The 72,089-nt window shown below is 43.8% G+C and overlaps 1 protein-coding gene across 1 annotated transcript; it reads left to right on the forward strand.

Annotated features, from left to right (window-relative positions):
• Window positions 1-30,922: 30,922 nt before the first annotated feature.
• Window positions 30,923-45,469, forward strand: MEX3D (mex-3 RNA binding family member D). Its single transcript, XM_073543907.1, has 2 exons — window positions 30,923-31,695; window positions 43,829-45,469. The coding sequence occupies exons 1-2, from the start codon at window positions 31,041-31,043 to the stop codon at window positions 45,082-45,084; spliced, it is 1,911 nt and encodes a 636-aa protein (XP_073400008.1). The 5' UTR covers window positions 30,923-31,040; the 3' UTR covers window positions 45,085-45,469.
• The last annotated feature ends 26,620 nt before the right edge of the window (window positions 45,470-72,089 follow it).

Consider the following 72,089-nt stretch of genomic DNA (forward strand, 5'->3'; position numbering starts at 1 on the left):
CATCATCTCATGAAATATATTAACATTTGACCAGCTTGCTTTTTCTGAAATTGTCTGTGCCCCCGACGACTAATGTGTGAAAATTTTGCACGGGCCAAGCTTGTTAATGCATTACTATTTACTTATTTTAGAAAATGATTATAAAGATACACAAAATATCTTATTGTAAACTTAAAGTGGTGGTATGGCACAAAAAATGTATTTACTTGCGTTTCACCGGAGGGACCTTTAGAGAAAGCCGGTCTCCCCCCAGCAAAATGCGCATCAGGGACTGAATCCCTAGTTGTGATGGTCTCCGCTTAATATGGTACTTACAATCTAGCCACTTATGCTACCCACAGCACCTACAATTTAGCCACTGTGTGTTGCTCGCGACCCTGCCGGGTCTCCAATTGAGACCCTGTCTGGGGAATCAGAGGACTGCGTGCTGACCTCTCGATCACATGATCTCTTGATACGGGACACGTGGATCTGAGAGAGGTCAACTGCGGTTAGCGTACGCTGCCTCTTGTTACATACTAAATGGAGAGTGATACATTTTAACTGGCTCCGGTGTGTGACAGCTTCTTAGGCAGAGCTCTCTGAGATGCGGTGCCGATGAACCCCGTGATATTACCGCATAGCGGATGTGTCATGGTATGCCTAGGTTACTTTAGGCTAAAACCCCGGGACCCCTGCAGTGTCCCTCAGACTAGGGAAAACCCTGTCTGTCCCTCAACCCAGGGTTTACACTGAAGGTGTGCCTGCCTGGGCCTCCACCCTGTCCCTGTCTCCTGTCCAGCCCTAAGCTGAACCCACCACCCTCCACCCGGTGAGGGGACCAGACACCAGACCCCACAAATACGTATGGACAGGGGTAAAAGAAACACCACACCGTTAATACACAAGGGAATACAATAATGTGCAAGGGCAACCAAATATATATATATAACAGATAGGAGAAAGAACAACTGAGAGATATACTGCACCAGATATCAGACGCTCCAAAACCACCACTGCTGACCGGTATTGCTAGCACTAGGCAAAAGCTATAGTCGGCGACGCCCATAGTCAGGACGGACTATTTAAAGACCAAGGGCGTGGCCCAGCCCTCAGCCAGCATGACAACCTGGTTAACCCTATCCCGACTGGAACAGAATACCCAACAAAGGCCCTGAGCATACTGTAGTGGAATAGGGTATTACCGCTGTCTGCCGGACACCCTGGTGTGAACAGTGTCCGACATGACAATACTGTAATGGAATAGGGTATTACCGCTGTCTGCCGGACACCCTGGTGTGAACAGTGTCCGACATGACAGTACCCCGCCTTCTACGAGGGACCTCCGGAACCTCACCATGTCGAGGACCTGGCTTGTCCGGATGGCGACGATGGAACATAGTAACCAGTCGATCAGCATGAATGTCTGAGGCCGGCACCCATGTCCTCTCCTCAGGACCATAGCCACGCCAGTGGACCAGGTACTGTAGAGTGCGATGCACAACCCTAGAGTCCACCACTTTGGACACCTCAAATTCCAACGCGCCATCCACCAAGACGGGAGGTGGTGGCCCGGGAGAACCATCCACCAAACCCACGACCTTTTTTAGCAATGCCTTGTGAAACACATTATGAATCTTATACACAGCCGGCAACTCCAAACGAAATGCCACGGGGTTGATCACTGCGGAGATCCTAAATGGGCCAATGAACCTGGGACCCAACTTAAGTGATGGTATCTTGAGCTTGATGTTCCTTGTAGATAACCACACCCAATCACCCACACATAGGTCCGGACCTGGCACACGTCTGCAGTCAGCCACCCGTTTGTACCTGGAACCCACCTTCAACAAGCGCTGCTTGACTCTCCTCCAAACAGACGACAATTGAGCTCCCAACTGGTCCTCCTCAGGGACGCCAACCGAGCACCCCTGACGCAAGGTACAAAATTGAGGATGTTGACCATACACACGAAAAAAAAGGAGATTCCCCAGACGATTCCTGGCAATGGTTGTTTATTGCGAATTCTGCCAGAGGAAGAAACGCTGACCACTCTTCCTGATTGTCGGAAACAAAGCAGCGCAAGTATTGCTCCAGGTTTTGGTTCATCCGCTCAGTCTGCCCATTCGACTGAGGGTGGAAAGCCGATGAATGAGATAATTTGATCCCAAGGCGAGAACAAAAAGCTCTCCAAAACTTTGCCACAAACTGCGTACCTCGATCAGACACAATGTCAGACGGGACACCATGAAGTCTGACCACCTCGCGAATAAATATCTGAGCAAGAGTCTTAGCATTGGGCAAAGATGGTAAAGCAACGAAATGTGACATTTTGGAGAACCTATCAACAATTACCAAAATGACCGAGTTCCCCGCCGAGGCAGGCAAGTCAGTAATAAAATCCATGGAAATCTCAGTCCATGGCTTACTGGGCACCTCGAGAGGCTGCAACCTACCCGCGGGACGGGAACGAGGAGTCTTGGCCCGTGCGCACGTGGTACAGGCAGACACATATGAGGCCACATCCTGCCAGATTTTAGGCCACCAAAAACGACGCGATACCAGTTCCAGAGTGCTCTTAACCCCTGGATGACCTACCAGTACCGTGTCGTGATGTTCGCCTAACACTCTAGAGCGTAGATGTAGTGGCACAAAAGATTTATTAGCAGGCAACCCCGGCGGTACCTCCTCCTGAGCCTCCGCAATCTCTGCCTCAATTTCTGCCGTGATGGCAGATACCACCACACCCTTTTGGAGAATAGGCACCGACTCTTCACATAACTCTCCACCAGGAAAACACCTGGATAAAGCGTCTGCCTTAATATTATTCGAACCAGGTCGATAGGTAACAATGAAGTTGAACCGGGTGAAGAATAATGCCCAGCGAGCCTGTCTGGAGGACAGGCGCTTAGCAGATTCTAAATAAAGCAAATTCTTATGGTCGGTTATCACAGTAATCTGATGAACAGCCCCCTCCAAGAAGCGTCGCCACTCCTCAAATGCCAATTTGATGGCCAACAATTCCCTGTTGCCAATATCATAATTACGCTCCGCAGGCGACAGCTTCTTGGAGAAGTAGGCACACGGATGCAACTTGGCCCAAGATGGGCCCTGAGACAGTACAGCCCCCACTCCAACCTCCGACGCATCCACCTCCACGACAAACGGTAAGGAGACATCGGGCTGCACCAGAATGGGCGCTGAGGCAAAACTATTCTTGAGGAATTCAAACGCCTGTACCGCAGGCTCAGACCAGTCAGAAAAGTCGGTACCCTTCTTAGTCATGTCAGTAAGTGGTTTGGCAATCATAGAGAAATTCTTAATAAATTTCCTATAGTAATTGGAGAAGCCAAGAAATCGCTGAAGCGCCTTAAGATTATCAGGCCGATCCCAATGTAGTACCGCCTGCACCTTTGCGGTGTCCATCTTAAACCCTGAGGCGGAGATTATATAACCAAGAACGGTAGCTCCTGTATGACAAACACACATTTTTCAAGCTTGACAGAGCCTGTTCTCTCTGAGCAACTGCAGGACCTGTCTAACATGCTCTATATGTGTATCACGGTCGCGAGAGAAAATGAGGATGTCGTCTAGATAAATTATAACAAATCTCCCCAAAAAATGAGAGAAGACATCATTTATGAAATGTTGAAAGACCGCCAGTGCCATAGTCAACCCAATCGGCATTACCAAACTCTCAAAGTGACCCTCAGGGGTATTGAATGCCGTCTTCCACTCATCCCCCTGACGGACTCTTATAAGATTGTACGCCCCCCTGAGGTCCAGTTTGGAGAACCACTTGGCACCAACCACTTGGTTGAACAAATCGGGCATAAGTGGCATAGGGTAAGGATAACGAACCGTAATCTGGTTGAGTTCTCTGAAATCCAGACACGGGCGTAAACCGCCATCCTTCTTTTTAACAAAGAAGAAGCCAGCAGCCAGAGGAGAAGAGGAAGGTCTAATATGACCCTTGCTCAGACTATCCGCAATGTACTCCTTGAGAGCTAGCCTCTCGGGACCTGAGATATTAAACATTCTAGCTTTAGGTAACTTGGCCCCTGGTTTCAACCTAATAGCACAGTCATAGGGGCGATGCGGTGGTAGTTCTGAACAACCTTTCTCAGAAAATACATCCGCATAGTCCAGCAACGGCTCCGGGATACTGGGAGTCAAAGCGGAAATACATGTAGCCAGGCACCTCTCCTGACACTCCCTGCTCCACTGAATTATGTCCTGGGTCTTCCAATCAATAACCGGATTATGCATTGACAACCATGGAAAGCCCAGAACCATCTGAGCCGGTAAGTTACTAAGCACCTTACAAGTTACCCGCTCTGAGTGTAATACTCCAATGTGGAGTTGTATATCCAACACACACTCTGTGATCTCCCCTTGAAACAACGGGGAAGCATTGATGGTAACCACCCGGATGGGGTTCGGCAATTTCTCCACCGGAAATCCCGCTGTATGCGCGAACTTCTCATCAATGAGATTGGCAGCTGAGCCACTATCAACAAAAACTGTAATAGAGAGCATTTGCCCCCCAAGTGCTACCCTAGCAGGGAGCATACACTGGGAAACCATGACGGAGGATACACAAAGGCTCAGACTAGACTCCTCCAAACCCTCTGAGCCTATCAGTTTTCCGCCGGCGCACCCTTCTTAGGTACCAGGGGGCAAGCGTTAATAAAATGTCCTCCTTTGCCACAAAAAAAACAAACCCCCTGCCTCCTGTGCCAAGGATGTTTAGGCTTGTTACTCGGTGACTGTGCTATACCAGCGATCTGCATGGGTTCCACGGATTCACCCGAGGCAACCTCACCTACAACTCCCCCACCTCCCGGAGGCAACGAAACCAGCGCCCCCTGACGGAGACGGCGGTCTATGCGTACTACAAGTGCCATCGCAGCCTCCAGAGAGGCGGGAGTCTCGTACATTAGGAGAGTCTGTTTAACCCTTCCAGAAACCCCATGCAAAAATTGACTTCTAAGCGCAGGGTCATTCCACTGCGTGTCCACCGCCCAGCGCCGGAATTCCGTGCAGTAATCCTCAGCTGGTCGCTCACCCTGTAGTAGTGAGCGTATCTTAGACTCTGCTAAGTTTAATCTATCCGGATCGTCATAGATCAAACCCAGAGCAGAGAAAAAAAAATCTACAGACTCAAATGCCGGTGAGTCAGAAGGGAGTGAAAAGGCCCAAGCCTGTGGATCACCACTCAGCAAAGAAATCACCAAGCCCACGCGTTGAGCCTCATTACCTGAGGAATGTGGACGCATACGGAAATACAATTTGCATGATTCACGAAAAACCGTGAACTTACCACGATCACCAGCAAATCGTTCAGGAAGGGGAAACTTGGGTTCAGCTGCCCTGGCTGCAGCCTCAGCAGGTACCGCAGGAGCTGACAGGCCTTGTTGCTGGACCGCCCCCCCTAAGTTCAGTGACCTGTATGGATAGAACCTCCAGCTGCTTGGTTAGGGAAAGTATAGGATCCATAGTAAGTAACCCCTATATTCCCTATCTATACTTTTTTTTTTTTTTCTTACTTTAGTATTTGGGCCGACTATAATGTCATGGTATGCCTAGGTTACTTTAGGCTAAAACCCCGGGACCCCTGCAGTGTCCCTCAGACTAGGGAAAACCCTGTCTGTCCCTCAACCCAGGGTTTACACTGAAGGTGTGCCTGCCTGGGCCTCCACCCTGTCCCTGTCTCCTGTCCAGCCCTAAGCTGAACCCACCACCCTCCACCCGGTGAGGGGACCAGACACCAGACCCCACAAATATGTATGGACAGGGGTAAAAGAAACACCACACCGTTAATACACAAGGGAATACAATAATGTGCAAGGGCAACCAAATATATATATATAACAGATAGGAGAAAGAACAACTGAGAGATATACTGCACCAGATATCAGACGCTCCAAAACCACCACTGCTGACCGGTATTGCTAGCACTAGGCAAAAGCTATAGTCGGTGACGCCCATAGTCAGGACGGACTATTTAAAGACCAAGGGCGTGGCCCAGCCCTCAGCCAGCATGACAACCTGGTTAACCCTATCCCGACTGGAACAGAATACCCAACAAAGGCCCTGAGCATACTGTAGTGGAATAGGGTATTACCGCTGTCTGCCGGACACCCTGGTGTGAACAGTGTCCGACATGACAGGATGGGGTAGTCGGCACTTGCTAATATGCCTAGTGTTTCTTCCAGATAGTGGCGCGGACATTATTCACCTGAGTTTGCAAACCTTGGCATGTACAGCTCAGCTTATAAAGGCAATATAATTTATGTATGAGAGCTGTTTTGGTAAATCGGTAATAATTTCTAATTATAGCTGCTTTGCATACTGCATATAAAATATCATTGATGCATAATTTAACCCATATGTATAAATAGGAACTTATGGCCAACTATTAGTAGGATTAGTGTTTATAATAAATTGAATGCCAGCATTCAATGAGGATCATAGCTGGGATATCATTTATGTTATATAATCTGAGACCTATCACTAGGAAACTAGTGGATCACAGTGGTGCTTATAATATAATGGTTCACACACTGTGATCCAAATATACCTCCTATGATGTATGTATAATTCATTCAATTCATTGTTTTAACCCCTTCATGACCCAGCCTATTTTGACCTTAATGACCTGGCCATTTTTTGCAATTCTGACCAGTGTCCCTTTATGAGGTAATAACTCAGGAACGCTTCAACAGATCCTATCGATTCTGAGATGTTTTTTCGTGACATATTGGGCTTCATGTTAGTGGTAAATTTAGGTCGATAATTTTTGCGTTTATTTGTGAAAAAATCAGAAATTTGGCAAAAATTTAGAAAATTTCGCAATTTTCAAATTTTGAGTTTTTATTCTGTTAAACCAGAGAGTTATGTGACACAAAGTGGTTACTAAATAACATTTAGTACTTTTTTTTTCACAAAAATTTTCTTTTAGCCTCAGTTTTTTAATTTTCACATGGGCAACAGGATAAAATGGATGCTAAAATTTGTTGGACAATTTCTCCTGAGTACACCGATACCTCATATGTGGTCATAAACCACTGTTTGGGCACACGGCAGGGTCTGGAAGGGAAGGAGCGCTACTTGACTTTTTGAATGGAAAATTAGCTCCAATCGTTATCGGCCACCATGTCGCGTTTGGAGAGCCCCTGTGTGCCTAAACAGTGAAATCCCCCCACAAGTAACACCATTTTGGAAACTAGCCCCCCTAAGGAACTTATCTAGATGCATAGTGAGCACTTTGAACCCCCAAGTGCTTCACAAAAGATTATAACGCAGTGCCGTGAAAATAAAAAATATTTTTTTTTCCTCAAAAAATTATTTTTTAGTGCGCAATTTTTTATTTTCACAAGGGTACCAGGAGAAACTGGACCCCAAAAGTTGTTGTCCAGTTTGTCCTGAGTACATATATGGGGGGGGACCACTGTTTGGGCACACGTCGGGGCTCGGAAGAGAAGTAGTGACATTTTGAAATGCTGACTTTGATGGAATGGTCGGCGGGCATCATGTTACATTTGCAGAGCCCCTGATGCACCTAAACTGTGGAAACTTCCCACATATGACCCCATTTTGGAAACTAGACCCCCCCTAGGGAACTTATCTAGATGTGTGGTGAGCACCTTGAACCCCAAAGTGCTTCACAGAAGTTTATAACGCAGAGCCGTGAAAACAAAAAATCATTTTTTTTCCTAAAAAAAAAAAAAAAAAAAAAGATTTTTAGCCAGCAATTTTTTCTCCACAAGGGTAACAGGATAAATTGGACCCCAAAAGTTGTTGTCAAGTTTGTCCTGAGTACGCTGGTACCCCATATGTGGGTGGGGACCACTGTTTGGGCACACGTCGGGGCTTGGAAGGGAAGTAGTGACATTATGAAATGCTGACTTTGATGGAATGGTCTGCGGGCGTCATGTTACATTTGCAGAGCCCCTGATGTATTTGTGTGTATTTCACTTGGGTATACATTCCTTCCTCTTATTTGTTTTTTGTTTGTCTATTTATCTATTATATGAATTTACTTAATAAAATTTATTTTTTATTCATGATATATCTCTCTTTGTGAGTGGTGTGTTCAGGATACTTTGTATCCACTTTTTGGTCTATGTATTTCACACGCCCCTGTACTTTATGCATGCTGGGAAGTCCTTTATGGTGAAGGTTCCCCTACCGCTGGGAAGTCCTTTATGGTGAAGGTTCCCCTACCACATTAGTATGTTTTTGGACATTTTTGTGGTAATGTCTGTAGCCTATTTCAGCCTTCTCTGATACATTTCTAAAACTTAAACATGGACAAAACAGAATTCATCATCTTTCCCCATCCCACTCGACTCCCCCAACAAACCTATCTGTCCATTAAAGTAAATGGCTGCTCACTCTCCCCAGTCCCACAAGCTCGCTGCCTTGGGGTAATCCTCTCCTTCAAAACACATATCCAAGCCCTTTCCACTTCCTGCCGACTAACTCAAAAACATCTCCCAGGTTCATACATTCCTCAACCTAGAATTTGCAAAAATACTAGTGCATGCCTTCATCATCTCCTGCCTTGACTACTGCAACCTCCTGCTCTGTGGCCTCCCCTCTAAAACATTCTCTTCAATCTATCCTAAACTCTGCTGCCTAACTAATCCACCTATCCCCCCGCTATTCTCCAGCCTCTCCTCTGTCAATCCCTTCACTTGCTCCCCATTACCCAGAGACTCCAGTTCAAAACCCCAACCATGGCATACAAAGCCATCCACAACCTGTCTCTCGGTACCTACCAGCACACATCCTCTGATCCTCACAAGATCTCCTTCTCTATTCTCCCCTTATCTCCTCTTCCCACAATCGCATACAAGCTTTCTCCCATGCATCCCCCCCTCCTCTGGAACTCCTACCCCAACATATCAGACTCTCACCTACCGTGGAAACAGTCAAAAGGAACCTGAAGATCTATCTTTTCTGATAAGCCTAGAACCTGCAGTAACCACCGATCCACCAAACCACTGCACGACCAGCTCTGCCCTCACCTATTGTATCCTCAACCATCCTTTGTAGATTGTGAGCCATCGTGGGCAGGGTCCTCTCCTCCTGTACCAGTCGTGACTTGTATTAAGATTATTGTACTTTTTTTATTATGTATACCATTATTATTATTATTATTATTACTCAGAAAGGAGGGGGACATTTGGATTTGGGAGCACAGAATATGATGAATTTCTTTTGGAAGGCGAGGAGCCATTTCTCTTTTCCAGAGCCTTTTTACTACCAGTAACATGGAAGCCCTCTATAATTCCACCGAGATGACGAACCTGAATGGGTGCTTGCTTTTTAATGATTTTAGTTGAAGCTTTTATTGGGAATATTTAACAATGCTTCGGGTCACCTTTATCTGGATCTCTATGCTGGGCACTTCCTTTGGGGTATCTGTCTAAATCTCTGAGTGACACGATTTCAGATGAAACCTCCGAGGGATCCATTCAGCAGAGTTACTTTGGACTCTGTCTGGCCTCTGTTCAGCATTGTCCTTTTCAGAACTGGCCAACTGCATGCTTATGCACAGCTAAAAAGACAGACACCGCAAGGTCATAGGTCAGACATCATCCACAGTGCCTGCATCTGCCTCACTACAGGGGGATTTTCCACAGGGTGCCATCTGAATCACATATTTTAGAGATTTACAGTGGAGGGGGAAATATGCACCCCCTGGATACTTCTGGCAGTCAAGGACCTGCTCTCTCAAGGACCATTCTGTCACCCTCAAGTAAAATTCCTGCATTTGACGGCGTGGAATTTGAGAGGCAGCTACTAAGGTCAAGGGGCTTTTCCAATAACCTTATCAATACACTGCTGCAGAGTAGTAAAGAATCCACAACTACGATATATGGCAGAGTGTGGAGAAAGTTTCTGAACTACTATACGGAACCCTTTTTCTCAGATAGTTCCGACTACAGCCATCCTAAAGTTCTTGCAAAAAGGACGAGAACTGGGTTTATAAGTTAATACGTTAAAAGTCCAGGTGCCTGCTTTAGGAGCCCTTTATGGTGCTAACATAGCAGAAGATAGATGGGTGTCATGATTCATTAAGGCATGCGAGAGAAGCAACCCAGTCCACATTCCGCGGTTGCCACCTTGGTATCTGAATCTGGTTCTGGATGCCCTAACTGGCCTCCCTTTCGAGCCATTAGAATCTATCTTCCTAAAAAAACATCTCGTATAAGGTAGTCCTATTACTGGCCCTAACATCTGCCGGGAGAGGTAGTGATTTCCAGGCCCTTTCTGTAGGCCCTCCCTTCCTATTAATATTCCAGGATAGGATAAAGGGGGTTTTACACATAGCGATATCGCTATAACGTCACCGATTTTGTGACGTTATAGCGATATCGCTATGTGTGATACCTCCGACCGACTCCCCTGCTGTCCATCGCTGATCGCGCGAGATTGGGCGGCTCCATTTCTCGTCGTCTGCTTCCTGCTGGGCTTCCTGCTGTGTGAGACGAGCGACACTGGAAGCGGGCGGGAGGACGTCAGGATCGCTGTGTGTGAAAGGTAAGTATCGTGTGCTGCGTCACTGCTGCATCGCTGTGAGATCTTTCTGTGTGAAAGCTCACTAGCGATCATTTAGCGATGCACCAGCGATCCAGACCGGGTCGGATCGCTGGTGCATCGCTAAATGTAAAAGGGCCAGATCCATCATACCTCCCTAAAGTGGCGACAAGCTATCATAGATCACAGGAGATTTTCCTTCCTTCCTTTTATGACAATCCGTCAAGTCCAGAGGAAGAGACGTTTCACACGTTGGATGTGAGGAGAGCAGTCTTGAGTTACATAAAGAGAACCCGATCCTGGAGGTAGAGTAGGGCTCTGTTTATCTCTTTTCAAGGCCACAAGAGCTACCTTGTCCCGATGGATCAGAGATGCTATCTGTCTGGCCTACTCGATAAAAGGCGAGAGTCCTCCAGAAGGGGTGGAAGGCACATTCTGCTCTGGATATGTCATCCTCCTGGGTGGAGAAGGCAGACATCTCTATTGACCTTATATGTAAGGCCGCAACCTGGTCGACACCCTCGACTTTCTACAATCATTATGGGCTTGATCTGTCATCTTCATATGACTTGGCTTTTGGTAGAGCTGTCCTCAACACGGTGATCCCACGCAGGAGACTGTTCTCTGCAAATCTCTCATGTGGGTGCTGTCATGGCGAAGGGTAAAAAGCCGGATTACTTACCGGTAATGCTCTTATAATGAGTCCACGATAGCACCCACTCACTACCCTCCCTTGGTCAGATGTGTTACGGATAAGAATAATAGTTCCCTCACTGGTGGATGTGGATATATTAGAACTGTGGATAAGTATTTGGACTAATACCTGGTGGTTCCTCTCGTACTCTGAAACACAACTGAGGGGGAGAGGGGGGGCCGCCCCTTTTATTTCTGTAGGTTTCCTGTTCCTATGGGCGGATCCCTCTCATGTGGGTGCTGTTGTGGACTCATTAAAAGAGCATTACTGGTAAGTAATCCGGCTTTTTGGCATCGCTATGTTTAGATAGTTATCATTTTTCCATATTTCGGCAGACTCGTGTGAGGGCTTGTTTTTTGCGGGATGAGTTTATTTGTACCATCAAATGATAAAGGACACTTTTGATCGCTTTCTATTCTGATTTTTGGGAGACAGAATGAACAAAAACCAGCAATTCAGAATTTTTTTTTATGTCATTCCGCATGTGGTAAAATTGATAAGGCAGCTTTATTCTTCAGGTCAGAAGCATTACAGCGATACCACATTTATTTTTTACATTTTGATGCTTTTACACAAACTATTTTATAGAAAAAAATTATTTTTGCATCGCTTCATTCCGAGATCTAGAATTTTATTTTTCCACTGATGGAGCTGTATGGCAGCTTGTTTTTTGTGAGATAAGATGTTGTTTTTAGTGGTTTCTTGTTTATTTATATTCAGCTTTTTGATTGTTTTATTTTACTTTGTTTGTTGGTATGAAAAAGCAATGTTTTTGCCTTGTTTTTTTATTTAGTTTTTACGGTGTTTACTAAAAGGGGTTAACTAGTGGGACAGTTTCATAGATCGGGTCATTCTGGAGCTTCCCTATGCTATGCAAGCTGCCAGTGCTGCACTGACAGTCAAACTTGCTTCATCATGTTCTGAGCATGATTAATCAACTTTGCTAACTCTGGTGACCCGGATTTTGTCATGAGTACATCGGGTCATCATGACAATAATCGGGACATCAATGCAGAAGCATTGCAGAGTATTAAATCAGCAGTCAGTATAAAGTTGATATCTCTTTCTGGCACAATGTAAAAAAAAAAGTTTAAATATATTAGTCCAATAAATACAAGTAAAGTGCACATTTGTCCCGAACGACCTGCCCTATAAAACTATTCCACTAGTTAATTCCTTCAGCTAACAGTAAAAAAAAAAAAAAAGCTAGGCAAAAATTGCTTTTAACATTATACCGCCAAACACAAAGTGGAATAACACATGATCAATAAGAGGAATATAAATAAAAATGGTATCTGAAAAACGTCATCTAGTCCCGCAAAAAACAAGCCACCATAAAGCTCCATCAGCAGAATAAAAAAAAAAGTTACAGCTCTCAGAATAAAGGTATGCAAAAAATTACTTTTTCTAAATAGTTTGTGTAAGCGCCAAAGCAAAAACTATACAACTGTGATATTGCTGTAATCATATGGACCTGAAGAATAAGGCTGTGTGCCCACGTAGCGATTTTTAAGTGTTTTTGCCGCGATTTTCGGCGCGAAAACGCTGCGAAAACGTTTAAAAATCGTGTACAGAACGCCCCCCATGCATTCCTATGGCATTCCGCACATGCTGTGCTAATGCTGCGCTTTTTTCCGCGGTGGAATCGCATTGCGGAAAAAATCGCAGCATGCTCATTCTTTTGTGCAGAATCGCAAACAATTGCCACGATTCCGCACCCATAGGAATGCATGAGAATCGCTTACTTCCCGCATGTGGCTATGCCCACCATGCGGGAAGTTAAGCGCCTCATGTGCGGTTGGTACCCACGGTGTGGAGGAGAGGAGACTGTCCTCCAGGCCCTGGGTACCATACCCCTGTAAAAAAAAAGAATAAAAAATCAGGGTATATTTACCTTCCGGCGTCCGGTGCTGCATTCCCGGCCTAAGCGTTCCCAATAATGCCTTGCGGCAAGGCCCTGTAATGACGTAGTCTCGCGTGACTCTAGCGGTCTCGCGAGATCGCTATAGCAACGCGAGACTACGTCATCACAGGTCTCGCAAGGCATTACTGGGAACGCTGAGGCCCGGGAATGCAGCGCGGGACGCCGGAAGGTAAATATACCCCGATTTTTTTTATTTTTTTTTAGCATTTTAACATTCTATCTTTTACTATTGATGCCGCATAGGCGCAATAGTAAAAACCTGGTCACACTTGTCAAACACTATGTTTGACCAACCTGTCAATCACTTTCCAAGCGATGCTTCAAATCGCTTGGAAAGTGCTTGAATATCGCACGCGAAAATCGCGGCAAAATCACGATCATAATCGCGGTAAAATCGCGGTGAAATCGTGTGTTTTTTTTGGGGAAGGAGTCCGGTTTTTAGTGAGTGTTTTAAAACGCTACGTGGGCACATAGCCTTAAGCTGCTTTATCAGTTTAAACACGGAATGGCATGAAGACAAAAATCCTGAATTGCTGTGTTTTGTTCCTTCTGTCTCCCAAAAATTGGGATTGAAAGCAAATATAAAAATGTCATGTACCTGCAAATGGTACCAATAAAAATGTCAACTCGTCCCGCAAGAAACAAGCGTCACATGACTGTCGGCTGAAAAATGGAAAAGTTAGCTATCTAAATATGGTAATGCAAAAACTTGTTTTTGCAATAAAAATCATCTTAGTATGTGAGAGCAGCCAAACAGAAAACCTATATAAATCTTGTATTGCTGTAATCGCACCGACCCAAAGAATAAAGTAGTCTAACCACTTATACTGCACGAGGAACGGCGTAAAAAATAAATTGAACAAATCAACGGCTTTTGAATTGGCTTTTCTGCCTTCCAAAGATCGCAGTAAGGCTCTGCTCAAATACATTCTGTGCTCTATGTTGAGTGCTTACACCGGGGTTTCCATGTAAATCTCTGAAATACACAGTTCCCTATAATGAGGCACATGGGAGGCACTGGGCGCTGTCTGGCGTATGATCCGGTGGTGTCTATCTTTTAGGTGTGCATAAAAAGTGTCGTTGGCTATAGTTTTGTGCACTTCTGAAAAGGACAATGCTGAATAGAGGTCAGACGGAGTCTAGAATAACTGCTGCCTCATTATAGTGAATGGATCCCTCGGGGGTTTCTTCTGACTGACATCACTTGGAGATATAGAAGTAAAGCGCAATGTAAGCGCTCAGCGTAGAGCGTCAGAAAAAAAGTGATCCCAAATGTTATGTAAAATATTCCCAATAAAATTTCAACTGAAGCCACAAAAAAAGCAAGTCTCCACTTAGTTCCATCATCTGTCAATGGAAATCTAGGGTGCTTCTGTGGTAGGGGGGCTGGGATTGGGGGGTGGACCACTGCTTACCCTGTCCGGATGACACAGACACCAGGCGATGCTAGGACAAGGCGGAGACTGACTTCAATAGTAACAGTTCCGGATTTATTCGTCGTCCTCCTGACGACCACAACCACGCAACCGCAGCCTCCTTACAGTTCACTGTCTCCAGGCCCAGGTACCTGCACCTTTGCTCCAGTCGAAGTAATGTCCCCCCTCGGATCTTGCACTGGGGCTGTCCTAGACCAATCTACCACCAGCGCTTCACCTGCCCGAGGTCGTCGTCCAATCGGTACCCCCCGGGGCCTTGTCTGTCCTGCGGTCCGTCGGGTCAGGGCCACCCCCCCCGACTGTCTCTTCTCTGTCAGTCCCTTGGTCGAGCTCTTCCACTGTTTCCGGTCTTCTGGCCTGAGTCTTCCTTTCCTGAGCTCCTCCTGGGACTGGCCTGTCTGGAACCCCAACCAGTTCTATTTATCCCCTCTCTCACTGGGGAATTCCCCTCTTGGGTTCCTATCTCCGCACCCTAAGGCTAAGTGCACACGTACCGGAACTCTCGCGGAAATTACCGCGAGAATTCCGGAATTCCAGTCCGCGGGAAAATCGCATTTTAAATTCCCGCGATTTTCCCGCGGAAAAACTAGCATTTTGCAAGCGTAATTAGCTTGCAAAATGCTAGCGTTCTCCAAGCGATCTGTAGCATCGCTTGGAGAACTGATTGACAGGTTGGTCACACTCGTCAAACATAGTGTTTGACAAGTGTGACCAACTTTTTACTACTGAGGCGGCCTATGCGGCATCAGTAGTAAAAGATAGAATGTAAAAAAAAAAAAAAAAATTGGTGTTATTCTTACCCTCCGACGTCCCTCGCATCCGTTCCCAGTAATCCTTTGCGAAAATGCCCGCGATGACGTCAGTTCTCGCGGGATCGCGACGTCTCGCGGTAATTCGCGATGACGTCGCGCGAATGACCGCGAGACTTCGCGATCCCGCGAGAACGGACGCCATCGCGGGCATTTTCGCAAAGGACTACTGGGAACGAGAGCGTGAAGAGAAGCGGGAAGACTGCGCAGGACGCCGGAAGGTGAGAATAACAATATTTTTTATTTTAAATTCTATTTTTTACAGGGATATGGTATCCAAAGCCCGGAGGACAGTCTCCTCTCCTCCGGACCGTGGGTACCATCCGCAAATGTTCTGCTTACTTTCCGCATGGTGTGCACAGCCACATGCGGAAAGTAAGCGGAACAATGCATTCCTATGGGTGCGGGATCGCCGCGATTCCGCAAATTAATGAGCATGCTGCGGTTTTTACCGCGAAGCGATTCCGCCGCGGTAAAAACCGCAGCATTAGTACAGCATTGCGGAATCCCATAGGAATGCATGGGATGCTTATTTTTCGCGTTTTCGCGGCAAAATCGCGCGGTTAAAACCGCCGCGGAAACGCGAAAAAAACGCCACGTGTGAACTCAGCCTAAAACTAAGCGTTTTCTTGAGCCATAAGCTGATGTTCAGTCTTCAACCACTCTCCCCTGCCATCCTGTGGTCATTTCTCGGTACTAATAACCAAAAAATTTTTGGCACTCAACTCGTTGCAAAGATGAAGAATTTTTATTTGCAGTCACAAATATAGACGTTTCGGCTGTATCAACTAGCCTTCATCAGTAAACTGTAGATTTCAAAGAGAAGGGGTAGTAGAGAAATATTCCAAACGAGATCATATACAGGATTATTAGATCTGTGACTTTGAAAAGCTCCAAAGGTTGCACCAACCAGAAGTTGGCATAAACATCCTATGGCTATGCCTGAAGGGAATTGTCCCAAAAGGGATTACTTGTGGGATTGTTAAATCCTGTGACTCATAGAAAACCCCAATTTCGCGCTGCAAGAACAGCAGCTGGCTGTAGTTTCAAATGTCTGTCGTTGGTGGGTGGCAGCAGGACCTGTGTAAACACGGCATCCACCATCATCTTTGCAACAAGTTGAGTGCCAAAAATTTTTTGATTATTCTATACTGGTGTGGGAACCTTCTTTTGTGCACCGACACAGCTGTGCCACGTTATACTATTGATTTCTCTGTACTACACCCTCCTATCTACCTTTCCCAGCTGTCACCCTTCTATCCTGTCAATCTCCGTCTCTGGTGCACAACCCGTCCCCTCCTACTGCCAGTCACGGCTGTCCGTCAAGTCACCTTCCCCACACTTTCATGTTATTTGTAGCACAAAGGCTCTGTAAAAGTGCTACAGCGCCTCGCCCTCCTAAAAGAAATTCAGCAACTTCTCCGCTCCCAAATCCAAATGCCCCCTCCCTTCTGTGCCCACAGTGTGCTTAAGGCCAGTTTCAAATGTCAGTGGCTCCAGTACTTGTAGTGACAGTTTCCTAATGTACCGGAGACACTGACACACGTAGACATATTAACATGAATGGTTCATACGGTCCGTAAATAAATAATAATGCTTTAAACACTGTGTGGTGTATTCTTTCATTAAAATACTTTGATCTTACTGTGTGTTTATTTAACCCTTGAATAACTCTAAGATTAGTAATGGAGAGGTGTCTAATTGACACCTCTCCATTACTAATCTGGGCTTAATGCCACCTTACAATAGAAAGGTGGCATTAGCTCCTTATTACAACACTTGCCACTGCTACAAGACAAGTGGGAAGAACCCTACAAAGCTCCAGAATAGGTGCATCTAATAGATGCACCTTTTCTGGGCAGCTGGGGGCTGCTGTTTTTAGGCTGTGGGGGGGGCCAAGATTGATGGCCCCTTTCCAGCCTGAGAACAGCAGCCCCCAGCTGTGAGTTTTGCCGAGTTGGTCCACAAACAGAGGGAGACCCCACATCGGGTTTTTGTTCATTATTTCTCTCCTGCTCGATGTTGCCGGCAGAGCAGGAGAAAAGAATGACAGTCGCATTCAGCACCAGCCACCGGGGAACAGCGGCTTACAGTAGCGCTTCTTCCCCAGCGGCCGTCCATGTGGTCCTGATGCGGCACACGGCTGCCACACTGTGCCACACGGATGTTCCACGTATCCACACGGATAGCTCTGGTACCGTTTTTTCCGGTACCGGAATTATCTGGACATAAGAGAATGCCCTAAACCATATTTAGCACGCACATGTTTGGCATTTCTGTAGTGATGTGAGCCCGCCTAATGAACAGGTGCGTGTCTCCAGAAGCATGACCTGGGCATAATGTACTAGTCACTACAGCGGCAATTTGCAGTTTTCACTCCGCAATATCCACTGCTGCTTGTTTCTGGAAAACACCCATGGAGTCAAAATAGTCACTACAACTGTAGATTAATTCCCAAAGGGGTATTAATTTCCAAAATTGGGTCACTTGAGGGGAGATTCTGCTTTTCTAGCACCTCCAGACCAGATGGATTGCAGAGGGAGGAGGATCCACCACTGCTAACACCTCCAGACCAAATGATGGACTGCAGACGGAGGAGGACCCCCTGCTAAAACCTCCAAGCCAGATGATGGACTGCAGAAGGAGAACGACCCCCTGCTAACACCTCCAAGCCAGATGATGGACTGCAAAGGGAGCAGGACCCCTTGCTAACATCTCCAAGCCAGATGATTGACTGTAGAGGGAAGAGGACCCCCTGCTAACACCTCCAGACCAGATGATGGACTGCAGAGGGAGGAGGATCCACTACTGCTAACACATCCAGACCAGATTATGGACTGCAGAGGGAGGAGGACCCCCTGCTAACACCTCCAAGCCAGATGATGGACTGCAGAGGGAGGAGGATCCACTACTGCTAAAACATCCAGACCAGATGATGGACTGCAGAGGGAGGAGGACCCCCTGCTAACACCTCCAGACCAGATGATGGACTGCAGAGGGAGGAGGACTCCCTGCTAACACCTCCAGACCAGATGATGGACTGCAGAGGGCGAAGGACCCCCTGCTAACACCTCCAGGCCAGATGATGGACTGCAGAGAGAGGAGGATCTCCTGCTAACACCTCCAGACCAGATGATAGACTGCAGAGGGAGGAGGACCCCCTGCTAACACCTCCAGACCAGATGATGGACTGCAGAGAGAGGCGGACCTCCTGATAACACCTCCAGACCAAATGATGGACTGCAGAGGGAGGAGGACCCCCTGCTACTAACAGAATGGTTTTTAACAGAGAAAACGCAAAGTACTACATCTGGGCAATAAAAAAGCATATACAGATTGGGAGGAATAGGGCTAAGCAACAGCACATGTGAAAAAGACTTGGGTATACTAATAGATCACAGACTGAACACAAGTCAACAGTGCGATGCAGCAGCAAAAAAGGCAAATGCAATTCTAGGATGTATTAACAGAAGCATACAGTCTAGATCACGTGAAGTCATTATTGCCCTCTACTCCTCTTTAGTCAGACCTCATCTGGAATACTGTGTCCAGTTTTGGGCGCCACATTTTAAAAAAGACATCAACAAACTGGAGCAAGTTCACAAAAGCATGACCAGAATGGTTGTTCTGTTGTTCTGGTTGTTGCTGGTCCCTTGATTCCACAGGCTTCAAAGAACGTAGGTCCAGCTAGGGATCGATTGCTCTGATCAATGATGGCATACATTTTTACTGCCTTCTCTGGTTGCCCTTCTGGATAAACTCTGATTAGGCATATCCTGGCACAGCATTTATCACTTTGGCTCTCCCCAGATACCTCTGAGCATGAACAGGAGACAGCCGTGGTAGAACTAGCGCTATTCTGTGGCTCCCCGCCATAGCTTGTAGCCGGACTAGAGGTAACTGCGACTGCTGGATCGCTGGTGGCTGAGGTTGGATGCAAAGCTGATGGGTGTTTGTCACTATGACACTCTTCACACTTAACCCCTTAAGCCCCAGGGGTTGTTTGCACGTTAATGACCAGGCCAATTTTTACAATTCTGACCACTGCCCCTTTATGAGGTAATAACTCTGAAACGCTTCCATGGATCCCGGTGATTCTGACATTGTTTTCTCGTGACATATTGTACTTCATGTGAGTGGTAAAATTTCATTCAAATAACTTGCGTTTATTTGTGAAAAAAACCGGAAATTTGGCGAAAATTTTGAAAATTTTGCAATTTTCCAACTTTGAATTTTTATGCCCTTAAATCACAGAGATACGGCACACAAAAAACTTGATAACTAACATTTCCACATGTTTACTTTACATCAGCACAATTTTGAAACCAAAATTTTTTTTGTTAGGAAGTTATAAGGGTTAAAAATTGACCAGCGATTTCTCATTTTTGCAACACCATTTTATTTTTACGGACCACATCACATTTGAAGCCACATTGAGGGGTCTATATGATAGAAAATACCCAAAAGTGACACCATTCTAAAAACTGCACCCCTTAAGGTGCTCAAAACCACATTCAAGAAGTTTATTAACCCTTTAAGTGCGTCACAGGAATTTTTTGAATATTTAAAAAAAAATGAACATTTAACTTTTTTTCACTAAAAAAATACTTCAGGTTCAATTTTTTTTATTTTACCAAGGGTAACAGGAGAAATTGGACTGCAAAAGTTATTGTGCAATTTGTCCTGAGTACACTGATATGTGTGGGGGAACCACTGTTTCGGCGCATGGCAGACCTCAACAGGGAAGGAGCGCCGTTTGACTTTTTCAATGCAAAATTGGCTGGAATTCAGATCGGACGCCATGTCGCGTTTGGAGAGCCCCTGATGTACCTAAACAGTGGAAACCCCCCCAAGTGACCCCATTTTGGAAACTAGACCCCCCAAGGAACTTATCTAGATATGTGGTGAGAACTTTGAACCCACAAGGGCTTCACAGAAGTTTATAATGTACAGCGGTACAGTTAAAAAATCATATTTTTTCCACAAAAATGATCTTTTCACCCTCAATTTTTACTTTTCCAAGGGTAACAGGTCCCTAAAAGTTATTGTGCAATTTGTCCTGAGTACGCTGATACCCCACATGTGGGGGTAGACCACTATTTGGGCGCATGGCAGAGCTCGGAAGGGAAGCAGCGCCATTTGACGTTTTTGGCTGGAATTGAGATCGGACACCATGTTGCGATTGGAAAACCCCTGATGTACCAAAACAGTGGAAACCCCCCACAAATGACACCGTTTTGGAAACTAGACCCCCCAAGGAACTTATCTAGATGTGTGGTGAGCATTTTGAACCCCCCAGTGCTTCACAGAACTTTATAACGCCCGGGCATGAAAATAAAAAAATCGTATTTTTGCCACAAACATGATCTTTTAGTCACCAATTTTTTCATGTTCCCAAGGGTACATGGAGAAATTGGACCCCAAAAGTTGTTGTCCAATTTGTCCTGAGTACGTTGATACCTCATATGTGGGAGAAAACTACTGTATGGGCACACGTCGGGGCTCGGAAGGGAAGTAGTGACGTTTTGGAATGCAGACATTGATGGATTGGTCTGCGGGTGTCATGTGCGTTTGGAGAGCCCCTGATGTACCTAAACTATTGAAACTCCCCACAAGTGACCCCATTTTGGAAACTAGACCCCCCACGGAACTTATCTAGATGTGTGGTGAGCACTTTGAATCCCCAAGTGCTTCACAGAAGTTTATAACGCCTGGGCGTGAAAATAAAAAAATCATTTTTTTCCACAAAAATGATATTTTGCCCCCAATTTTTTATTTTACTAAGGGTAACAGGAGAAATTGGACCCCAAAAGTTGTTTTGCAATTTGTCCTGAGTATGCTGATACCCTATATGTGGGGGTAAAACACTGTTTGGGCGCATGACAGTGCTTGGAAGGGAAGGAGCACCATTTGACTTTTTCAACGCAGAATTGGCTGGAATTGAGATCAGACGCCATGTTGCATTTGGAGAGCACCTGATGTGCCCAAACAGTGGAAACCCCCCAATTATAACTTCAACCCTAACCTGAGCCCTAACCCTAGCCCTAACCCTAATGGGAAAAAGGAAATAAATACTTTTTATTTTATTATTTTTCCCTAACTAAGGGGGTGATAACGGGGGGTTTGATTTACTATTTATGTCGGTTTTTATGTTTGGCGGCTGTCGCACGCTAAAAGACGCTTTTTATTGTAAAAATAGTTTTTGCATCACCACATATTGAGAGCTATAATTTTTACGTATTTTGACCCACCGAGTCATGTGAGGTCCTATTCTTTGTGGGACGAGTTGACGTTTTTATTGATACTATTTTCGGGCACGTGACATTTTTTGATCGCTTTTTATTCCGATTTTTGGGACGCAGAATGAACAAAAACCAGCGTTTCATGAATTTCTTTTGGGGGGGTGCGTTTACACCGTTCCGCGTGCGGTAAAATTGATAAAGCGGTTTTATTCTTCGGGTCGGTACGGTTACAGCGATACCTCATTTAGGTCGTTTTTTTATGTTTTGTCGGTTTTTTGCAATGAAAACAATTTTATATAAAAAATAATTATTTTTGCATCGCTTTATTCTGCGAGCTATAACTTTTTTATTTTTTTGCGGATGATGCTGTATGGTGGCTCATTTTTTGCGGGACAAGATGATGTTTTCAGTGGTAGCATGGATATATATATGCGTCTTTTTGATCGCGCGTTATTGCACTTTTTGTTCGGTGGTATGATAATAAATCATTATTTTTTGCTTCGTTTTTTATTTTTGTTTTTTAAGGGGTTCGCTAAAGGGGTTAACTAATGGGAAAGTTTTATAGGGCGGGTCGCTACGGACGCGGCGATACCAAATATGTGTACTTTTATTTTTTTTTTATTTTTTTCAAAAAATTAATTTATTGGGGAATATTTTTTTTTTATTTTACTAATTTATTTAGCGATTTTTTTTTTTTTTTTAATTATTTTTACACATTTTTTTTTTACTTTATTACATAGTCCCAGGTGGGACATCACTGTCCTGTGACAGATCGCCGATCTGTCACATTACAGATCACCGTGACAGATCAGCAATCTGTCACAGGCAGTTCTGCAGACTTCCTCATGCCTGCGCTTTGCAGGCAGTGAGGAAGTCAGCTCCCTACAGGCCCCCGAAGGTCCCCGTCGCCATCTTGGATCCGGGGGCCTGTAGGGAAGGAGGCCCCCGCAGCAGCGCTGCACATTGCGCTGCCGTGGGGTGCTCAGGGAAGCACGGAGGGAGCCCCCTCCCTGCCGATGCTTCCCTTTAACCCCCGGTACATCGCGATCGTGTATGATCGCGGTGTACAAGGGGTTAACGTGTCGGGGGCGGTCCGTGACCACCCCTGACACATTGTGCCGGGTGTCAACTGTGATAATCAGCTGACACCCAGCCGCGATCAGCGGCGCTCACCATGTGGGCGCCGCTGATCGCATTAGACGTACTATCCCGTCCTTGGGAATTAAGTCCCAGGGCACATGGATGGGATAGTACGTCTAATGGCAGAAAGGGGTTAATGGCAGATTTACAGTCCTTGGCCATGTGTTCTAATGAGGTGCAGCACTAGAAACATACCCCAAGTTCGCTGAGGATTTTCTTGCTCTCTTGCATGGTTTTGGACCCGAAGCCTCTACATTTGTTCAATGATTTGGATTTTTGTGAATGGGACACTCACGATTGAAAGATTTATCTCTCGATGGAATAGTGTACTGTTTATCGGCAGTTACTGCAGGTGGTGGCAGGTTAGTCTTTCTGACACTTATACTGCTCCTCAAGTCCTTGCGTCTATGTGAGACGCTTTCATACCTTGATGACAGTGTTGCAGGAGCTGTAGTGTTAGACTCCAGGAAGTCTAGGCTAGGGTCGCTCCTCATTTGGGCCTGTTCATCGACAAACTTGCAGAACTGATTGAATGGAGGAAAGGTGACATCATGTGATCTTTTGTACCTGGAAACGCATACTGCCCACTTCTCCTGCAGACTATAAGATAAGATAATCCTTTAATCGTCCCACCATGGGGAAATTCAGAGCATTACAGCAGCAAGGCAGGAACAAGTACAGATACAGATGCATAAAGGTATAACATTGACAGTACGTAGGTACATATACGGGAAAAAAAAAAGATATAACCGGACTATCACAACTTTGGATCTATCAGTTCACTGTTTGGGTCATTCTCCGTTTTGGACAGTGCTGGTTATACAGCCTAACTGCAGCAGGAAGGAAGGACTTTCGATAGCGCTCCCTCTCACATTTAGAATGAAGTAGCCGGTCACTGGCAGTACTGCACATCTTTGTCACGGTCTCATGCATGGGATGGGAATCATTCTGCACCATGTAGCTCACCTTGGCCAGTATCCTCCTGTCGCCTACTTCCTGAACTGGATCAAGGGGGCATCCCAGGACAGAGCTGGCCCTTCTAATCAGTTTGTCCAGCCTATTCCTGTCCCTGGTTGATATGCCACTATCCCAGCACTCCACACCAAAGAAGATGACTGATGCCACAACAGAGTTGTAGAAGGATGCAAGGAGTGCCCCCCTAACTCCGAAGGCTATGTGGCAGCTTTGAGACGATTGAGTTCACCCCATGAGCATTGTCCAGGTAGCATAATCCAGACAGACGAGGGTCTCCTTTTGCAAGATCCAGCTCCATAAGCAGGTCGCTTAAGTCCAGAAGCTTGTGGGCTTCCTTAAGGTTGATCCTTGGAACGTTCTGCAGTCTCTTGAATAGGGACTTTTCTATGGCCTCAGCGCTGCCATAGGTTCTTTCGAGTCTCAGCCAGGCAGCAGCGAGACCTGCTTCAGCTTGCCCCACGTAGACGGTCCGAAGACTCTTGATACGGTTTGCGGAGTCAGGACCAACCATTTTACCATGAGGTCGAGCTCCCGTTCTGCAGATAGATTGAGGTCAGCAATGGTGGCCTTGAAGGTTGCTTTCCAGGCTCTGTAGTTCTCTGCACAGTCGTCAAACTTTGAGAGGCTGGTGCTGATTAGATCTTTGCTCACCATAAACCTGGCTAACTCGGTCGTATCCGATCCTTCACTCCTTGTTACCATGTTAGCTTGTGTTGCCTCTCGGGCATATAAGCTGTGTGGCGTGGAAGGGTGAATTGTTCCCGGGTAGAATGATGTTGCTGCAGGGTTCAGCTGTGGTTTATGCGGATGATTGCTGCACCTGAGGGGACACGTTATGGCGTTGGTCTTGGGTCTCTGCAGATGCTGTGGGTAACACTGGCACAGTAAGTTGGGCTGACTTGGACGTTTCCACATTGGTGGGTTGAACGTCGCTGGAGAAGGTGTGTGCTGCAGATATCTGTTTCTGCACGTAATCACTGGTACGGACGGCTGGGTCCTCTTCTTCCAGTGGTGGTAGGCAAATCGGGTCGAGGTTTTGATTCAATGCTTGCTTGAGTATTTTTACTTCGGCTAGCGCGATTACTTCCTCCATTTCTGTTTGAAGAATCTTTGCCCGAGCCTCTGCTTCTGCTTTCTTGGTTTCTGCCTCTGCTTCTACTTTCTTGGCCTCTGCTTTCTTGGCTTCTGCCTCTGCTTCTACTTTCTTTTCTGTGTAGGAGCGTCTTAGTTTGGATCGCTCTGCGTTTAAACGGGCCTCTAGGATTCTGTCACTGAGGGCTGAAGTTCTTGAGCAGCATGATTTGTATGACCGAGAAGAGTGTCTGGATGAGCCTGACCTGCGGGATCTTGATTCTTGCAGATGAGCAATACGGAGCTCCGCTTTATCTTTGGCGTCTTGCATGGCGGCGTCCCTTTCTCTGTGGGATCTACTTTGCTTAACTCTGATGAGGCTTCATCAATATTGGAGTCTTTAGGAAGGCGGCGTACCTTGCGGACAGTCTCTTGTATCTTCCGTAGGCCGTGTCTAGCCATTTTATAGTGTCCTGTAGACCCGCTGCATCATTTTGTGGCGTTGGATGCTTGACATGAGGGAGGTGACTCATTCCCATAGGTCGTCCAGGTTGTCATTGAACTCATCCTTTGTACTGTGATAGTTTTCGATGACCTTTATGGTTGGTTTGACAGAGCGTCTTGGTATGTTTCTGAAGCTGACTGTTTCCCCCTCTTCATAATGGACAGTATCTGGTAGTATTTGCTCTGTTTTAGCAGTGGGAGACTGTACAGGGTCTTTTTCGGCCATTTTGATTTAAGGTGCACTGTCTCTTAAGAAACTGAACTTTTGAATTGGGGGCTTGAAATCACAGTGCAGCTTAGTTAAGCCGTCCTGACGAGATCCCCAATGTGTTTTTAGAGAATTGTGGGGTTTTGCAGTTCAACAATATACAGTCTCTATGCACAATGCGATATGGGGTGACGCTGCAGAGTTTCTTAGCAGAGCAGGGCTGCATTATGTGAGCGGGCAGACGGGTTAGGATATAAGGCTGGTTTCACATTTGCGCTTTTTAAGCGCACGCACGGCCGGGGGTAGCTCCGCCCCCGAGCCGGCTCTCTGCCCGGCGTGCCCGCCCCTTCCTTGTAGCGCCGCCTCCTAGCGCACAGCGGCGCCTGCGATCGGCGCACCCTATCTTTAGCATAGGGTGCGCAGATCGTGCGCAGGCCGTGCGCTAGTTGCGCTTTGACCTGCGCTGCGCACTTTTGACGGTGCGCCGTGCGTGCCAAAATCAAACTTTTCGGATTTTGGCGCGCACGGCGCACCGTCAAAAGTGCGCAGCGCAGGTCAAAGCGCAACTAGCGCACGGCCTGCGCACGATCTGCACACCCTATGCTAAAGATAGGGTGCGCCGATCGCAGGCGCCGCTGTGCGCTAGGAGGCGGCGCTACAAGGAAGGGGCGGGCACGCCGGGCAGAGAGCCGGCTCGGGGGCGGAGCTACCCCCGGCCGTGCGTGCGCTTAAAAAGCGCGAATGTGAAACCAGCCTAAGGGTGATTTTTTGCCGGGCTTCAAGGCAGTTTTTTGACTGTTCTGTCCCCACGAGGCGAATGGAGGTGTAGTTGATTGGGGCTGGGAGAGATTCCTACCTTCCGTTTTCTCAATGCAGAGCAGACAGGACCATGGTTGCTGTTTTGCTGTTCATACGTCCGAAGAGATGATACACACCAGATATTGTGAAGTCCAGACTTGTTTATTGGAAACCTGGACATACAGCGTATGATTGGTAATGCAGTACTTCTCCAGGAATGCAGGTGTAACAACCCAGGTAGTACAGCAAGATGTGTGCAGCAAGCTTAGCAAATTGTGAGTGCAACGAAGTGGTCAAAAAACTGATGCCTTTCACAGCCCGTACAGGCAAGTCTCTCCCAAGAGAAAATGAAACTAATAATGGCAGCTAACAGGAAGAGAAGCAGTGACCTTGACCAGGAAGTGGAAGGCATATACTAGAATTAATTAGCTGCAGTCTGCTATACAGAAAAAGGACAGCAGGTGGCAGCAGACCAAATGCAAAACTGAATACGAAGAAAGGTAACATAACACAACTATATAAGCATACAATGATAACTTTAGATAGGACAGCACAATGGTGACCGGTCTGCAAACCCTGTCTTATGAGGAAAGGTTGCAGGATTTGGGAATGTTTAGCTTGCAGAAGAGAAGACTAAGAGGAGACTTAATAGCTGTCTACAAATATCTCAAGGGCTGTCACATTGTAGAAGGATCATCTTTATTCTCATTTGCACAAGGAAAGACTAGAAGCAATGGGATGAAACTGAATGGGAGGAGACACAGATTAGATATTGGAAAAAACTTTTCGACAGGGTGATCAAGGAACAGGCTGCCACGAGAGGTGGTGAGTTCTCCTTCAACAGAAGTCTTCAACAGAGGCTGGACAGACATCTGTCTGGGATGATTTAGCAAATACTGCTTTGAGCAGGGGGTTGGACCAGATGGCCCAGGAGGTTCCTATCAACTCTACCATTCTATGCTAACACATCCAAACCAGATGATGGACTGTAGAGGGATGAGGACCCCCTGCTAACACCTCCAGACCAGATGATGGACAGTAGAGGGAGGAGGACCTCCTGCTAACACCTCCAGACCAGATGATGGACTGCAGAGGGAGGAGGACCCCCTGCTAACACCTCCAGACCAGATGATGGACTGCAGAGGAAGGAGGACCCCCTACTAACACCTCCAGACCAGATGATGGACTGCAGTGGGAGGACCTCCTGCTAACACCTCCAGGCCAGATGATGGACAGCAGAGGGAGGAGGACCCCTGCTAACACCTCCAGGCCAGATTTTGAACTGCAGAGGGAGGAGGACCCCCTGCTAACACCTCCAGACCAGATGATGGACTGCAGAGGGATAAGGACCCACTACTGTTAACACCTCCAGGCCAGATTTTGGACTGCAGAGGAAGGAGGACCTCCTGCTAACACCTCCAGACCAGATGATGGACTACAGTGGGAGGAGGACCCCCTGCTAACTCCTCCAGGCCAGATGATGGACTGCAGAGGGTGGAGGGCCCCCTGCTAACACCTCCAGACCAGATGATGGACTGCAGTGGGAGGAGGAACCCCTGCTAACACCTCCAGGCCAAATGATGGACTGCAGAGGGAGGAGGAGCCCCTGCTAACACCTCCAGGCCAGATTTTGGACTGCAGAGGAAGGAGGACCTCCTGCTCACACCTCCAGACCAGATGATGGACTGCAGTGGGAGGAGGACCTCCTGCTAACACCTCCAGGCCAGATGATGGACTGCAGAGGGAGGACCCCCTGCTAACACCTCCAGACCAGATGATGGACTGCAGAGGGAGGAGGACCCCCTGCTAACACCTCCAGGCCAGATTTTGGACTGCGGAGGGAGGAGGACCCCCTGTTAACACCTCCAGACCAGATGATGGACTGCAGTGGGAGGATGACCCCCTGCTAACACCTCCAGGCCAGATTATGGACTGCAGAGGGAGGAGGACCCCCTGCTAACACCTCCAGACCAGATGATGGACTGCAGTGGGAGGAGGACCCCTTGCCAACATCTCCAGGCCAGATGATGGACTGCAGAGGGAGGAGGACCCCCTGCTAACACCTCCAGACCAGATGATGGACTGCAGTGGGAGGAGGACCCCTTGCTAACACCTCCAGGCCAGATAATGGACTGCAGAGGGAGGACCCCGTTAACACCTCCAAACCAGATGATGGACTGCAGTGGGAGGAGGACCCCCTGCTAACACCTCCAGACCAGATGATGGACTGCAGAGGGAGGAGGACCCCCTGCTAACACCTTCAGGCCAGATATTGGACTGCAGAGGGAGGAGGACCCCCTGCTAACACCTTCAGACCAGATGATGCACTGCAGTGGGAGGAGGACCCCCTGCTAACACCTCCAGACCAGATGATGGACTGCAGTGGGAGGAGGACCCCTTGCTAACACCTCCAGGCCAGATAATGGACTGCAGAGGGAGGACCCCGTTAACACCTCCAGACCAGATGATGGACTGCAGTGGGAGGAGGACCCCCTGCTAACACCTCCAGGCCAGATGATGGACTGCAGAGGGAGGAGGACCCCCTGCTAACACCTCCAGGCCAGATGATGGACTGCAGTGGGAGGAGGACCCCCTGCTAACACCTCCAGACCAGATAATGGACTGCAGAGGGAGGACCCCGTTAACACCTCCAGACCAGATGATGGACTGCAGTGGGAGGAGGACCCCTTGCTAACACCTCCAGGCCAGATAATGGACTGCAGAGGGAGGACCCGTTAACACCTCCAGACCAGATGATGGACTGCAGAGGGAGGAGGACCCCTGCTAACACCTCCAGACCAGATGATGGACTGCAGTGGGAGGAGGACCCCTTGTTAACACCTCCAAGCCAGATGATGGACTGCAGAGAGATAAGGACCCCCTGCTAACACCTCCAGGCCAGATGATGGACTGCAGAGGGAGGAGGACCCCCTGCTAACACCTCCAGGCCAGACGATGGACTGCAGAGGAAGGAGGACCTCCTGCTAACACCTCCAGACCAGATGATGGACTGCAGAGGGAGGAGGACCCCCTGCTAACACCTCCAGGCCAGATGATGGACTGCTGATGGACTGCAGAGGAAGGAGGACCTCCTGCTAACACCTCCAGACCAGATGATGGACTGCAGAGGGAGGAGGACTCACTACTGTTAAAACCCTCCGTCAGGCGCAATAGATCTGACAGTCAGTTTCACTTCTCTCTCTTTGCCCACTTATCAGAAAACCCCACCCCTCCTAGTTATCTCCTGACTCTACAGGCTCTGTGAAACCTGATATCACAGTGACTCAGCAGACCTTCTAGTGAGCAGATATCAACACTTTGGCTTCTCAGGCACATTGCGCCTGATTTCAACACAAATTGAAAGGTTAGTATTTTCTTTTTTTATTCATCACGATTGTGTATTTAGCTTGTTTTATGAAGGATTAATGCTAAGTTAGTGTACATAAGTACTGTTTTCTTAGACAAAAGGAGGGTGGCTTCTAAGGCACATTGCGCCCTAACACATACTCTTTCTCTCTTGCTTCAGATTTTCTGCTACAATGGCCAGAAAACAGTATGATTCATCTAAACCCCTTCATTTAGAAGAAATGAAGATTTTTTTGTTAGAAGATGATGAGGAAGAACCAGCAGTAACTGAGGATTTAGAGGAATCTAGTGACATTTCATCTGAAGATGAGGTAGCAGAATGTAACACTGATTCTGGAACAGAGCAGGATGGTGATGACACTGATACAGAGGAAACAGACACAGATCTAGCTTATTATTTGGGCAAAGATAAAAATACAAAGGACGTCCCAAGGACGTTCCAGAACAAACACCAACTCTACCACCTTCTAAAAGACGCAGTTGTACTACCTGCTCATTTGTATCTGGTTTCAGAAGGCTTTCTAAATATGACTGCAAAATATGTAAAGAATCAATCTGCCTTTCCCATGCAACTTTCGTCTGCCAGCCTTGCTTTTCTAAGTGTACCTGTGCTGCTTCTGCTGCAATTGAAACCACTGAAGATGAGTAGAAAATAATTAAGTAACATCTAAGTGCAATATCCTTTAAGTTTTTTTCCATAATTTTATATTTAAGCAATAGTTAAGTAAAGATAACTGGAGCCTATTTGGCGGTACTACCGAAAAGTGGTACTTTTAGTTTTAATAAGTTTATGGTTAATAAATGGTTATTTTTGCATCTGATTTGGTGTAATCTCTTTTAATACATTCCTATGAAGGTCACTGACTACTTCTATAGTCCTGAAATTGAAATATGTAGCTGCTATAGGTGGTTTTCTGACCTGTGCTTGTCAGGCACATTGCGCATGAACTGAGGAGAATCTATATTGCGCCTGACGGAGGGTTAACACCTCCACAGTCCACACCAGCTGACGGACTGAGTGCAGAAGAATGGGGGCCTCTTGCTAACACCTCCGTTCTAGTTAGTACGTCACAAACGTGCGCCACTAATGTTCGCAGCTGTGACGTCACTTGCCGGCCGGCTTTACCCGGGCGCGCCATTTTTCACGCCCCTTTGTCTGCCTGCTCTCAAAACACTGGAAGGTGTGTTCATCGCGGAGAGGGCGGGGCCAGCGTCTCGTGTCACAGAGACAATTGACCAATCTTTGTGCGAGCGCATGAATGGAATTAGAAGCCAGCCCCGCCTACCCGCCGCTTGAAGGCGAAGAACTCTCCATGCAGCTGCTGTAGGCTTTACCGTCCGACATGAACGCACACGGCGTGCACGTGCAGCAAACAAAGGGCGAGGACGAGCACGGGTCGGGAACGAGCGCCATAGGTAGCAGCGGCATGGATGAGCCCCGGGGAGAGGAGGAGCCGGGCGGAGAGAACCCCCGGGGGCTACCAGACTCCGCAGGGCAGACCGGCAGCCGGGGGCGAGCTAGACTGGTGTTGTGCCGGGAGACGCACCAGTTGTCACACCGTGGCTCTGAGGAGCGGTGCCACATGCCAGTCCTGAGCCATGGCCGCCTGGAGCCCATCGCTGATGGAGCCTGCAGTGACCTCCTCCTAGGCGAGGACCGGGCATGTGTGAGCGCTGCTGAGCAGACCCCGTCGGGCCCCCCCCGGGAGCCGGAGCAGACAGTGCCCTGTCCTGGAGCCAGGCAAGTGAGTGCGCCCTTCCCCGCTGCCGCCCCTCAGGACTTTCCTCTTGTGCTGGACTCGCTCTCAGTGCTGGGACTGCACGATGATTCTGCGGAGGACGAGGCGCTGGATTCGGGGCTGCCCAGCCCAGACATGTTCGGGGAGATGACCGCGGAGCAGCTGCTGCTCACAGGGGCCCGCAGGAGAGGAGCCAACATGACGGAGGGCGTCCCGGTGCCCAGCTCTGAGCATGTAGCCGAGATTGTGGGGCGCCAAGGTGAGTGGTACATGGGCCCTGGGGGGGACACCCGAAGGCTGCGGAGCCTGGAGGTGTCTGCTGCCACCCCGTCACTGTATGCACCAGACATACTGCTCTATATACTGTGTATGGTGCCCATTATAGAGCCCTGGGTGACTGATGCCACCCCGTCACTGTATGCACCAGACATACTGCTCTATATACTGTGTATGGTTCCCATTATAGAGCCCTGGGTGACTGATGCCACCCCGTCACTGTATGCACCAGACATACTGCTCTATATACTGTGTATGGTGCCCATTATAGAGCCCTGGGTGACTGATGCCACCCCGTCACTGTATGCACCAGACATACTGCTCTATATACTGTGTATGGTTCCCATTATAGAGCCCTGGGTGACTGATGCCACCCCGTCACTGTATGCACCAGACATACTGCTCTATATACTGTGTATGGTGCCCATTATAGAGCCCTGGGTGACTGATGCCACCCCGTCACTGTATGCACCAGACATACTGCTCTATATACTGTGTATGGTTCCCATTATAGAGCCCTGGGTGACTGATGCCACCCCGTCACTGTATGCACCAGACATACTGCTCTATATACTGTGTATGGTGCCCATTATAGAGCCCTGGGTGACTGATGCCACCCCGTCACTGTATGCACCAGACATACTGCTCTATATACTGTGTATGGTTCCCATTATAGAGCCCTGGGTGACTGATGCCACCCCGTCACTGTATGCACCAGACATACTGCTCTATATACTGTGTATGGTGCCCATTATAGAGCCCTGGGTGACTGATGCCACCCCGTCACTGTATGCACCAGACATACTGCTCTATATACTGTGTATGGTGCCCATTATAGAGCCCTGGGTGACTGATGCCACCCCGTCACTGTATGCACCAGACATACTGCGCTATATACTGTGTATGGTGCCCATTATAGAGCCCTGGGTGACTGATGCCACCCCGTCACTGTATGCACCAGACATACTGCGCTATATACTGTGTATGGTGCCCATTATAGAGCCCTGGGTGACTGATGCCACCCCGTCACTGTATGCACCAGACATACTGTGCTATATACTGTGTATGGTGCCCATTATAGAGCCCTGGGTGTCTGCTGCCACCCCGTCACTGTATGCACCAGACATACTGCGCTATATACTGTGTATGGTGCTCATTATAGAGCCCTGGGTGACTGATGCCACCCCGTCACTGTATGCACCAGACATACTGCGCTATATACTGTGTATGGTGCCCATTATAGAGCCCTGGGTGACTGATGCCACCCCGTCACTGTATGCACCAGACATACTGCGCTATATACTGTGTATGGTGCCCATTATAGAGCCCTGGGTGACTGATGCCACCCCGTCACTGTATGCACCAGACATACTGCGCTATATACTGTGTATGGTGCCCATTATAGAGCCCTGGGTGACTGATGCCACCCCGTCACTGTATGCACCAGACATACTGCGCTATATACTGTGTATGGTGCCCATTATAGAGCCCTGGGTGTCTGCTGCCACCCCGTCACTGTATGCACCAGACATACTGCTCTATATACTGTGTATGGTGCCCATTATAGAGCCCTGGGTGACTGATGCCACCCCGTCACTGTATGCACCAGACATACTGCGCTATATACTGTGTATGGTGCCCATTATAGAGCCCTGGGTGACTGATGCCACCCCGTCACTGTATGCACCAGACATACTGCTCTATATACTGTGTATGGTGCCCATTATAGAGCCCTGGGTGACTGATGCCACCCCGTCACTGTATGCACCAGACATACTGCTCTATATACTGTGTATGGTGCTCATTATAGAGCCCTGGGTGACTGATGCCACACCGTCACTGTATGCACCAGACATACTGCTCTATATACTGTGTATGGTGCCCATTATTGTGTCCAGGGTGACTGATGCCACCCCGTCACTGTATACACCAGACATACTGCTCTATATACTGTGTATGGTGCCCATTATCGAGCCCTGGGTGACTGATGCCACCCCGTCATTGTATGCACCAGACATACCACCCTCTTTATACTGCTCAGGTGTCTATGGTGCCCATTATCGAGCCCTGGGTGTCTGCTGCTACCCCGTCACTGTATACACCAGACATACCACCCTCTATATACTGCTCAGGTGTGTATGGTGCCCATTATAGAGTCCTGGGTGCCTGCTGCCATCCCGTCACTATATACACCAGACATACCGCCCTCTATATACTGCTCAGGTGTCTATGGTGCCCATTATAGAGCCCTAGGTGTCTGCTGCCATCCCGTCACTGTATGCACCAGATATATCACCCTCTATATACTGCTCAGGTGTGTATGGTGCCCATTATAGAGCCCTGGGTGTCTGCTGCCATCCCGTCACGGTATACACCAGACATACCGCCCTCTATATACTGCTCAGGTGTGTATGGTGCCCATTATAGAGCCCTGGGTGACTGATGGCACCCCGTCACTGTATGCACCAGACATACTGCTCTATATACTGTGTATGGTGCCCATTTTAGAGCCCTGGTTGACTGATGCCACCCCGTCACTGTATATTCCAGACATACCACCCTCTATATACTGCTCAGGTGTGTATGGTGCACATTATAGAACCCTGGGTGTCTGCTGCCATCCCGTCACTGTATACACCAGACATACTGCCCTGTGGATACTGCTCAGGTGTGTATGGTGCCCATTATAGAGTCCTGGGTGCCTGCTGCCATCCCGTCACTATATACACCAGACATACCGCCCTCTATATACTGCTCAGGTGTCTATGGTGCCCATTATAGAGCCCTAGGTGTCTGCTGCCATCCCGTCACTGTATGCACCAGATATATCACCCTCTATATACTGCTCAGGTGTGTATGGTGCCCATTATAGAGCCCTAGGTGTCTGCTGCCATCCCGTCACTGTATACACCAGACATACCATCCTCTATATACTGCTCAGGTGTCTATGGTGCCCATTATAGAGCCCTGGGTGTCTGCTGCCATCCCGTCACTGTATACACCAAGCATACCTTCCTGTATATACTGCTCGGGAGTGTATGGTGCCCATTATAGAGCCCTAGGTGTCTGCTGCCATCCCGTCACTGTATACACCAGACATACTGCTCTTTATACTGCACAGGTGTGTATGGTGCCCATTATAGAGTCCTAGGTGTCTGCTGCCATCCCGTCACGGTATACACCAGACATACCGCCCTCTATATACTGCTCAGGTGTGTATGGTGCACATTATAGAGCCCTGGGTGTCTGCTGCCATCCCGTCACTGTATACACCAGACATACTGCTCTATATACTGTGTATGGTGCCCATTATAGTGCCCTGGGTGCCTGCTGGCACACCGTCACTGTATACACCAGACCTACTGCCCTCTATATACTGCACAGGCGTGTATGGTGCCCATTATAGAGCCCTACGTGTCTGCTGCCATCCCGTCACTGTATACACCAGAAATACCACCCTCTATATACTGCTCAGGTGTGTATGGTGCCCATTATAGAGCCCTACCTGTCTGCTGCCATCCCGTCACTGTATACACCAGACATACCGCCCTCTATATACTGCTCAGGTGTGTATGGTGCCCATTATAGAGCCCTAGGTGTCTGCTGCCACCCCGTCACTGTATACACCAGACATACTGCCCTGTGGATACTGCTCAGGTGTGTATGGTGCCCATTATAGAGTCCTGGGTGCCTGCTGCCATCCCGTCACTGTATACACCAGACATACCGCCCTCTATATACTGCTCAGGTGTGTATGGTGCCCATTATAGAGCCCTAGGTGACTGCTGCCATCCCGTCACTGTATGCACCAGACATATCACCCTCTACTGCACAGGAGTGTATGGTGCCCATTATAGAGCCCTAGGTGTCTGCTGCCATCCCGTCACTGTATACACCAGACATACCACCCTCTATATACTGCTCAGGTGTGTATGGTGCCCATTATAGAGCCCTGGGTGTCTGCTGCCATCCCGTCACTGTATGCACCAGACATACCGCCCTCTATATACTGCTCAGGAGTGTATGGTGCCCATTATAGAGCCCTAGGTGTCTGATGGCATCCTGTCACTGTATACACCAAACATACCGCCCTCTATATACTGCTCAGGTATGTATGGTGCCCATTATAGAGCCCTGGGTGTCTGCTGCCATCCCGTCACTGTAAACACCAAGCATACCTTCCTGTATATACTGCTCAGGAGTGTATGGTGCCCATTATAGAGCCCTAGGTGTCTGCTGCCATCCCGTCACTGTATACACCAGACATACTGCTCTTTATACTGCACAGGTGTGTATGGTGCCCATTATAGAGCCCTGGGTGTCTGGTGCCATCTTGTCACTGTATACACCAGACATACCGACCTGTATATACTGCACAGGTGTATATGGTGCCCTTTATAGAGCCCTAGGTGTCTGCTGCCCTGTCACTGTATCAGGGCTGTGGAGTCGATAAGCCAAACCTGCGACTCCGACTCCTCAATTTCCCTTACACCGACTCCACGACTCCGACTCCCACACATATTGCTTATATTTAAGTGAAAAATTTATTGTAGTACAATGTGAACCTCAGACATTTTAATCATTTTTATGATCCAATAATCAAGATATTTAGAACAGAATATATATTGGTGTACTACCCGGTTTTCATTCTTTTTGGTACAGATACGATATAGATAGACAGATATGGATAAATGGATGGATAGAGCAGATTTCTAATCTGCTTTTGCTATTGAGTAACATTATCTATGAGCTCAAAAACCTTTCAGGTGATGCAGTTTTTTAAAAAGATGATCAACTTTTGCAGCTGAAAAACGTATCCTCAAAAAACACAGGAAAAACGCTGTGTGTGAATGTAGCCTTAGATCAGGAATATAACAGCCATTTATAGGACATTTCATAACTTTCCCAAACTCCTATGAAAAAATATTCAGCACATCCTGCATTGAATTACTGTACCCAATTTATTATATATTTTAGGAGTCGGTCCATTTCATACCGACTCCGACTCCACCAAAATGAGCACCGACTTCACGACTCCGACTCCACAGCCCTGCACTGTATACACCAGACTAGATAGATGGACACCTATTCGCGTCCGGCTGGTCTGGCCAAACAGTTACAAAACGTTCGCGTACCTGAACCTGGACCCCATTCACTTGGATAGGGGGCCCAAACATCCAGTGTTTACCACACTGTCATGTGCATGACAACATGGCAAACACTATTTCTGATCGGCGGTAAAATCATTACCGTCAATCAGACAGCCTCGGTTCCTACACTGTCAAAAGACAGCATAGACATCCGTGGGCTGGTATTCTCAGGCTGGTAAGGGGCCTTGGAAATGGCCCTGCCCCCCAGCCTAAAAAATAGCAGCCCGAAGCCGCCCATAAAAGGCACATCTATTAGATGCGCCAATTCTGGTGCTTAGCCTCGCTCTTCCCTCTTGCCCCTTAGCGGTGGCAAGTGGGATTCTTATTTGTGGGGTTGATGTCACCTTTGTATTGTCCGGTGACATCAGCTCATGGCTTAGTCTACAAGACACGTATCCATTACTAGTCCTATAGTTATATGGTAAATAAATACACAGCAAGTATAAAGTCCTTTATTTGAAATAAAGCAAAATACACTTGAACTTCATTTAAAATTAACACAGTTTTATACTTGCCTAATGCCTAATTTCATTGAATCTCTCGTCTCCTGTAATAAAACAAATATAAAAAAAAAAAATGATCCTCACCTGTCTGTCATTCTGTCCCACTCCGTAATCTATGTCTGGGGATAGAGTTTTGAACATGGATGGTGCTGAGAACCACTGGGAAATGAGCTGCTGCAAGTGCAGCATCAGTGACTAACGGTGACGTCATCAAGGTTACTGTTGGTCACTGAGGCTGCGTTCCCAGACAGGCTGAACTGTGGTGTCTTCAGTGAGATCCCAGCTAGAACAGTGAGAAAGTCTCACGGCTACCGAGGAGTTCACCGGGATAATTTGAACTGCGGTGAACTTGCATCTGCACCGTCAGACTTTCCCATTGTTCTAGTGGGGATCTTGCCAAGGTCACCGTAGTTCCCAGCCGGGCTGAACGCAGCTTCAGTGACCAGCAATAACCTCGATGACATCACCGAGGCTGAGATTGCAGCAGCTCATTTCCCAGTGATTCTCAGCCTGGACGGTCTCATCTTGGCACCGTTCAAGTTGAAAACTATTTATCCCCAGACGTAGATTACAGTGTGGGACAGATCGACGGACAGGTGAGATAAATTTTTATTTTTGTCTTATTACAAGAGACAAGGGATTCAGTCAAATTAGGCATTAGCGGAGTATAAGGCTAAGTGCACACGTACCGGAACTCTCGCGGAAATTACCGCGAGAATTCCGGAATTCCAGTCCGCGGGAAAATCGTATTTTAAATTCCCGCGATTTTCCCGCAGAAAAACTAGCATTTTGCAAGCGTATTTAGCTTGCAAAATGCTAGCGTTTTCCAAGCGATCTGTAGCATCGCTTGGAGAACTGATTGACAGGTTGGTCACACTCGTCAAACACAGTGTTTGACAAGTGTGACCAACTTTTTACTACTGAGGCTGCCTATGCAGCATCAGTAGTAAAAGATAGAATGTAAAAAAAAAAATAAAAAATAGTGTTATTCTCACCCTCCGACGTCCCGCGCATCCGTTCCCAGTAATCCTTTGTGAAAATGCCCGCGATGACGTCAGTTCTCGCGGGATCACGACGTCTCGCGGTCATTCGCAATGACGTCGCGCGAATGACCGCGAGACTTCGCGATCCCGCGAGAAGGGACGTCATCGCGAGCATTTTCGCAAAGGACTACTGGGAACGAGAGCGTGAAGAGAAGCGGGAAGGCTGCGCGGGACGTCGGAGGGTGAGAATAACAATATTTTTTATTTTTAAATTCTATTTTTTACAGGGATATGGTACCCAAAGCCCGGAGGACAGTCTTCTCTCCTCCGGACCGTGGGTACCATCCGCAATTGTTCTGCTTACTTTCCGCATGGTGTGCACAGCCACATGCGGGAAATAAGCGGAACAATGCATTCCTATGGGTGCGGGATCGCCGCGATTCCGCAAATTAATGAGCATGCTGCGGTTTTTACCGCGAAGCGATTCCGCAGTGGTAAAAACCGCAGCATTAGCACAGCATTGCGGAATCCCATAGGAATGCATGGGATGCTTATTTTTCGCGGCAAAACCGCCGCGGAAACGCGAAAAAAACGCCACGTGTGAACTCAGCCTGACAGTGTTTGTTGTTTAAGTAAAGCAGAACATCCTTTTCCATTTTTATTTCTATTAAAGGACCTTATACTTGCTGTCCTTATTTACCATATAACTATAGGATTAGTAATTGACAGGTATCTTATAGATATGGGCTTGATGTTGCCTGACAATACAAAGGTGAAATTAATCCCACTTGCCACCGCTACAGGGCAAGTAGGAAAAGCCGGGCAAAGCGCATCTAATACATTTTTTGGTTGGCTGGGGGGGGGCAATATCCATGGCCTCTTAGTAACCTGAGAATACCAGCCCCCAGCTGTCTGCTTTAGCAAGACTGGTTGTAAAAAAATGGAGGAACCTCACGCCGTTTTTTTTAAGTTATTTATTTAAATATTTTTATAAAAAAAAAAAAATAGAAGTGGGGACACCTCTATTCTTTCTTGACAACCAGCCTTGCTGAAGCTAACACCTGAGGGTTACAGCCCGCAGCTGTGAGTTTTGCCTGGCTAGTTATCAAAAATATGGGGAAACCCAAGCCATTTTTTTTTTTTTCTTTAAATTTTATTTACAGCACAGGAGTCAACTGATGAATATTCCCATCAGCCACTCCTCCTGCTCTCATTGTTAGCGGCAGCAGGTAATGATCGTAGGTAGACTTTATACCCCAAATCACAGCTGCGGGCTCACTCTTGTCATTTGACAGCTTGGAAACCGCAGCTGTCTGACCGGCATTGATTTTACCGCTGATCAGAAGCGGTGTTTGCCACGCTGTCATGCACCCGGTGTTCGGAGGGCCGAACCCGATCAGTAACACAGACTTCCTGGTGAAGTCCATGTTTGGTGTTCGGTACAGACGCCGAACTTTACTGTTCAGGTTCACCCATCTCTATACCATACATACTGTCCTGTATATACTGCACAGGTGTGTATGGTGTCCTTTATAGAGTCCTCGGGGCTGTCTGCTGCCATCCCGTCACTGTATACACCAGAAATAACGTAGTGTGTATCTGTTCCATTGAGGGTTTTCTCTGAATCTCTTATTTTGGAGATTTACATGGAAACCCCGATTGTAGATGCTCTGGATTTGTGTCAGCCGAGCCTTATTGGAATCTTTCGGTGTCAGAATGAACAAAAACAGCAATTCGGGACTTTTCATTTCCATACAACTTTTCTTGTGTATCTTTCCATTTTTTTGTTTGAAGGTATAGTGAAGAAAGTTTTTTTTTTTTTTTGCCATGTTTATAATTTTCTTTAAAGGTGTTCACTGAAGGGGTTAAGTCTATCAAGATGTGACAATATCAAATGTGCACTATTTTTTTTTTTTTTTTTTTTTTTTCTTCCCCTCAGTTCTTCTATGGGACTTTTAAAGGGTCATTTCCATCTCCAAGATCCTATTCCAATATGTAATGTGTGTCATATAAGCAAATGCTTCCAATTAGAAATGATTAGGTATGTCACTTACCCTATGTGCAGGGCACTGCAGTAGCTTGGATATCGATGGTTATGATCACATGCAACTAACTGTCACTATCTGAGTGATCGTAACCATTGATACCCAAGCTACTGCAGTTCCCCGCACATGGGGTAAGTGACATAGCTAATCTGAAGAACTATACTAATTTCTAATTAGAGATTATTTGTTATTGTTATTATTGTCATTGTTATTAATATTGTTATTATTATAGATTTACTCCCACTGCATACTGGTATAGAATCTGAGATGGGAATATCCCTTTACTTTCTTTTGACTGATACACTGTAAAGCATTGGACCAGTGATTAGAACTGTCATATTTGCACTGGAAGAACACCTGTTAGACCCTATTTATTGTAGGTGTGTAATCTTCTGAACGACATGATCACTATTGATTTCTCCATTTGGAGGGTTAAACAACCAGGGGTGGTACAGGCATCAGCCCTGTCTGTTACAGCTGGAAATCCGCTATCGGTTAATCCAGCTCCTCGTGGCAATTGTGTGGGCACACTCCTAATCATTTTAGACAAGTTATTCCCAAACTCCTGTCCTAACAGCCCCCAACAGATTATGGTTTTTAGAATTTCCTTTGTATTGCCCAGATGAGAGAACCTGGGCCAATTTCTGATGCTTTGCTAATAATTCAATCACCTGTGCAATACTATGGAAATCCTGAAATTATGATCTGTGGTGGGCCATGAGGACTGGAGTTTGGGAAACACTGATGTAGACAGACGAGTACATCCATTTGCTAGAATGCACTGCAAAGTAGGTACTTTGCCGGTATGTCCAATGTTGGAAAGGGGTTAATGTGTCATTAGATTTGTGTTGCGTCGTCCATGGGCTGCATGAGTCGGAGTTTAACTTCACGTTTGCAGCCAAGCACCTTTAGGCTGTGTTCACACACAGCGTTTTTTTTAGCGGTTTTTACCACGGTTTTCACTGTAAAACCGCTAAAAATAAGCTTCCCAGTCATTTCTATGCATTTTGCACTTTTTGTGCACATTGATGCGTTTTTACCGCGAAAAACGCATCGCAGTAAAAACTGCAGCATGCTCATTAATTTTGCGGATTTTTCCGCGGTTTTGGCTTCTTCCATGCGGTTTGAAACCGCTGCAGAAAAAAACGCATCAAAACCACCGCGGAAAAATAGGTGCGGTTTCTGGGAAGGGATTCAGGTTTTTGAGCAGAAAATTTCTGCAACGTGTGCACTTAGCCTTACTCTTAAATGCTGTAGCATTTTAGAGTAAATTTACTTTGAAAAGCTAGCTAAGTATGTGTACTCTGAAACACCGCAGCATTTCAGATTAAAACACACCTGTCTGTAATTGCTCAGCCTGACTTTGGTTCATGAGAAACTGGGTCTGAGCAGAAAAAGTAAATTAATGTGCATGCAAAATGTAATTGCATATGAACACATGACCTTTACACAGAGAAAAACAAAACAAATATCCTGGAATAAAAAAGTAAAAAAATATATTGCAAAAATTGCATGAAGGTAGTAATAATAGTAATAATAAGGGTATTTAGTTAACATAATTTTGATCAAAATAATGTAGAAGCCATCCCGCCACGTCACGGCAACCCTTGTGGGACAGTCCTAACTCTTGTATTTAAAACCTTTCCACTTGTCAAGTGACGTAAATGTGAACAAGGACAGAGGGACTGAACCACCAGTAATAGTGTAGGCCAGACAGGATGGATTTTCCAACTCAGAAACAGGGCGGTCACACCCTTATATGCACAGAATGCACAATGAAACAAATGAGAAACTGGGTCTGAGCAGAAAAAGTAAATTAATGTGCATGCAAAATGTAATTGCATATGAACACATGACCTTTACACAGAGAAAAACAAAACACAAAACAAATATCCTGGAATATCCTGAGTTGGAAAATCCATCCTGTCTGGCCTACACTATTACTGGTGGTTCAGTCCCTCTGTCCTTGTTCACATTTACGTCACTTGACAAGTGGAAAGGTTTTAAATACAAGAGTTAGGACTGTCCCACAACTAAATATCTAAAGGGCTGTCACATTGTAGAAGGATCAACTTTATTCTCATTTGCACAAGGAAAGACTAGAAGCAATGGGATGAAGCTGAATGGGAGGAGACACAGATTAGATATTAGAAAAAACTTTTTGACAGAGTGATCAATGAGTGGAACAGGCTGCCACGAGAAGTGGTGAGTTCTCCTTCAATGGAAGTCTTCAAACAGAGGCTGGACAGACATCTAACTGGGATGATTTAGCGAATCCTGCTTTGAGCAGGGGGTTGGACCAGATGGCCCAGGAGGTCCCTTCCAACTCTACGATTCTATGATTCTATGGTTGCCGTGACGTGGCGGGATGGCTTCTACATTATTTTGATCAAAATTATGTTAACTAAATACCCTTATTATTACTATTATTACTACCTTCATGCAATTTTTGCAATATATTTTTTTACTTTTTTATTCCAGGATATTTGTTTTGTGTTTTGTTTTTGTTTGACTTTGGTTCATGCAGCATGCATCTGATGGCAGCCTTTTAAAGGCAATCTGTCACCCCTTTTATGAGATGTCATATAATGATATCATTCAATTGTGTGTCACATAAGGATTCTCTTAGTACTTTTGCTTCCCCCTGACCCCGCACGTTTCACGCACAGGGCAAGACAGGGAGGGGGGGAGCAGGTGAATAAGCCCCGCCCAGTGGACCGGACAGCAGCAGTTTACATACATATGAACCAATATAAAAAAGGTATTTATGCATGAAAGGTGCGGGGTCAGGGGGAAGCAAAAGTACTAAGAGAATCCTTATGTGACACACAATTGAATGATATCATTATATGATATCCCAAAAAAGGGGTGACAGATTCCCTTTAACGGAAAGGTCAGCAGGTCCATAGACACTAGATGGAGCGGAGGCTGTACATGTGTATCTCTGCTCCATCTGTTCTCAGGGTTTTAAAGCCCCGATCTCAGAATCAGCAATATATACATATTCCCGAGCAATAGACTGGGAATAACTTGCTGGTTCTGAAATCAGGGCTTTAAAACCCTGAGAACAGATGGAGCAGCGATGCACATGTATGGGCTTGCTGAGTACAGTTGTCATCTAGTCACATTGATGGAATGGCGCGAAGGCTGTACACGAGCTCCTCTGATACATTTTTGTATTATAATCAATGTTGGGGCCACTTTTATTTTGTCATTGCACAGTTTATGGTTGTGTGACTGAACAAGAGTTGCTGGGCTTAATAGAAATCTGTGATTTTAGCTATATACTGCAAAACTAATGTATTGTACAAACGATCACACTATTCAGTTTTTCCAATGTCCGTAAAAGTCTGGCCTATTAACTTCATTGATAATGGGTAGATATGGGAAGAATTTTATTTTTTTTTTTTTAATCTGTTTTTTATCTTTTTATAGGGTGTAAAATAAAAGCTCTTAGAGCCAAGACTAATACTTACATCAAAACGCCTTTGCGAGGAGAAGAGCCTATGTTCATTGTGACTGGAAGGAAAGAAGATGTAGAAATGGCTAAGCGCGAGATCCTTGCAGCAGCCGAACATTTTTCAATTATTAGAGCCACCAGAAATAAAATTAGTGGAATTCCAGGATCTACACAGGGACCTCCAAACTTACCAGGTCAAACTACGATTCAGGTCCGTGTCCCATATCGTGTGGTTGGTCTTGTGGTTGGGCCCAAAGGTGCCACCATTAAGCGGATCCAGCAAAGTACTCACACATATATTGTTACACCCAGTCGAGACAAAGAACCAATTTTTGAAGTCTCTGGAATGCCAGAAAACGTAGACCGTGCACGCGAGGAGATAGAGGCTCACATTACCATGAGGACAGGTTCAGTCATCGATTTCCAACCAGATAATGACTTCCACTCAAATGGTACAGATGTTTGCATGGACTTCCTAGGGAGAGTCACGGGCAGTTTATGGTCCAAGGTACCAGCCCCATGTCGAGGTTCCAGTGGATCACGAAATGACCTTTTGCATAGCTCGTCATTGGAGAGTCCCTACTATGGCACAGAAGGCAGAGAACAAGGCCCTGAAAGTCCTTTTAGATCAGTTCTGACTGGAAACTTTCCACTGGGAGAAGCCAACAAGGGACAGCCTCCAGTAGGTATTGAAGATTGTGAATTTGGCCTTGATCTTACCCTGGATTTAAGTACACCTGCAACTCTTTGGTCAACCTTTGATCCTTCACATGGACAGCTTCAGAATCTCAGTGGGTCTCCAGCTCATAGAAGACATAGTGGATTTAGTGGCTGCACGACACCTTTACTGTCACCTACTGTACCTGATAATGGTATTGGGCTTGAGCATCCACTGGCCCGCCGGATACACAGTGATCCAGTCAATAGTATTTCATGGCTGCCGAACCAGGGATCTTTTTCTAACAGTGCTGGTTATTCATCCTCCTCCTCTCTTCCTACCAGTTCATCTGTGGCATCTGGTTCTCCCACTGACTCCAGCAGCTCGGAAGGTCACCGCAAGAATGGACGAGACTGTGTAGTTTGCTATGAGAGTGAGGTTATTGCAGCCCTAGTGCCTTGTGGCCATAATCTCTTCTGTATGGAATGTGCCATCCGAATCTGTGAACGGGTGTCACCAGAGTGTCCAGCCTGCCATACCCCTGCCACACAAGCAATCCGTATCTTTTCCTAACATCATATTTTGCCAATAACACTAGCCAAAGCTTTAGACTTGACTTGGTTTCATTTTTTTTGTAATTTAAAGTCTTTTAATAGTTGACTATTATGTTATGAGATGCAAAGGGTAGAAAGTCACTATACTCGTTCAGTTGAAAATGGGTAAAATGTACAAAAAATGTTTCATGTTTACAGAAAGCCAATTTTGCCTCTGGAGAACACAAATGGGTCCATCATCTTGCAGTATTCACTTAATGAGTTAAATGATAAAAGGAGAAAACGCACCTTTTTGTGTAAACAATTGGGGAAATAACAGTGATCAATAGGGACAAGTCTCATTCCAATAGCGTCTTATGTATGGGAGTAAATTGCTTCAAATGCTGGCAATATGTTACTAGGTGTATGCTGCCCTGATACAATAATGACGGAGGCCCCTGACTTGGTAGTACTCAGTTGATGTAAACGACACCAGCGCCGTATCCGAAAGCAAAGTATGTAATACAAAAGATGAAAAGTATTGTCTGGCACAGGCTTATGCTGAAAAAAAAAAAAAAAAAAAAAAAATATATATATATATATATATATATATATATATATATATATATATATATATATATATATATATATAACGACAAAGCAAAGTCCAGCGATAACGTGATGCAATGGTCCAAGCAGTTCAAAACAGCAATAACGCAGGAAAGTCGTGCAGTCCTATCTGCATGACTCTCCTGCGTTATTGCTGTTTTGAACTGCTTGGACCATTGCATTTTAATGGATTTATGAATAAAAAGAAACTTTTTTTAACAGCATCCTGGATTGCTCACGTTATTGCTGGACTTTGCTTTGTCGTTGTTCACATTTGTATGGATGGACTCCTACATCCAGATCCGGGCACAACGGAGTTAACCAGGTCAGCTGAGGTTCCAGGTGGTTCACAGGAGTGAGCTGGTCTACATTGTTGGATATATATATATATATATATATATATATATATATATATATATATATATATATATATATATATATAGAAGAACACTTATTCCACCCAATAGTTTTTTTCAACTGCCTGGTAGATTGCAGGCACGGGCACTCGTACATATATTCATTTATCTTCCAAACGCTAATAACCTACAAAATATATATATATTTTCTATGCCCAGATGAAAGTGGATTCCATTTTTTTGGTTTCCTATTTAGAATTATTATAAAAGTCAAATTTTATTAATGCAGTTAATAGCCTTGGGTGCCATTTCTCTTTTACCATCCATGTTAAATCGGTCGATATACTGTATTTTATTATTTTTCTCATTTAAACCGCATCATGTTTACACTTGTATTCTCAATTTGCCATCTTGTTTTCTATCATGGTCAGAATATACTATGCACGTCTGTCCGTTTAAAAATGCAGAATAGCCTGATTATTAATTTCCATTTTGACCACTGTAAGGCTATGTACCCACATATGCAGAAAAAAAACGGACTTCTTCCCAGGAAAAACGCGCATTTTCTACACACTTTTTTTTTTTTTTGCGTTTTTTTTTTACAGGAGCATCCTCCTGCTCATTGAATATAGTTAGAAATGCGGATTTTTCCGCAAAATTAATGAACATGCTGCGTTTTTTCCGCGATGCGTTTTTTTTGCAGTAAAAAACGCATCATGTGCACAAAAATTACAGAATTCATTAAAAAGAATGGGATGCTTCTTGTATGCGATTTTTAAAGCGTTTTTACCGGGAAAAACGCTTAAACGCGAAAAAAACACGTGGGTACACATAAAATCAGTAGTTATAGCTGCTGTCAGTGTGAACAGAGCCTTCCTATTGGCATGTTTTGATTTATGCTACTGACAAAATGCCAATACTGTTACTAGAATATATATTTTTTTTATTCTGGGACTAATATTTAGCATTTTTGCTTCTGTAGCTTCATACTTCTGAGTTTAAGCAGTCTAAGATAAAAAAAAGGTGGAAAAAATACCAAGAAGGCCATGTGTATGATTAAACGCTGAATTAGAAGGGCGAGTTGAAAACCCGAACTTGACACAATTGCAAACTATTAAGTTTGGATATTAAAGGGGTTGTAGCCCTATTTGAAAATTTGTTTTAATGAATTGGAAATGCAAATTACTATGTCCTGACTTTTGCTCAGGTCCACACTTCTTTCAGGTTTGAGAGCCATACCTCCTTTCACTGTTTCAACAGGCTTAAAGCGGACCTGTCGCCAAGTCAGAAGTGGCCAGCATTTGCTCTTATTTAATCCTTTCTTGTCCCCTGAATATTCAGTTTTCCCTTTTATTCAAATCTGCTATATTCTTACTAAGATGTGGGCTTTTTTAGGATGATTTATTTTACCAAGAGGGAGGTGCTCAAAGTGTAACTTGAGGAGCAACCTAAAGACTTCCCCCTTAGTGAAGACCATAAAAAGTAGCACCAAATATGGAATCTGGCAGACGTATAAAAAAAAAACCTGCTTACTCTGGGGAGCAGCAGAAATAAAATAAGAGGAAAAAATTATTCACTTTTGACCTGGAGACTAATCTTTAACTAGTAACCTGAGCCGGACAGAAGGCTCCGATCACACCATGCTGGCACAGAAGTTCGGGAGCTCCCTTTCTGTGTTCAATCGAAGCCGGCAGGGGGCCAGACAGGCACTGAAACTTTGACATCAGGGGGCAGCTATCGTAATGAAAAGTAGTATATTTCAAACACTTGTAAATGTTCCATTTGGTTGGACAACACGTTTTTAAGCATTTTTCTGTTTGGTCGCTACATTGACAAAACTCATCAGAAAATTTAAATTTAGTTGAGTTTGTCAACTTGAAACTAGTAAGTTTGAGGTTCTGATTATTACATTTTCTTAAAATTTTACTGCGCATTTGAGGATAGATTTGTAAATGGGAATACTTTTAGTACAATTTTAAGAAGGCTTGTCGAATTTAATAATTGTATTTGCCATATTGTAACAATTTAATCTGACGTTTTGGGGACTCGGCCTATTGCACAACAAGCTTTAGGTGCCAATGAATATACTAGTCGTCTTTTGTACCACCAGACCGGAGCTTTAAAAAAAAAAAAAAAAACACAAAAAAAGGCTAGCATTCTAAATAGTACAATGTAGTATACAATAGTTGCGCGTTTTTTCCTTTTTTTTTTTTTTTTTTTTTCAAATCATTTAAGATTGACTATTTGTATGTTTATGCAGTATTATTTATCAAGAGCCAAAGAATACCCTTTAAAGCAATAAAGTTGAATAAAATCCAGCATCACCATATGCAAAAAGTTCTCGGTTTAGTATATGCGTGCAGCGAGATAAAAGCGTATTCACTTGCATACAATAAGGTGCCACATTTGGCCATATATTTCCCTTTCCAGACATTGCCAGACTTGGGCTATGTTGCCTTTGCATGGCATTTGTTAATACAGATGTTCATTGTTTATTATCCATACTCAATTGTTTCCTTTCTGATGAGGAATCTTCAATAATACTTCACATGATGATGTTCCCAACTGCATTAGTCAAAGTATCGCTTACATTCCTTGATAGTGGCCAGTGTGTTGGTGAACGTTAAAACTGTAAGATGGTGTCATCATAGCAGTTTGTGTTTCTCACCTGTCTAGCTCTTCTTACCCGAGTGCTGCAGTATTGTTGGATTTCCTTCTCTGGCACAGACGATGGGATTTTATGCAGTCGCCTGTACAGTTGTAACATCAGAAGAGACACAATTGAATGTGGACTGTAAATGGCATTTAATAAAAGCTGGACAAAATACAATGAGAGCCAACAGAGTCTAAAAATGCCAACACGACAATTAAAAAGCATGTGCTTAGAGAAATGTATATGCGTCAAAGAAGGTAATTTCACCATTTGAGTTATCCATATGATATCATATTTCATATGATGGGTAATAACTGTGATGTGACAAATCTGTGAGGGTGCCACGAACTAGAAGTTTGTTTTTTTTTTTTTTTTGTTTTTTTTTCTGGACCTAAATTTTAAATTATTTCTTTTTTTAAATGTTATATTACCATATTTTCTTAGTGTTTATATTTTAATGTAATGTATAATTTGAGTGACTAGAATTAAAGACGTTGTCTACTATTTGGACACCATCTTCTCATACCCTACGCTTGGCCCCAATAAAATTAAAGCGAACCTGTCGGCAGGATTTTGCTAAGTAAACTACAGGCACTGTCAGGTCGGCGCTGTTATACTGATTAAAATGATACCTGGGGTGATGGCATCCGTCTTGTGTAATCAGTGTTAGAAGTTTTCAGTTAATGATATGCCCGTGCTCCAGGGCGGGAATGTAGGCAAAGTTTTATATTCCTGCTCTAAGCCAGAGAAAACAAGGAAAGGTCTGCCTACAGGCCGCCTCGAAGCACATAGACAATTTACCTGCAGAATAACACTGCATATGCAGGTAAATGGCTTTTTTTTTTTTTTTATAGGTGACAAGATCCTTTTAAGTGAGTTTTTTTTTTTTTTCTTACTAGATTTGACCACATCACATTACGTAAATGAAAGAATTGACCTTTTTAAATTTTAAAAATTACTAAAATAGTATGCTACACTGATGTCTGGAGTGCCAGTTTGCTTAAAATGTACCAATTCAGGGGCATCTTTTCATACAAGTTTGTATTGGGCTATTCCTAGAAATGTATCAATCAATTTATGACAAAATAATTTTACTGGATGGAGTTGTCCCTACAGAATCGCACTGTCCGATCAGTGCTGGCTTTGGTGACAGATTCTATTTGAAATCTTTTTTTTTTTTTTCTTAATGTAGTAATGTTTAATACGATAATTACTAGATTAGTTGGTGCCAATACTGCACAAATGACTAGAAAGGTTGGTATTCCTACTACTTAAAAGCACAATTCTGTAATGCTGCCTTTGCCACCATAGACATTGTAATGCTTTGAGATGTATGAATGCTTTTTTTTTTTTTTTTTAATACTTCTTCCTGTTCACCAAACTAGAGTTTTTCAATGGGCACATTTCAAATTACCATTAAGCTTTGCCTTATGTTCGTCTATAGAAACTTTAATAGCCAGTAGTCTACACTTTCAATCCTACAAGTTTTTAACCAATGGAAAAAAGTTTTATATTTTACAACTCTTCCGGGTCCTTTTTTTTTTTTTTTTTTTTTTTTTAGAGGTTGTCCACTACTTTTTGCATTGATGACCTATCCGACACCTTGCAATCCCCCCCCCTCTACCACCACTTCCCGATCAGCTGTTACCGGTGTTGGCGGCGGCCTCTTGGTACTACATATTTTCCTCCTATTCAAATCAATAGGAGGTGGCTGTGTAGTGGCCACTGCAGGGTACTATCAGAAGACCGATAGCAGCTGACCAGCAGGGGTGTCGGACCCTGGCTGATCAGACATTGATGACCTATCTTAAGAATAGGTCATCAACATAAAAGTAGTGGACAGCCTCTTTAAATTCTTTACTGTGAAATGTTTTTATTGAATTTTGTATGTGGATTGTCATCTCATTGAGATGATATTTTGAAGAGCTATGATAGCTTTCTATGATACATTGCATAACATAATTTGTCTTGGAGAGGAACTGGAGAGATATACAGGGTGGGCCATTTATATGGATACACCTAAATAAAATGGGAATGGTTGATAGCAACTTCCTGTTTGTGGCACATTAGTATATGGGAGGGGGAAAACTTTTCAAGATGGGTGGTGACCATGACGGCCATTTTGAAGTTGGCTATTTTGGATCCAACTTTATTTTTTTCAATGGGAAGAGGGTCATGTGACATGTCAACTTATTGAGAACTAGCTGAAGAGCCCGGCGCTGCCCGGAAATAGTAACTAACTGTGGTTAGTTATAGCAAATTATAATTATCCTCCATCCCATAGTCCCGTGCCCATATACCCATCATACATATCCACGATCCCATAGGCCTGTGCCCATATACCCATCATACATATTCGCCTTCCCATAGTCTAGTGCCTATATACCCATCACACATCCTTCATCTCATAGTCCCATGCCCATATACCCATCATACATATCCTCCTTCCCGTGCCCATATACCCATCATACATATCCGCCATCTCATAGTCCTGTGCCCATATACCCGTCATACATATCCTCCATCCCATAGTCCAGTGCCCATCACACATCCTCCATCCCATAGTCCAGTGCCCATCACACATCCTCCATCCCATAGTCCCGTGCCCATATACATATCTGCCATCCCAAAGTCGCGTGCCCATATACCCATCACACATCCTCCATCCCATAGTCCCGTGCCCATATACATATCCGCCATCCCATAGTCCCGTGCCCATATACCCGTCATACATATCGTCCATCCCATAGTCAACCATTATGACATCATAATGAGCGGCGGCAGGGCTTGCAACCTATGATGACATCAGCGTCGCCATGGCAACCATTGTGACATCATAATGAGGGGCAGGGCTTGATACGCACAGTTTCCCTAGTATGCAAATAGGGGCATTATGACATAATGAGGGGCGGGGCTTGACACACTTTTTCCCCAGTATGTAGATAGGGGCAAAATTGGTGAATTGGAACGCGCGGGGTTAAAATTGTGCCTCAACATAGCTTAGGACGCTCTTGGGGTCCAGACGTGTGACTGCCAAATTTTGTGGCTGTAGCTGCGACGGCGCGGATGCCTATCCTGGAAGGACATGCATGCATACATACATACATACATACACACACACTTTGAGCTTTATATATTAGATTTCACAAGAAAAGCAATGGTGTGCTTGGTTTTAACGTAACTTTATTCTTTCATGAGTTATTTACAAGTTTCTCTTTGTCTACAGCCATTGACATGTCGCAGAGGTTAACACGTGAGGAGCGGATAGAAATTGTGTTGATGTCTGGTGAACACAGTACCCGGGTCATTGCAGCAGATTTCAATGCAAGACACCCTACACAAGAAAACTGTCACCATTCCCATTTTATTTAGGTGTACCCATATAAATGGCCCACCCAAAACAGTTTGCCTCATCACTGAACATAATGTTCTGTGTAAACTGAGGGTCCTGTTCCCAATTATTGTTTTGCCCATTCTGCAAATTCAGAGTGCCGATCTGGGTCACCAACCATCCCATTTTATTTAGGTGTATCCATATAAATGGCCCACCCTGTATTTAATTTAAACTGGACAAAGGAACACCTTGGGATTACTTTCTTAAAACTAATGTTGCCAAAAAGATTACAGTTAAAGGGAACCTGTTGGCACAATTTTGTAATGTACCGGCATGGCTGTACTGGGGCTGCTAATACTGGTTAAATTGATACCTTTTGGTGAAGAAATCCGCTTTGTGCTTCTTCTGTAATCAGCCTTTGGATTTTTCTAAATTTCAGGACATAGGGGGTGCCCCGTGCACTGGGTCTTCTCCTCTCTTCTGCCTGCCTCTGCTCTTTGAGTGATAAGTCACTGACTGACTGCCTCCTGTTTGAGATCTCAGCAAAGTATAGAGCGGCTAGGGAATCAGACCGAGAGAAGACCAGGGCACAGTCCAGCCCCTGTGCACCGAAATCAAATTGGCAGAAAACATCAAATGCTGATTAAAGAAAAACCACAAAGCGGATTTCATCACCAAAGGTATCAATGTAATCGGTATCGCCGCACCAGTACAACCATGTCTTCACATTACAAAATCGTACTGACGACTTCTCTTTTTTAACAATTTACAGTTGTGTGCTAAAAAATAAAACCTCATTGGCTGCAATAAAAATGGCTCCTGTTCATGTATGTTTGAAAAAAACGAAATGTGCAGTTTCTGGGCCAGATTACTGCAACAATACTGAAAAAAGCCAAAAAAAAACCTGTACTACACTGTAAATAAGTTGTTTGTTTTTTTAATATAATTTACTTATACTGATTACAATGGATTTGTTATTTATATATGTGTTTTAAAGTTGATCTCCTACAGCGGCTGTTGTCACTGCTGGTGCAGCACGTTGTTCCTCAGGTGACCAAAACTCATGAAAAAAGGTCCATTGGTGAAAAATGTCATGTCTGTTTTTGTCTTTTCTTTTTTAGGGGGGGAGGTATGGCTGTAATAAAAAAAATAAAATAAAAAAACTGAGTAGAATTAAGCAATGTTTTAATTCTGACATTTACATATACAATACCCAGATGGGTGTTAATGGAAAAAAAAAAGTTTATTTTTTGTAATGTGAAACATTCTTTAATAAAGGAAAACCTTTTATATGAAAATTGAACATCTTTGATACCATTCCATGCATATTCGTACAATCTTGCCATAATTGCGTATATTACTTTCTTATACATATTACCATCTAACTTCTGCTGCTACTAAAAGCTTTTCCCAAAGATTAAAAAGTATGCATCTATTGTTTCAAATATTGTAAATTCTGGTCCATCTATGTCCCAGAATACAATTCGTATCTTCGTATTCTCCCACAGTACCTTTTTATAGCAGAAATGTGTAAAATCTTTATGCCATAACAGTAACTCAGGTGTGACTGCAATCAGAGGGGGTCGTCTGGGTTTATCCAGGCTTTCACATTTTCCACGTTATATATCTGGGACAATGGTGCTGTTGAATTATTTATACACGGTAGTGTTCAAAGTAATAGTAGTATATACAAAAACATGTTAATCACAATCTTTATACTAGTTTTTATTTTCATGCATTGTGAACATTGCACACTGCTAATTCAAAACATGACGTGAAATGTATATAGTTTTTAACTACTGTACTTGTTTTTATTATGTATACCCCTCCTCACATGTAAAGTGTCATGGAATAAATGGCGCCAGAATTAACTATTTTACAAAAACAAAAGAACATTGTGCTGTTAATTTAAAAAAAAAGGATCTGCATGTGTCTTTATAAACTCACATTATGTAATTTTTTTGTGGATTTAGCATTCCTGTGAATCACTAACCTAATATTTAGTTGTATACCTACAGTTTTTTTTTTTTTTTTTTGTTTTAGAACTGCTTCACATATATATTTCATAGCGTCAACCAACTTCTGTCACCTGTTATTCCAGCCCAGGATGCTTTGATGAAATCCCACAAATATTTTGGCATTTGTTGGCTTTGTGTCAGAAATGGCATTTTTAATGTCACCCTACAAGTGTTCTATCGGATTAAGGTTTGGGGATTGGGCTAGCCACTCCATAACCTCAATTTTATTGGACTAGAACCAAGTTATTGCTCCTTTACTGGTGTCTTTATTGTCGTTGTCTTGTTGAAACGCCTTTTACAAGGGCAACATGACCTCATGAAATATTTTAATATGCAAACTGGTCCATGATCCTTTGTATGTGATAAATAAGTCTGGCACCATAGTAAGAGAAACATGCACATATGATACACCATCATGCATGCTTCACTGTCCTGCAGAGTTTATTAATAATCTTTATATAGCGCCAACATTCTGCAGCGCTTTACAGTTTGCACACATTATCGGCACAGTCCCCGATGGGGCTCACAGTCTACATTCCCTATCAGTATGTAGTCTTTGGAATGTAGGAGGAAACCAGAGTACCCGGAGGAAACCCACGCAAACACAGGGAGAACATACAAACTCCTTGCAGATGTTTGAACTCAGAATCCCAGCGCTGCAAGGCTGCAGTGCTAACCACTGAGCCACCATGCTGCTCAGGTGTTTAGGGATCGTCTGACAACCTGGCTATGGCCCTTTTACCCAAAAAGAACAAAATTACTTTCATCAGTCCACAAAATGTTTCTCCATTTCTCTTTAGGCCAGTTGATGTGTTCTTTGGCAAATTGTATCCACTTCAGTACATTTGAATTTTTTTCTTTTTTTTTTAACAGTGAGATTTTGCGGGGACTTCTTGCTAAGAGATTAGGTACACACAGGCGTCTTCTGTCACAGTTCTCAAAGGTAACTTGAGACTGTCTTTGATCATCCTGGAGCTGATCATTGGAGGAGCCTTTGCCATTCTGGCTATTCTTCCATCCATTGGAATGGTAGTCCTCTGTTTTCTTTCACATCTCTGATTTGTTTTCCATTTCAAAGCGTTGGTGATCATTTTAGCTGAACAGTCTATCATTGTCTTCACTTTAAGTTTTACCCTCTCTAATCAAATTTTTAATCAAAATACACTGTTCTTATTAACAAGGTCTCTAATGACCCATATTTTGCAGGCTTTCAAGGAGAACTACATGGACAACATGTCTTGCTTCACCCTTAAATAAGAGTCATCTGAGTCACACCCGTTTCTTCAAAGAATAATTGACCCACTAATGGAACTCCACACTTCAATTATTCTAATACACGGATTCAAACACATGCAGATCATGAATGCGGAGTCTGTTGGTTTTCTTAGCATCTACTGTACCAACTGCTAAATTGTTTGACGCGGTAATATAGTTTATACCAAAAACGGTGATTAATCCGGTTAGTCGTCTTGGACTGTTTTTGTTTTGAACACTACTGTAGCTCACACAATGTCGAGGCTGAAACAATTGTATTAATCTGGAAGCTGAACTAGGTCTACAGTTAAAGTAAAGTTTTTAACAGTAATTCAATAGAAATGGAGGGGGGGATCCAATTAAGGTTAAAGGGGTAAATGCCAAAAAAAAATTGATTCCACCATTGTTCTTGGATTTTATTTTTCACCGTAGAAGCTCTATACTCTTGACAAAACTACTAAAATATAACTTTTACTTAATAAAATAAAAATACCCAAAAGTGCAGTCAAACAAAAACCACCACCATGGGAGAGCTGTTCAACATCATACAGGAAACATTTTATAGACCATAATATTTAGAACATAATGAGCTGTTTATAAGCCACAACACTCATACAAACTGTTCATAAACTATATCATTCGACGAGTTTCACCTCAAATGAGATTCATCGTGAGATGATGGTAAAAATACGGTGAAGAAAAAGGACTACTGAGCCATCCGTTGTCCATATAATACCGGATGACATGAAGTCCAGATCATGCAAGTGCCTAAATGCTAATGGCAAAGCTAACCATTATATAATGCAAAAACAAACCCCCATTTCACCTGTACTGGTGTGTCCTCCATAAATGCTGTGAAGTATATAGTCCTTTTACGGGTCAGGAATCTGACCGGAAGCGCAACCAGTCGTGTCATAGTATGCTTCGGCTCAGATCTCAGGACTGCTATGTGCATGTCACACATTAGATCTGTGCGTTCCATTTGCATTCAAACAACTGTGCATGGCCAGAAGTGGAGCCCTGCGTGTCAAAGGTGCAAAAACAGAGGCAAAAGAATATTTGGCCATTGTAGTAGGGAACATAGAGTAAAAAAAGACGCTCTGTTAAAATATGTAGTTAAATAATGGAACCAAATTTTTCATCAACTGTCTCCTATCTAACCAAGTACCTTTTTTTTAATAGGGTACATTGGTACTGTGTAGAAGTTGATCACCCACAGATCTCCCTCTCCTAAACTGAATGGCAGGTGTAGCTGGTAAGAATTCGCATATATCTGTGTCTGCCATAACGATACCCCAATGTCTATTGATATTTCTAACCTCATGGGAACTGTCCTCAGAATTCCCTATCCTCAGAAAGGGGTCCTTGTTTTTTTTTCAGTTGGTTGTATTAGAAAGGTTCTTGTTCGTGATTCATCATGCTTGAAAGCTTCTTGAAGGACTGCTCTGGGATAACCCCTATCCAGTAACCTATCCATAAGTTCTCGTGCTTGGGTGTATATTATGATGTGGAGGAACAGTTCTTCTTGAGTCTTAGATATTGTCCCTTAGGGATCCCCCGTCTGAGACTGAAGGGATCATGACTGTTCCATCTAAGCAGATTGTTTGAGGTAAGTTTTACACAGATGTTGGTCTGTAGGTGGCCTTTGCTCTTTTCTGATATTAATATCCAGAAAATTGAATTGCCAGCAATCTTGGAGGTAAATTTAAGACCTATAGTATTGTTATTTAGATCCCGGACGAATCTTATTCTGTCCACAGAATAAGGATATCGTCAATGTAGCAACCCCAGAACATTATCTGGGGCAACACCAGGATGATCTTTCCTCACCAAAAATGATGGTATCCTCCCACCAGCCCAATAACAGGTTAGTGTAGGTGGGGCGCAGGCTCTTCTATTTATATGTTTATATTATATGTATCTAGTGGGGGTGGTTTTTGGTTTATCTGCACTTTTGGGTATTTTATATTAATAAATAAAAGTTATATTTTGTCAGAGTACAGAGTTTGTGGCAAATGACCTGGAAGCATGATTCTCCAGGCCACAACAATGAGGGGCCCCGCAGTTCTGGACTGGGGGGGTACATGGTCGCACAGACTTCTAAACAAATGATTTCTATTATAATGATAAAGTCCTATGAAGAGAGTTTATTAATGGTGTATTTCAGTCACAGTTATATGTAAAAAGGTCATATGTGTAAGCTGTGCGCGCTGCACGAGCAGATTCAAATTGGTTCTGACCGTTGGTGTTTCCCGTTTTTTTTTTGTGAGATATGATTGGCAGCTGTCATTGAAGGTGGGACTGACATGCTATATAAGGAGGGATCAGCTTGACTGGTGTCAGTCATCGTTGGATCGAGACAGAAGACAGATGGAGACCCTCCTGGAGCGCATGCTGCAGAGAGCCTGGGAAGTCGGCGGAGAACAATGGCTAAAGAACTGTCTGGGAGAAGTGGAGCCTCTATCAACATTGGAAGACAGAAGAGCAGTGCCTGCTGAAAGCGTGTCTAGGGATGAAGAGACGGGACCAGCGGTGGCAGAGAAGTGCAGGCAAAAGGGTGCTATAAAACCTAAGCGAAAGGGGCAGTCCCTTAGCACTTACTTGCAGCAGCCACTTGTGTCCTGAAAGAAGACCAGTGTTAGAAAGAAGTCATCGCCTGCCCCAAATTCATGAGCCAAGTCCTGCTGTCCTGGATGTCATAGAGCAGCGTCAGAGGATACAGCTCACCGTGCCAACAAGTCTCTGGGACGCCGGGGGAGATCCGTGGCCCCGACTTCAGTACAGACAGGGTACTCTTCGATCCCATTGTCGCATGAGACTGGAGGGAGTGATGAGGACGGATGTACTGCAGCGGCTGGAGCCTGGCACGTCATTGATTCCTCTGAGGATGAAGAAGCGCCGGCTAGGAGGAAAGAAGATTGGCGGTGCCAGTGTCCTCCACTTCAGGAAGCATCAAGTGCTGAAGAGGAATCTCCTGCTGAGAATCTTCCCCTGGACCGGACGGGTGAGAGATCTTATGATAATTTACCTGTATTGAGTAGGGACAATAGAATATCTAATTTTAAGCAGGATTTCATGAAGTTTATTAATGACAGTTTAGCAGAGCCTGAGTGTAGGAGTAGCAGGGAGGCTGTTCCTCCTGTGGGCGGGTTTAGGGATCCCACACCCAGAAAGAGGGTGGGGGTCTCTGAATGCTGCCTTAAGGAGGCTTTAGCACGTGAAATTTCGCCTTTAGGTTTTCACTTTAGTACTGTAAAGGATAAAATTTGTAATCTTGAATGCGTCTTGGGGTCTTATGAAGTCTCCCTGGGGTTGTGATTAAGCCGGCAGACAAAGGGGGGAATATAGTAATATGGCCTAACACCATGTATGAAAGGGAGGCCTTTTGCCAACTTTCTAACGGCTCGTGTTACAGAAAATTAACATACAACCCCTTGTTTGACTTTGCTTCACAACTTAGGGAGATTTTGTCACGAGCCACTAAGACCAGGGTCATTACTAAAGAACTGGCCACAGCATTGACTGTGAGCGAGTCCTCTATACCAACGTTCTACCTCCTCCCTAAGATTCATAAAAATCTACAGACTCCACCAGGTCGTCCTATTGTTTCGGGATGTGGGAACTACTTGGAGTGCGTCAACCAATGGATTGATTCCATGTTGCAACCATTGGTTGAGGAATTTCCCTCCTTCCTTAAGGACACTAACCAACTCCTCCGAAAAGTGGATGGACTCGCCCTCGACGCTGATACGTGGATGGTTACAGTTGACGTGGAGTCGCTGTATACCAGCATCAAACGTAGTGATGGCTTACATGCCACCCAGTTCTTCCTGACCACTTCCAATATTTCTGAAGGTATGAGGGCTCTCATTTTAGAACTATTGGAATTCACACTTGCGCATAATTTTTTTCTTTTTAAGGGGTCTTTTTCCTGCAGACCCAGGGAAAAGCAATGGGCACCACGTTTGCCCCCTCCTATGCTAATTTTTTCCTGGGTCTGTGGGAAAGGGACATCTTCCTGTCAGATCAGCGGGGTTCGATGGACCGCGTTCTCTTATGGACACACTACATCGATGATATCCTGCTGATCTGGCAGGATACCATTTCATCTCTCCATAACGTTATTTTGCATCTTAATAGTAATGATCAGAACATCTATTTGACTTTCTCCTTTGATCAAAATAGGATAGAATTCTTGGATGTTACCCTAAGACGTGACAGTGGTGATATTATTCAAACAGACATACATAGGAAACCCATTGCCACTAACATGTTGTTGCACGCCTCTTCCTCTCACCCCGCCCATATGACATGGGCTGTGCCGATGGGGTAGTTTTTGAGACTCTGCCATATTCTACCAATGAGGATTTCGAAGCTCAGGCGATCGATCTTAAGGTGAGTTTCCTGGAACGGGGTTATAGTCGGCGGACTATTAAAAGGGCGTACCATCACGCCAAGTATAGTTCCAGGAATTCCCTCTTATGTAAGGGAGAGTCGGCGGAGGATAGATCTAAAACCATTAGGTTTGTTACCAATTATAATTCTCATTCTGATGAAGTTCATACGGCCCTCTCTAAATCCTGGTCAATCCTCAAAACTGACCCCATTATTGCCAAACTACTGCCCAAAAGGCCACTAATTACTTTCCGTAGAGCCAAGAATCTATGCCAATTTCTTACCCGTAGCCACTATGTGGGGGAATCCCCTTCCACATTTTTTTAGTCACTTGATGCGCCCCTTTTGGACGATGTGTGGCCTGTGTCAATGTGGATAGAGATCCTTATGGATAAGATATTTTTCGGACTTACTGTGCACTGCTTGACAAAGTTCAGTGGTACAACATGAAATGTTTTAACTGTTTAATTCCCAACGCGTTTCGAAGTGTCTCACTTCTTCCTCAGGGGATGACATGAAGTGAACAGATACAGCCATCTCCAGTTATATACATACATTATTTGAAATTGGGCGCCAAAAGCGCATGTGATAGGAGGACAAATGTCAAAGTTCACAGGTTAGAACTACGCAGGGTATATTAATCCATTTGCAATCATATTAAATGCTTTTTCTTTTGTTTTTTGTTACAGGAAAGACATTATATTAAAGAAGAAAAGGAAAGGAGGGAAAAAAATGACGATAAATGAAAAAGATACCGAACCCGTTAAAAAAAGGGGGGAAAAGACTCCAAGTCCAGAGTCAGAACCACTATACTGGAAGAAGATACGCTTGGGAAAAGACTAATATATATATATATATATATATATATATATATATATATATATATATATATATATATATATATATATATATATATATATATATATATATATAAATTTGTTTATTAAAAAAAATTTTTTGTTTATTAAAATATAGAATAAAAAAATATATGAAAAATTGTATATATAAAAAATAAAAATAATTATGACCTAAAAATAGTATGACTGTGGTTGAAGTTCTGAATGGATTTCAAGAGGATCCATTAGTACCAAGTATGAGGAAAGGACCTACAAGGAATATCACCAATAAAGAACATATGGGAGCCGGATCGCCACCAGGGTGGGATGATAAAAGAGGAAAGTTGTATTCAATTATTTATATTATTTTTGTGGGGAAAAAAAATATAAAAAATATCTATTATTGGTCCAAGGCTCCTATAGAAACGCTCTAATATAAAACAAGGGAATTATATCTATTATTGGTCCAATGCTCTTATGGAAAGGCTCTAATATAAAGCAAGGAAATTAAACACAGTACTGTATCAGAAAAATCATACAAAATTATTAAAGACAAATTACACTGTTAAAAATTAACAGGGTCATTTAGTGCTGAGAATATCAAAATCAGACAGATTTTAACAAATAATTGGCATATTTTACTAAATGACCCTGTTTTAAATAAAATTCTCCCAAGAAACCCAGGTATCACCTTTCGAAGAGCTCCTACAATTAAAAATTTAGTGGTCCCTAGTCGTCTCAGAACAGATCATCTGTCCTCCTCACAAAATCTCTTAAAAGGAATATATAAATGTGGTAGAAGAAATTGTCTATGCTGCAAAATCATTTCACATAAAGAAAATACCTTTAAATCAACCACCACTGATGAATGTTTTCCTATCAGAAGTTTTTTGAATTGTACTACAGAATTCGTGATTTATGTAATTGAATGTGAGTGTAAAAAACAATATGTAGGGAGAACCACGCAACCCTTGCATCTAAGGGTTAATTCCCATAGACACAATATCAGAATAGGTTTCTTACAACATGGTCTTTCTAGACATTTTGCTTTAAAGCATAACAGAAATTCTAATGGATTCAAAATAAGTCCCATTGAGCATATTCCTAATGATCATCCCGACAGAATCGGGCAATTGAATCGTAAAGAAGTCTTCTGGATTTATAGATTGAACACACTGAAGCCAAACGGACTCAACGAGATTACTGAAGTTTTTCTATAATGTTACTTTTTAACAGTGTAATTTGTCTTTAATAATTTTGTATGATTTTTCTGATACAGTACTGTGTTTAATTTCCTTGCTTTATATTAGAGCCTTTCCATAAGAGCATTGGACCAATAATAGATATAATTCCCTTGTTTTATATTAGAGCGTTTCTATAGGAGCCTTGGACCAATAATAGATATTTTTTATATTTTTTTTTCCCACAAAAATATAAATAATTGAATACAACTTTCCTCTTTTTTCATCCCACCCTGGTGGCGATCCGGCTCCCATATGTTCTTTATTGGTGATATTCCTTGTAGGTCCTTTCCTCATACTTGGTACTAATGGATCCTCTTGAAATCCGTTCAGAACTTCAACCACAGTCATACTCTTTTTAGGTCATAATTATTTTTATTTTTTATTTTCACTGTTTTTTATATATACAATTTTTCATATATTTTTTTATTCTATTTTTTAATAAACAAAAAAATTTCTTTAATAAACAAATTTTTAACCCATTTATATATATATATATATATATATATATATATATATATATATATATATATTCTTTTCCCAAGCGTATCTTCTTCCAGTATAGTGGTTCTGACTCTAGACTTGGAGTCTTTTCCCCCCTTTTTTTAACGGGTTCGGTATCTTTTTCATATATCGTCATTTTTTTCCCTCCTTTCCTTTTTTCCTTTTTTTAATATGTCTTTCCTGTAACAAAAAACAAAAGAAAAAGCATTTAATATGATTGCAAATGGATTAATATACCCTGCGTAGTTTTAACCTGTGAACTTTGACATTTGTCCGCCTATCACATGCGCTTTTGGTGCCCAATTTCAAATAATGTATGTATATAACTGGAGATGGCTGTATCTGTTCACTTCATGTCATCCCCTGAGGAAGAAGTGAGACACTTCGAAACGCGTTGGGAATTAAACAGTTAAAACTTTTCATGTTGTACCACTGAACTTTGTCAAGCAGCGCACAGTAAGTCCGAAAAATATCTTATCCATAAGGATTCACATTGGCGGTCACGGAGTGGACCTTCGGGTGTGCAGCAGCTGACAGTTGATTTATGTGCTCTTATCTCCCCTGGAAAAGGTGAGTGAATTTCTTTATATTCCTTCCTAACACCACTCGGGTAAGACCCTATTGCGCTTTCTTATTTCCTTCAGCCTCTTTTATATAATGTGGATAGAGATGATACTTTTACAAACTCTTCTGGTCTTAAAAAATACAAAATTCATAAGGCCATTACTTGTCTATCCAGGAATGTGATCTATCATGCCACTTGTCCATGCTCCCTGATCTACATTGGTCTGACTAACTACTCGTCAGCTCAAGGTTAGTATCAGGGAGCATGTGTTGGGTATAGAAGCGGCTGCTAACGAACAGGATATATCCGCTTCGAAAACGATACCCAAGCACTTCAAACTATACCATCAATGCGACAGTAGGGGCTTTAGGGTAAAAGGCATCGGATTAATTGATATGGGAGTTCGGGGTGGGAAGGTTTCACAGAGACTGGCCCAAACTGGAGTCACGGTGGATTTGGACACTGGACATGGTCCAACCTAGGGGCCTTAATGAAAATCTAAGTTTTGTACCTTTTTTGTGATTGCTCGTCTGTTGTGATACCCTTGAACCATGGGTACATCTATTAGTGCCTTTTTTTTAACTGTTTTTATTATTATCTTCATTATTTGCATCTTTTAGGCTATTGTTTTATTATACTACATCCGTATATGGACCGGGATGAGTGGGATCGTTGGCCTTGTGGCCCTGGTATTGCGATCTCCCACATGGAAACGTGGTGGAGAATATTCGTGTGGCATTGATGCCGTGAACACTCTTATCATTTCTATCACCCTTGATATGTTTAACTATTGGTGCTCTAAATATTTATCCTCTATTGGGCTAGATGTAGGCTTATATGTTCTTTGAGGAGGGTGTATGTTTTTGTATTTGTTGGGTTATGATTGAATCCTTATGCACTCCTACTTTCTAATATCCATCTAGATATATATTCATATATGTATACCGTTAGATTCTCCCTTGAATTTATAGTAAAATGTTGGTAATATGTTGATGTGAATTGTCTTAATTTTTTGGGAGAAGGGGGTATGATATGATTCCCAATCTGGCACTTTATGACATATGCATTTGTATTTGTATTATTTCTCCATTTTTACGTGCATGTATAGTGATTGATTGGTGCTTTGAATCTACATATATAAAGTAGCTATGTGGTGCTTTATGTGATCCCATTGTGCCCTGTTTTGCTTAGGCTGGCCCCCTCCTCTATTATGTGATGTCCTGACAAATGCAATATGGAGCATGTGATCTGTATCACATGTTGAGCACTCTTTGCTGGGCAGACAGCTTCCCTCCCTTCTCCGTGGTGTGCGCTTGGCCCCGTGAGGCCTGGCGGCTTTTGGCGTCTGTAGGTTGTGGTGGTTACCATGGCACTCTCTGCCTGTACCGCCAATCCTGATGCCACGTGGCGTCTCGGGTTGCCCGGTTACACCTGTGTCACATCTGATCCGCGGCACCCACCACTTCCGGTCCAGCGGGTTTTTTAAACCCCTTTGCATTTCATGGTACACTGCCCCTGACGAAGGATGTGTTCCGAAACGCGCGTCAGGCGGACGTGCTGAACCCTTGCCCTGCATAGGATGTCACAGGTACCTCTGCCAGCATTATTTGTACGTTATATAAGAGGCATATTTTTTCTATTAGGTGGTACATTGATGGTATCTGTGTATCTAATATGGCCAGTGGCTACTGGTATTTTACCCACTGTCTTTATACATCTATACATATTATTATGATTACATTTTTGGGACAATGACGATTGTCATGGGGTGTTAGGCCATCTTAGGGGTCTGGGCGTCCTTGTGTTTTTATGGCACTTTTGTGCCTAATGGTTGCACTCATTGACACTGTTTGTCCCTGTATACTTGTTCAATAAAGAATTATATATTTTTATACCAATGGACTGTTTGGTCGTATTTGTGGTCCCAACAGACCACCCTTTGTTCTGTTCATGCGAGTTTTTGCGACTAGTCCATATTTAGTCCATTTATTGCAGTGAATATTTCATCACTATGAATTTTTCTACCAGTATTTTGTTTATATTGCTGCTTCTTTGCATTGGCTCTTGTTTTCACTTGAGTAGTACTGTAAAGGATAAAATTTTTAAGTTTGAATATGTAGATATTTTTTCTCTGCTGCCTGTCAAGGAACCTTTTGTTAGACAGGGAAGAAAGGATGATAAGATGGAGCAGGATGATAAAAGGAAATTATCAACTAAATCTTTCAATAATTGGGTGCAAGCCTTTTGCATTTTTGCGGCAGTCCTGGGTGAAAAGCATCCTTCATTTTGCTCAGGACTCTTCCAGCATTTGGATATTGTACTAGAGGCATACCTCAATTTTGGCGGTATGGCCTGGTGCAGTTATGATGAAATGTTTAGACAGAAGCTTTCTGTTCATCCCTCTTTAAAATGGGGTGTTAAAGATGTAGGATTATGGATTAATCTTATGATACCCCAGAGGAGTTATTTAACCAGACAGAATGCACCAGGATTAATAAATAAAAAGGGTTTCTGCTTCGCATTCAATGAGACAACATGTAAATGGATGAGCAGCTGTCGCTTTCGACATGAATGCTCTTTCTGTGGGGGATCGCACCCTATGTCGGAAGTGCTTCAAAAAGAGCTTGCAACCACCTCAGCAGCAGCCAGGTTCCAGGGAACTTCTTTTTAAAGGCATTGACGCCAGTGAATCTGGAAAGAATGCGTCCTTGGCTCAATCTATTCCCAAATTGGGACAAAACAGCTGATTGCTAGAGGTTTTGCATTGGCTCCATTACCTCCAGTAACCACCAGAGGGAGCCCAGAAAGAGAACTCGCAACCCCTCTGTCGATCTGACCAGCTCCACTACCTTCAGTAATAACCAGAGGGAGGCCAGAAAGTGAATTCACAACAGCAGTCCTTAAAAAGAGTGAGTAAATTGGGTCTGTCTGATCTGAAGTTTTCTTCTCACTCTTCGGATCGGTGCAGCTACTGAAGCTGCGAGATCGGGGGATTGAGTGAGAATCTGATCAAACGTCTAGGAAGATAGAACTCAAATAGATATAAGCTGTATATAAGACCTAATCTCCTTATTTAAGGCGAATATTCATTTTTAGGTCCACATATTATCTGGATTGTGAGCCATTCTTCTATTCATTGGGCCCAGAAGAGGGCATCCAAGAGATCTTACTCTGAGAATTTATCTTTTGACAAGGACAGTTTTTATATATTTTGGCATGGTGTGAGAGGTTTAAAGTGGGTGAATACCGTTAGCGAATTTAAAAAATTAGCCTTGATTTGGCCTAGTCCAAATTTAATTATTCTGCATACTTGGGGAAATTATTTAGGTAAAGTAAAAACCTTGGATCTTCTTTGGGTAATGAAGAGGGATTTATCCCTTATTAAATGTTGGTTCCCATCGGCCAGCATAGCATTTTCTGAAATAGTTCCTAGGCTGTGCTGGTCTGGAAAGGATTGTAAATTTTTTTGAAAAAAATCTGAAAAAGGATTAATAGAGCGATGGAAAAGTTCACAAGGAGATTAGGTGGTTTTTCTTACAGGCACGTGGATCTCGAAGGACTTTCTTCAGGTATTTTCTGAGCTGATATGGTTCATTTAACAGACATAGGACTGGATATCTTTAATTTGGGTTTGCAGAATTTGGTCGAGAAATGGCTGTGATGTGTTGGGTTTTTTTTAGGGGGGGCCAGGTCAAATAATTTGGCCCTGGCTGTTGGGATAATCTCCCAGCTCTTGCTGGGTGGAGTTGGTCGTTGGAAATTTTTAATGGTGGATTTTATGAGTATTTATGGTTGTGTTATATTAATATTTATTAAATTATTTATTTATGGTAACTCTTAATAAAACACATCACGGCCTATTCTTAATCTATATCTGTGTCTTGAGTATTTATTTTGATATTTGAATGTGAGTTTTGTGCTACCATGAGGGGCCCCCCAGTTCTGGACTGGGGGGGTACATGGTCGCACAGACTTCTAAACAAATTATTTTTATTATAATGATAAAGTCCTATGAAGAGAGTTTATTAATGGTGTTTTTCAGTCACAGTTATATGTAAAAAGATCAGATGTGTAAGCTGTGCGCGCTGCACGAGCAGATTCAAATTGGTTCTGACCATTGTTGTTTCCCATTTTTTTTTAGATCTGATTGGCAGCTGTCATTGAAGGTGGGACTGACAGATGCTATATAAGGAGGGATCAGCTTGACTGGTGTTAGTAATCGTCGGATCAAGACAGAAGACACCCGCCCACCCGCCCCGATGTTCTGTTAATTTAATTGTCATGATGTTTTTATTAGAGGGATAATCGCCCAGCTCTTGCTGGGTGGGGTTGGTCGTTGGAAATTTTTAATGGTGGATTTTATGAGTATTTATGGTTGTGTTATATGTTATATTAGTATTTATTAAATTATTTATTTACGGTAACTTAATAAAACACATCACTGCCCATTCTTAATCCATATCTCTGTGTCTTGAGTATTTATTTTGATATTTGAATGTGTGAGTCTTGTGCTACCATTATGGTGAGACCAAGCTTATAAAGTTTATAAAAAATTTGAACTATGTAAGAAAAAAAATACTGGGTTTGTCTCTCCATTTTTAGCTTTAAGTTTCTTATCTCAATTACAAATTTAATGTAAATAGAAAGGAAAATATATATGATTGGGAAAAAAATGTATAACGTGTATTCAAGCCCTCAACCTTTTTAGAAGCATCACATTTAATAATGTTAATGTCAACAGCAAAAAGTAAAGTTCCTCCAGTCCTGTGCGCATTCTCACTGGGAATTGCACACATATAACCAAGTCCACAATTCATCAATACTTGACATTTTTCAAACAAGTCTTGGTGATTGGGCTTATGGCACTTAGAGGCCCCTGGAATAATAATTGTTGTGTGAGGTATGACACAACTCACGATTTAGACAAGCAGGTGTTGCCATGTCCCATTCTACCCAATTTGTCAAGGTTGGCAGAAACTCATGTGGAAATACCAATGCTTACAAGATTTTTGTGCAACCTCATGTGTCTGGTGTAAACACTTTGATTCAGGGCCTAAATGGAAAATCCTAAAAAAACAAATGTTCAGAGAAAAGGTAAAGAAAAGAGTATGAGCATAATGGTAGGCAAGAAAAAGACAAAAGAATAGAAAATAAAGGGGAGGAGTGTGGTAATTTTATAGGTGTATTCTCATCTCAAAGACCCTATCCCAAGATGTAGCTGGCAGCGGTATGACTACCGCGGTCACAGCTGGACCGACTGCATCATGGGCCTGTCAGTAGCAGTGGGGAGGAGGAAGTTGTGCTGCACAGGAAGGAAGCAGGTCAGAGAGTGGGAAGACAGGGCACACTGAGCAGAGCGGAGCTTGTGCAGTTGTCAGGACAGGATGCAGCCACGCTCCAGGAAGGAAAGAGAACTCCCGTTCTGAGGGCAAATACCGGGGGACTACACAGAGAGACTGCAGCTTGTGACTGCATGGAGCCAGAGTTTGCAGTGACAGCAGAGGTGTGTCCTGACTCCCATGCTGAGACTGCCCTGTGTAGAGACTGTGGCTCGTGATGAGACTGTGCCCTGTTATGATTAGGTCACCGAGGAGGATAGCTGGGGAATAAGCTAGGCAACCAGAAAGGTTGGTAACTAAGCGGATTGCAGACCCCTAAAACTAACAACACAACTAGAATTAGCCCTGGGACGTACCTACGGTGCCCTAGACGCCTCGGCACAGCCAAAGAGTTAACTAAACCTAAGGCAAGAAAAGGGGAAAGCTAAACTGCCCCGGAGTAGAACCCCAAAGGAAAAGATAGTCCCCAAACATATATTGCCAGTGAGACAAGAAGAGGCACAAACACAGGCAGAAAATAGAGTAAGCAAATGATGGGGCCCAAACTGTCTAGATAGGACAGGAAAGATACTCTCTGCAATCATGCAAAAAACCCTAAGAAAAATCCAACACGTCTGATATGCAAAAATACTGAGGCCACACGACCTCTCCCCCACTAGATCAGAATTCTGGTGTGAACTGGAAGCAAAACTAAAGATACTGATATAACAGGGGACTAGCAATACTGAGTGCTTAGGGGTCCGATCGCAGAGCTGCAGCCACTCATTGGCTGTGCAGCTCCATGCTTTGATTGACTGCCAGGCTGCAACTGGCCTGATGCGATGGCTGCTCTGTGCGCATAGGAAGTGTGATGAGGTCACAGGAGGGGAGAAGTCAGAGGTCACATGATCAGGATCTCCGTGTATGCAGGACTCTGCTGTGCTGGTTGTCATGGTGCTGAATGGAGCGCTAGTTTATGTGTGGGGTCAGAAGTGGTTTACAGGGTGGATGCAGCAGAGCTGTGTGTGTACAAGGTGTACGGAGCAGAGCTGTGTGTGTGTACGAGGTGTACAGAGTGGAGCCATGTGTATACGAGATGTACGGAGCAGAGCCATGTGTGTATGAGGTGTATGGAGCAGAGCCGTGTGTGTACGAGGTGTACGGAGCGGAGCCACGTGTGTACGGGGTGTGGGGAGCGGAGCCACGCATGTACGGGAAGTGCGGAGTGTAGAAGTGCATGTATTTTGGCATGGGGGGTCCCCATTTAAAAGTTCGCACCGGGGCCCATAACTTTGCAGCTACGCCACTGGTAGTAGGTGTAATAATAATTTTAAAAAAATAAGGAAAAAAAGCAGCACACTTCAATCTGGACCCGTGGAAGCGTGTTTAACGCGAAACGGCCTAGTCCTATTTCTTGTCTACATGCCTGCACTTATCCTGTCCTCATAAACCTTGTCCATGTATGCTTTTCTAAAATAAAGGACTTGGGTTTTTTATGATATGGTAAACGAAGTTTGCTGCTTTTTTTCCTTATTTTTTGGATTGATTCATGTGTGTTTTTTCAAGCAAGCACGTTCACCATTGTGCATTCACCTTGCAGTGTTGCTGACTCAGAGTCCACCCACTCCACCTGTAAGTAGACTGTTTCTTAGTGCCATTCTATTTTTTTCTTTTTGGTGTAATAATAATATTACCAAATACCTCTGATTAGAAATGTAGTATAGTTTTTCTTATTTGCTTTGTCTATTTCCTCACGTGCATGCATTGCAGGACGTTATGTGTCCTTGGTTACAACCACTGATATCGTAACCGCTAGTTGCTAGCGGTCATAACCATGGATACCCAAGGTCTTGCAATGCCTGCACATGAGGAAAAAGATATAGCGAATTAGAAGAACTATGCTACATTTCTAGTTGGAAGTATCTGATAATATTATTACACTTACTATATATTGGGATAGGATCTTGGGAGATAGGAATACTCCTTAGGCCAGGCATACATTATGTTTGTTCCCAGCAAAGAGCAAACAGATGAACGGCAAACTAGGGCACACAAATCACCACATTAACAGATGGAGCTATTTATCTGAAGTATTGCGGTATATATTTCAGTAAAAAAAACGGAGGTGCTCGCATGAAAAAACATGAATATTTCAATGTGAAATGAATAAAGAAGAAATATGCAGTACTCACCAATATAGCTGAAAAACTGTGCGTCTTTATTTCACATGAATTTCATCAATGGATGTGTGGACATGCAGGGCGTTAGAGGAATGCTTGGGGAGGGAGGTGCCGGACACAGTGCAATCTTAAGGAAGAGCTGCATATTATCGGCATAAGATCACTTGAATTTAAAATACAATCATTTGCTGATAGAGAAATCTGATCATTTTGGACTGTAAAATAACTGAATTCATACACTGAATGCAAGAGAGTCCCGAGAGGTTTACGTATCTTCAAAGAAATTTCACAATTTCAAGATGATCCTATTTTCCAAAAGAAGTGGACTGATATCCTTCACCAATCAATTTATTACAACTGGTAGCAGAGAAAAATTAGCAAGAGTATAATGATCTGACTGAACAGCTGGAGAAAGCGAAAACAGAATTAAAGTCACGCTACAAAGAAAACCAAAATACAAATTTTTACACAAAACTGGATAAAAAGCTCATATTACAACAAATCGAGATTAAACAAAAGAAAAAAGATAAGTTTTTGAGAGAGAAAAATGACTATGAAAATAACATCATTTTTTTCTGGAACAAAAATCATTCCTCTTTTTTTTTTAAAAAAACAGAAATACAACATGGCTCATAAAAAGAAAAATAACTATGAAGGATGGACCATGGATTCAGACTCAAGTGTTGCAGAAGACCGAGAGGACTCGAGCATGCTTACTTTTCCTTCTACCTCTAATAACACACCCCCTTTGGGAAAAAGACAAGACGAGGTCGGAAAAATACAAAATCAAGGAAAGAAACGCAAGCAAGTATCATGGAGGAAATAACACCTCCAACGGACAATCTACGTATAATAAAACTTTCAAAGCGCCAATTATCCAGTGAACATACTGAAGTTCTATCTAAAGGCTAAAATTATTGTATTCCAGAAAAATTTGATCATGTCATTTTAGGATTGCATTGTTTAACCCCTTCATGACCCAGCCTATTTTGACCTTAATGACCTGGCCATTTTTTGCAATTCTGACCAATGTCCCTTTATGAGGTAATAACTCACGAACGCTTCAACGCATCCTAGCGATTCCGAGACTGTTTTTTCGTGACATATTGGGCTTCATGATAGTGGTATATTTAGGTTGATAATTTTTGCGTTTATTTGTGAAAAAAATGGAAATTTGGCGAAAATTTTGAAAATTTTGCAATTTTCAAATTTTGAATTTTTATTCTGTTAAACCAGAGAGTTATGTGACACAAAATAGTTAATAAATAACATTTCCCACATGTCTACTTTACATCAGCACAATTTTGGAAACAACATTTTTTTTCGTTAGGAAGTTATAAGGGTTAAAAGTTGACCAGCAATTTCTCATTTTTATAACAAAATTTACAAAACCATTTTTTTTAGGGACCACCTCACATTTGAAGTCACTTTGAGGGGTCTATATGGCAGAAAATACCCAAAAGTGTCACCATTCTAAAAACTGCACCCCTCAAGCTACTCAAAACTACATTCAAGAAGATTATTAACCCTTCAGGTGCTTCACAGGAACTAAAGCAACATGGAATGAAAAAATGGACATTTTAATTTTTCCAACCAAAATTTTATTTTAGCATCAGTTTTTTCATTTTCACATGGGTAACAGGATAAAATGTATCCTAAAATTTGTTGGGCAATTTCTCCTGAGTACACTGATACCTCATATGTGGTCATAAACCACTGTTTGGGCGCACGGCAGGGCTCGGAAGGCAAGGAGCGCCATTTTACTTTTTGAATGTAAAATAT

This window comes from Dendrobates tinctorius, unplaced genomic scaffold (genome assembly GCF_039654945.1).
Source record: "Dendrobates tinctorius isolate UK_male_01 unplaced genomic scaffold, ASM3965494v1 ptg000011l, whole genome shotgun sequence".
Taxonomy (NCBI): Eukaryota; Metazoa; Chordata; class Amphibia; order Anura; family Dendrobatidae; genus Dendrobates; species Dendrobates tinctorius.

Coding starts and splice junctions, on each gene's coding strand:
- MEX3D (XM_073543907.1), top strand. CDS start 31,041: ATGAACGCACACGGCGTGCACGTGCAGCAAACAAAGGGCGAGGACGAG. Junction 31,696..43,828: donor CGAGATTGTGGGGCGCCAAG/GTGAGTGGTACA, acceptor ATCTTTTTATAG/GGTGTAAAATAAAAGCTCTT.